Source organism: Perognathus longimembris, chromosome 8 (assembly GCF_023159225.1).
Source record: "Perognathus longimembris pacificus isolate PPM17 chromosome 8, ASM2315922v1, whole genome shotgun sequence".
NCBI lineage: Eukaryota > Metazoa > Chordata > Mammalia > Rodentia > Heteromyidae > Perognathus > Perognathus longimembris.
In genome coordinates, this window is record NC_063168.1 from 29,914,658 (window position 1) to 29,986,746 (window position 72,089).

At 36.4% G+C, this 72,089-nt stretch overlaps 1 non-coding gene across 1 annotated transcript; it reads left to right on the forward strand.

The window, feature by feature from the left end:
* The first annotated feature begins 50,229 nt into the window (after positions 1–50,229).
* Positions 50,230–50,332, forward strand: LOC125357003. The gene has a single exon (XR_007212036.1). It is a non-coding gene; the product is annotated as a U6 spliceosomal RNA (small nuclear RNA).
* The last annotated feature ends 21,757 nt before the right edge of the window (positions 50,333–72,089 follow it).

Here is a 72,089-nt window from a genome sequence, read left to right on the forward strand (position 1 = left end):
TATTTATAGTGTCCATTCTTTGTTGGAGCCACATGGGGTTCTCTAAGCAACCAGTGAAGGATTGATACACAGAAGCCAAAGGATAGCCAAGAAAGTAAGCGATGTACTTCAATATTAGCTTATTTCATAGACACTTGAAGTGGTTTCTCCTTTTTGGAAACTTTTCCTCACACTTTCACATTTATTAAGTCTCATAGCCTGGGGCATGAATGTTAACACAGGGACACTGAGCTCAGAGTCTTCCTTCAAATGGTTTTGTTGTTGTTTCTTCTTGTTTGTTCATTTTATTTTTAATGTACTGTGTGAAGTTATTTATTTTTCTTCCATTTTCCCCACTTTGGTTTATCCCCTGTTGTCACTGTTTTTGAATTTGGTACCCTGTGTCTTGTATACACATTTATCTGATTTGGGGAAGGCAAAGGTAATAACAAAATGGTGAGACAAAGGACAAAGGATGAACCAATGTAACAGCGATACTCATAAGACACTATGTTGGTAATGAACTTTACAATTTGGGGGGAAAAGGAGTTGGGAAGGGAGTGATAAAAATGGGGGGGTGAGGCTGACAAAAATCTACTCATTATCTTACATATGTAACTGTAACCCCTTTGATAATAACCCTTTCAATAAAATACAATAAAATTAAAAAAGAAGTTATACATAGCTTTTCCTCCAGGATTGCTTGCTAGCTGGGCCTTTTGCCAAAGTTTTTTGAGTTCGGTTTTCTCATTTGAAATTTTGAGCTAAGAGCGCCTATTTCAAAGGGCAGCTAATGCTAAGTAAGCATATGGAAAACACCAAATTAGCTTGGAGCCAACATTTCTTCTCTCCATCAGTAGCTTGTTTCATGAAATAGTTCTATTCCTAATAGTCCTACCTTTTCCTTCATTTTTGTGTCTCTTGGTACTACCTCCATTCAGTCTTCAAAATCAAACTCATTCACCTGTCCATCCCCTCCACTGGTACAGTATATGATTCTGAGAGTTGCAGATATGTTTTTCATCTGTGTCTCTCCTGCCCAACCTGTGATGGCACTGAGCAATAAGCTCATACTGGATTTTATTTGAAAGCTTTTGTTTTTGTTTTTTTGGCCAGTCCTGGGCCTTGGACTCAGGGCCTGAGCACTGTCCCTGGCTTCTTCCCGCTCAAGGCTAGCACTCTGCCACGTGAGCCACAGCACCGCTTCTGGCCGTTTTTTCTGTATATGTGGTGCTGGGGAATCGAACCTAGGGCCTCGTTTATCCGAGGCAGGCACTCTTGCCACTAGGCTATATCCCCAGCCCTTTTTTTTTGTTTGTTTGTTTTTTGTTTTTTTTGGCCAGTCCTGGGCCTTGGACTCAGGGCCTAAGCACTGTCCCTGGCTTCTTCCCGCTGAAGGCTAGCACTCTGCCACTTGAGCCACAGCGCCGCTTCTGGCCGTTTTCTGTATATGTGGTACTGGGGAATCGAACCTAGGGCCTCGTGTATTTGAAAGCTTTTGACTCTTTGCTAAACTGGTCAAAACAATACAAATTTGAAAGAAGAAGAAATTACAAACCCTGAGTCTATTAGCTAGAGTTTTCATGGTAGCCTAATCATTTTCACTAAGTCATTTTTTTTTTATTTTTTTTTTTGCCTTTTGTGCTGGTATGGGGCTTGAACTCAAGGACTCTACTTTTGCTTGGCTTTTTCATTCAAGGTTGATACTCTTATCACTTGAGCCACAGCACTTCCAGCTTTTTAATGGTTAATTTGGAGTCTCACAAATTTGTCCACATGGGATATCTTCAAGCTTTTAGTCTCCTGAGTAGTTAGGATTGCAGGCATGTGCCACAGATGCCCAGCTTAACTAAATCTTTTGAAGATTACTTTCATTAAAACTGGTCAAAAGTTCAGTTTCATGAATTTCCACCATTTTCATACAACTCTCCCAGGAATCAGAAGAAATGTCCCTGTTTTGTCTTCCACTCTCTAGCCCAGGTTCCTTTTCCAAGATAACTGCCTTACATTCCTATTGCTGATAGAGCGAGTGGGATGAAGTATGAGCAAATGCAGTCATTATATTTAATGTATACTATGTAGGAACTGAACTGTATAACTTGAGGGTTGGGATAGGATGAAGACAGATGGGTGAGAATGATGGTTGGATGGGGTGACACTAATCAAGATGCATTATCCTTAACCCAATGTCTGGAGTTAAAACCTCTTTATACAACTACTTAATAAAAGTTGATATTAAAAATACAAAAAAAAAGCTGGGTGCTTGTTGCTCACACCATAATCCTAGCTACTCAGGAGGCTGAACTCTGAGGATTGTGGTTTAAAGCCAGCCTGTGCAGGAAAGTCTGTGAGACCCTTATCTTCAATATACCACCAGAAAACTGGAAGTTGAGCTGTGGTACAGGTGATAGATACAGCTAAAATAGCTCGGGGACAGCTCCCAGGCCTTGAGTTCAAGCCAAACATCTGACAAAATTAAATGTAAAAAATAAAATTCAGTGATTTTCTCTTACAGTTCTAGAGCCTGGAAATCTAAAATCAATATATTTCAGTGCTGTAGTCCTTCCAGAAGTTTTAGGAGAAACTCCTTTTTTTTTTTCTTCTCTTTTTAGTTGTTTTTCAGATTCTGGTGTCTGGTTGTGCCATCTTTTCCCTTTAAAATTCCACATTCCAAGCATCTGGCCTGTGCAACTTCTATGTTTAACTGCCCCGGCCCTGCCGGGTTTTGTCAACAGGAGCCCGAGGGGGAATTGACCTGAATGAGAGACAAACCTGACACAAGAAGGGAGACCAAGACAGGGTTCTGATCAAGGTCCCAAATTTTATTTTTGCAGGGCAGTTTATATAGTAATCAGCAAAGGGTAACTCACGTAGACAGGGTCGTTAGGTTGTTAGGTTACAGAACCATGGGATGCTCTTTCCCAGGACAGGGACTGGGTGGAAAGTTCACAAGGTTGTTCATCAAAGCTAGACAAGGTGTTAGGCTTAACAGGCAAGGTTGTAAGAACATCAGACGTTCTTATCAGCTAAGTCTTATAGTGTCTTATTGTTAGAGCATGACAACCTGCGCCAGGTTTCCTTATTAGTTAAGTTTTATAGTTTCTTTATGTTACATCCTGACAGCTATTTTGGCTCCTGGCATTTAACTACTTTGTGTTTTCCTATTAAAAGGAACTTAAATTATACACAGTTATCTCAATATTCAAACTTTATAAATTCAAGTTGACATATTCACAATTCTGATAAATAGGATATGGAATTATTAAGTTCTCTCATGCTTTTTGCCAGGGCAAGCCTCAGCATGTGATATCCTACCTCCATCTCTGAGGAGCTGGGAGTACAGGCCTAAGATAGGATCTCTTTCTTTCTTTTCTTTTCTTTTCTTTCTTTCTTTTTTTCTTTCTCTTTCTTTCTTTCTTTCTTTCTTTCTTTCTTTCTTTCTTTCTTTCTTTCTTTCTTCTGTCTGTCTTTCTCTCTTCCTTTCTTTCTTTCTTCTTTCTCTCTCTCTCTCTCTCTCTTTCTTTCTTTCTTCTTTCTGAAATACTGAATCTCTGGTGGTAGTGGAGGGAGTGATACATGATAACATCTGTATGAATATGAAATGGAGTCATTAGGATCTGCACTGCTGGTGTGAGTGCCAACTGAATTTCTAATTATGGAATTCTTTTTTTCTCTGACTAACTACTTATTTATTGTCAAAGTGATGTATAGAGGGGTTACAGTTTCATACATAAGGCAGTGGGTACATTTTTTTGTACAATTTGTTACCTCCTCCCTCATTTCCCCCTTTCCCTCTCCCCGTTTAGCCCTCCCCCCATGAGTTGTTCAGTTGGTTTACACCAAATGGTTTTGTAAGATTTCCTCTATGCCATTTCCTGTATCATCTATGGATTAAGGATACATTTCTTTTCCACCTTGTTTGATTTCTCAGAAGCATTTAAAACAATTGTCCATTTGTAAATTTTTTGCATTTTTATCTTTTAAATCTCAGAAAAACCCTACCAATATTTCCTCTGTCCCTCAAAATGTTCTTTCAAAGACTCTTGAAATAATTTCCTCTTTCTAGTAGCTATAAATATTGATATTTTCAGGGGCTAACTTTTGGGGGTCCCTTAGGTTAAACTTTATACATTTATCATAGTTGGGACTGTTGCTTTGAGATTTTTTTTTCTGTCATGTTAAGGAAATTCTTGGCAAGAATAATGCTAAACTTCAAATATTGCTCAACAGCATTAAATGTAAAATTTAAAGTCAGAATAAGTAACCACTATATGTATATATACTAGATTGAGTAAAATGAAAACTACTAACAGTTAAATGATGGAAATTCATATCCTGATGGTGGAAGGGTTCATTGTTTATGATATTCATGGCTTAAAAGTAATAATATTGCTTTTTCCTTCTCTGTTTTTCTGGAGTTCTTGTCAGATTTTCATAGATTCTTCAGGCTGCACAAATTTTGATGACCAGAATCTTCCTTCCTTCCTTCCTTCCTTCCTTCCTTCCTGAAATTCTTTTTTCTTTCTTTTTCACTTTCTTTCTTTCTTTTTCTCTCATATTTCTGGCTTAACAAGCCACTGAATTCTTAAATTGGGAATTTGAGTTTTATTATTTCTATTGTAAAATTTCACACATTAAAATATAGTACAATGTTTCAATTTCATTTATATTTTAAATATAGGCAAATGTTGATATCATTGTTTGGACATTAACAACAAAAAATTTAATAGTTTATACTTAATTGCTCTATTTGTATACCCTGTATCTTTTGCTTTTTATCCCCTTTATCTTGGTGTGTGTGTGTGTGTGTGTGTGTGTGTGTGTGTGTGTGTATGTGTGTGGGTGTGTGTTCCCCATGTGTTTAATTTAGTGCTAGTCTTTGTTATGAAATATATTTTGAAGATATGTTCTCATAGATGACCTAGATTTTTCTTTTAGAGCACAGTTTATCTAGCCATCTGAGATTACTTGAATCCATTCAGGGGTTGAATCTTCCAAGGCCTTCATATAGGTTGGATTTTACAATCAGATTTTGTATTCATTTTGGTAAGAAGGTTAGCTATACATAAGGTTATAAGCTAAAACCAGATTTGAATGTCTTCAGCTTAATTTTTGTGTTACTTTCTAGAAACCATTTAAGGTCTACAGTAAGCACAATTTTAATATTATGCTCCATGCCTATTTCATGATATTACAGAACTTTAAAATCTAACTTTGAGTAACTGCATTGACTCATTACTTTGTTCTTGTTACTGGCTCTTTGCTTGAATTCCAAATATTTAATTACTGAAATTAATTACAGCAATAACATTATTCAAGTCTTATACATATTCACAAAATCTTAGTTTTGAGTAATAATCATCATCATCAATTACATTTATGTACTATCCATGAGCATCTGTCTCTGTGATGCTTACTACAGGGAATAAAAAGCAGGTAAAAAGGCGATTCTTACTTTCCAGACAACATATTTGAAGATAAAAAACAAGTAGTGAAAACAAGCATAGATTGGATTTTTATAAAAGCTCTATGAGTGGAACATGGAATAATGCTGGAATAACCAAAGGAAAAAGAGGCTACTAGGCTCTGGTGGAGCAGAAAAACAAAATGTAGTATTACTTGAGCTGGGTTGGGTTTTATAGAATGAACAAGAAAGAAATATTAAATTACCTTCTAGTTCATTTTCTTATTTTTATTTAAGATTGTTTTGTAGGTATTATTCCTAAGATACCTATGTTTGCATTTTTCTCTGTCTGAAAAAACAAAAACACCTTCATCACTGATGGGTTTTTTCATGGTCTATAAATCTGTTTCAGTTGAATAAATACATTTAACCTGAGCCACTGGATCACAGTAACTTTGCTGACAAATTGCATAGCTGACAACCCTCTATATGCAAATATGAAAACAGGGTTGTTTTGCTTTGCCAGTTTGAAATAGGGAAAGTTTATGATCCTTATTTTCCTGACTACCCAGAAACAAAGCCAGGATGTGCATATAAACCAGTGGCTAGCGGTGGTTTGGGGAAGAGGTAGTACACCAAGAGAGAAAAAAACTCTAAAACTACCAAAGAGCAAGAATGAATAAAACATTTGCATATATTATTTATCCAATATTACATTACAGTGTAAAGCAGGTATTATTATTCTACTTTGAAGCTTAGAAAACTGTTGAAAGTCAAGCTTCTGAAAAATGATGAATCTTCAGTTGAAGTCTGTCTGAAGTCAAGAACACATTCTTTCTGCTAAAATGTTAATGACTCAATTGTTAACAAAGACCATAAAACCAAACTTAAAACAAAACTGTGGGTTTCATACAAAGAAAGAATATGAATCCAGTAGAAGTTTGTTCCATTTGAAAAATAATTTGAATGACAGTGATTTTCTCAACCACACTGTCAAAACGTAGGAATTTTCAGTGAAAAGGTTGTCTACATCCTTTTTATGAAAGGCTATTCAAATCTTGCCCAGGGTCCTGGAAGAATGACCCTGAGGCTGGGCTGAGCATTTCCCTTTACTCTACCAACACAACAGTGGCTATACTTTATAGCTTCATCATAAGTCACAAAGAATAAGTAGTAAATATTTCTTTTTTGTTAATAACCAGTGCAGGCAAGGTTGACAGGGTACACACTTGGCTGCCAACAATGTGAATTGGTTTAGTACTTATAGAAAACATACATAAATATTCTGTCAAGAAACATAAAAATGTTTATTCTTATTGACCTAGTCATTATGCTGTTGGGACTGTATTCTGGCTAAATAATTTAACAGATGGAAAAGCTACAGACATTGTTTGTCCCTTTTTCTATAGCAAAGAGGAGACAGGCTATCAAAAATAGGTTATCTTTGATAGGTTATCAAAGATAATAAAGGTTATTATAAAGATGCAAAGCTGTCATTATCAGTGTTTCCACAAGAGCCCTCAGCACCTGAACAGCATGTAAAGTTAGAGGACCTTTGCTGTTTTGCTCAGCAGGAGCTCTGTTATCTTGCAATCTCTTTGGGGGTTTGTTTTTCAGAAAGTCAGATCTATTTCTCCTTTTATTGGCTCAACTTCTGCCTTGAGCATTTTCTGTGCCTTGGAGTGTAACTTTTTTTCCCTATAGTTATTGTGAATGATTAAATCTTATTTTGGACTTATAATAATAATTATAGTAAGACTATAGCATTTGTCTTCTCTCTTGATGATTCTCTATGTTCTAGTCTATGCTCTTTCTATCCTGTATGGTTCTTATAATTTCAAACAGCATATTCTCATGAGATAGATGCTTCTATTTTTACCCTCTCCTAATTGGAGAAAGTGAGGCCCTGAATAGGTATTTAATGTATACAAGTCTTCTTGGCTAAAAAACCATGACACCAAGATTCAAACTGAAAAATGACTAGCAATATCATACTGAATTTCAAAGGGGATTCATATGGGAATAATACACATATAGTAGGGAAACATTAACAGAACATGTGTGGAAGGAAAACTCATTAGGATAAGAAGGTATACTTGAAGAGGAAAGAAAGACCTGGAGTAGGTCTTGAAAAATGCCAAGTCTAGAGGTACAATAGAAGGGAAGAAAAAGCAGAAGAGAAGTACTTGGGGAAATATTCTGAGAAAATAAAAAATAGCATATTAAGAAGCAGAAAATGGGGCTGGGGATATGGCCTAGTGGTAAATTGCTCATCTCGTATACATGAAGCCCTGGGTTCAATTCCCCAGCACCACATATATAGAAAAGGGGCAGAAGTGGTGCTGTGGTTCAATTGGCAGAGTGCTAGCCTTGAGCAAAAAAAAAAAAAGAAGCCAGGGACAGTGCTCAGGCCCTGAATCCAAGGCCCAGGACTGGCAAAAAATAAAAATAAAAATAAAAAAAGAAGCAGCAAATGGTCAGTTGTGTTGAATATATGATATATATTTATTAGGTGTTTATTAATTATTCATTATACTATCTATATTATATTACACTAAATATAATATATATATTCAACACAACTTCTGATATATAAGGTCATATGAAGAAAGAAGTGTGGCCATTGGATTTCTCAACAGGCAAAACTGTGGATGCTTAGATCAATATTAGTATAATGGAGAGAGGAGTTATGAACAAATGGAAATAAAGTAGAGCTAGCACATGTGGCAGCTTTGTCTAGGTGTTTAAGAGAGAAGATTCAGGAAGGCAGCTATAGTAGGAAGTGACATCCAAGGACAGTATATTTTGAGATATGTCAGAATTACACTAACCTAGATTTGTATGTCCTTGAATGTGACCTTTGTAGATGAATAGTGGTAAAAAAGTTAGATGAGAGTGAAAAGGGTGACTAGAAATTTACATCTTTAGAGGGTAAGAAGAATAAAAGAGAGAAGGACACAAAAAATTCCTCCTTCATGTGTATCATTTTTGTCACTGTGATGAGTGGAGGAGAAGATGGATGTATAGGCAGGTATAGGAAGGTGAGGACTGCTCTCCTTTTACTCAATCAACAATGCACAAAGTGAGGTCATTCCTTAGGGATGGAAAAAGGCATGTTGAAAGGCTGGGGTCAAGGAATTACATCTATGAAGGTAATTAACATGGAAACACTGATAATGGAAGCTTGCTTTCACCTAGATGTGATGTTTTTTCTTCTTCTGAGAAGATTACAGACATTTTCTGAAATTTGGCACTTGGAAACTTGGTCAGGTAATGACATAATGGAAGCACGAAGATCACCAATATAGCAGAAGACAATGAAGTGAGATGTAAATACACTCATGGCTTCCTTTACTCATGTACCAACCTGAATTCATCCACATAAACCACTCTGTGAATGAATATTTCTTTTGGAAAAATATATTTGGGGTTTGAAGATCATCTCTTTTCAGCTCCAAAGGAAGGGCTGCTCCTTAAGAAATCAGGGCTAAATTCCTTGAGAACTTATCTGACTGATCCTCAAATTCCAGGAGGCCAAAATAAGCAGAACATTACTGAAATCAGAAAGATAGAAAGGTTTTGAGGAACTCATTTTTTATTACCAAACTTACTACGAAGCGATAGTAAATAAGACTGCATGACTTTACTTGGAGTCTGTTCATCAAGTGCATCACAATAATTGGATGGAGTCAAAGTGCAAACATTACAGTGTTCCCTATCTTGTGCAAGGCCCTGAGTGAAAATCCCACTATTATACCAAAACAAACAAATAAACAAAAAAAAAACCAAATAAGAGCATTTGCCATTCAGTAACAGAATTTATATATTTGGATGAAATCAATCACAGAGGACATATGACAAGAAATTTTGTCAGCATTGAGTTTCCTTACTAGTCTTTTCTTAATGATAGCCTATAACAATGACTTGTGTACAATTTACACTGTATTATGTATTGTATACAATCTAGAGATGATTAAATTATACAAGAGAATTTGCATAGGTTATATACAACTACTATGCTATTTTATATAAGTGAGTTGAGCCTCTATGGACTATGGTATTTGTTGGGCATTCTGAAAGAGATTCCTAGAGAAAATTGTTTTTCCAAAATGTGTCATTGAGACAAGTGGATGGTCAGAGGCAGATAATGACATAAGGCCTCTATTATATACCATACATAAATATTTACTCAAAATGGATCAAAGACTCAACTATTAAGGGTAAAATTTTAAATTTTATGATATTGGATTAGAAAATGATGTGTTAGATACATGGGAATCATCAAAGCTAATATTTTTGTACTTCAAATTTTATTCTAAAGAAAATGAAAAGGCAATTCACAATATGAAAAAACATTTGTTTCAAATAATGTGTTTGGTAAGGAAGCTGGATCTAGTGTTTCTGACAAATGCTAGCCAATAGTAAAACATGAAATGATATAATTAATTGGGCAAAGAATCCAAGCTGTTTACCCAAATACTATACCAATGTCCAGAACAGATAAACAGCTACTAAATAGAATTATTATCTGGAAAATTCAAATCAAATCTACAATGCGATATAAATTTGTACCCACTTGGAAGATAGATTTTAAAGGATATAAGTATTGGGAATACATGAAGAAATTGGAATCCTTATAGGAATTTGGTCTTGATGTAAAATAATGTTAGCCACTTTGGAAAAAAATCTCCTCATGGCAGCTCATAATGGTGCAACACCGAATGACCATGTGACACAGCAATTACACTCCACATACATAAGGAATATATGTTTTCTGTGAGCAGTGAAAACATGTATACTTGCAAAAACTTATATGTGATTGTTTGTAGTAGCCTTCTTCAGCATATCTACACAGTTGAAAGAGTCCAAATGTCCATTAACTACTGAGATGATCTACCAAATGCAGCATATCCATGCAAGTCTGCTGTTGTTTGGCAGTACTAAGAAATGAAATACTCATATTTGTTACAACATGGCTGAATCCTGAGCACACTGTTCTAAGTGAGAAATTGACAGGCAGGAGGTTCTTAGGATGGGGTCCACTAGGAAAGTGGAATAATATCTAGGATGAGAATTTTGATCATGAGAGACATTCACAGGAAAAAGTGAAAAGAGAAACATGATTGTATATGGCATGGAAAGAGATCATAGTCAACTTGGATATCCAGGGTTTACTAACAAACTATAGCACTGCATTCAAGATATGACATTTAAAAAATACTAGAGCATTGGGGGTAAGGCAGGGCTCTAAGATGCAGTTATTCAGCTCCACTAAATGCACAAGTCTGCAGGTGTATGCTCATAATGCTCTGCTGTATAGATCAATAGATAACTCAGAGGGTATTGAGCTGACACTCACTTAGGTTGTTGGAAGCTAGAGAGAATGACCTGGGCAATGGTCTAACAGCCTTTTAACACATCGTTAAAGCTTAAGAGTTATGTAGACTCCTTTGACTTTCAAGTTCCTTCTTTCTCCCCTTTGATAGATACCTGTAGCTGTAATTGTATTTTAAATTCTGTTGCTACAATTCCAGTCTAGACATAAATTTTCTCCTGATGATCTGTGAGTGCTAAGTCAGCGTCTCTGCTCCTCTTTCCCCTTTCTCTTGTTCCTGTACAATACTCTGAAGATAATATCCTTAAGATTTCACATTTATCACATTCTTCCACATCTATAACAATTTCCACTTATGTCAGAATGAAACAAAATTCTTTGGCTTGAATTCAAGGCCATACATAATCTGGCTACCAGTAGTCAATCTAATCTCATTTGCTAATTTTGAACATGACCTTCTCAGAGTGGAGAAATATTTGGGAGGCCGGCATCTCTCCATATCTGACTGTTGCTTCCTACTTCCTGTGACCATGAGAAATGCACCTAAGCCTTGTGGAGTTCAGGTCCTCATCTTTGGATGAGGACAACTATGATGTGCAATTTTGAAGATCAAGGAAGTTAATGCTATGTGAGCAATAGACTGATTTTCAGTTATTTGGTCAGCCCTCAAAAAAAAATCACGATTTATATATCATTCGAATTGCTTTTGACAATTAAAAATATTTCATTAACTTAAGAATAGCCTTCTGTTTGGACATATATTTTATAAGTTTGAGAACATTACTTGAATGATGTTATTTTGGAAACTTCAACTACATTACAACCTCAATTGTAATGTGTTTTCTTAAAACTCCTAAGATGAATTGAAATTTTATGTATTATATTAATCTATCCATTCATTCTATTGTTATTAATGTACTCAATAATAAATTTATTAATACAACTGTTTAAGTGCTGGGAAGGATATAAGGAACAAGAAGGAAAAGAATATCTTTTGCAGAGATATGTAGCTGTCACTCACCATCTGTTCTTTCTCCATCTGGGTAGACTTTGAGATAAGCAAAGAGTAAATGAAAATTTAACTTTTCAACCTACTTTGTGGCTACCTGCAGCCAGGTCACTACCTTACAGTTGATGGTTGTACACTACAAAGGGAGAATATGAGAAATAATATTGTTTTACTGATGACCAAACTTTTACCTCTCTGTTACTTGTAGCTGAAACCAATCCGAACTGCTACATATCACAAGCTTTTCAAATGCTTGGGATTTCATAGGAAATGTATATTTATATGTTACTTACACAAAGAGAAATTAAGAGACTGAAATAATATTATTCACTTTGCAAGTGGGGCTTAAGATTTTGTTTTTAATATTAGCCCATCAGTCATGTGAGTATCACTTTATTTTTTTTTCAAATTTTTATTATCAAACTGATGTACAGAGAGGTTACAGTTTCATACGTTAGGCAATGGATACATTTCTTATACTGTTTGTTACCTTGTCCCTCATACCTCCGCCCTCCTCCCCCTTTCCCTTCTCCCCCCCCAGGTGTTCATTTCACTTACACCAAACAGTTTTGCAAGTATTGCTTTTGTAGTTGTTTGTCTTTTTTTATCCTGTGTCTCTCAATTTTGCTATTCCCTTTCAATTTCCTAGTTCCAATACCAGTATACACAGTTTCCAATATACTCAGATAAGATTACAGAGATAGTGTAGGTACAACCACAGGAAGGTGATACAAGAACATCATCAATAATAGAAGCTACAGATACACATGGGACGTTGAAAGTAGTTACAACTGTGATATAAATATCGTTTCCATAACCTGGAGTTCATTTCACTTAGCATCATCTTACGTGTTCATGAGGGTATAGCTATTAGGCCTTGTGATGCTCTGCTAAGACTTGCCTAAACCTATAATAATTATTCTCAATAAGGGAGACCATAGAGTCCATGTTTCTTTGGGTCTGGCTCACTTCACTTAGTATAATTTTTTCCAAGTCCTTCCATTTCCTTACAAATGAGACAATGTCATTCTTTCTGATAGAGGCATAAAATTCCATTGTGTATATGTACCACATTTTCCTGATCCATTCGTCTACTGAGGGGCATGTGGGTTGGTTCCAGATTCTAGCTATGACAAATAGTGCTGCGACGAACATTGTTGTGCTGGTGGCATTACTTTGATTTTGTTTGTGGTCTTTTGGATAGATACCCAAAAGTGGGGCTGCTGGGTCATAGGGGAGTTCTATATTTAGCCTTCTGAGGAATCTCCATACTGCATTCCGGAGTGGCTGAACCAGTTTACATTCCAACCAACAATGAAGTAGGAAGTAGGGTTCCCTTTTGGCCACATCCCCTCCAACAATTGTTATTGTTAGTTTTCTTGATATAGGACATTCTTACTCGGGTGAGATGGACTCTCAATGTTGTTTTGATATGCATTTATTTTATGGCCAGTGATGTAGAGCACTTTTTCATATGTCTCTTGGCCATCCTCATTTCCTCATCAGAGAAGTCTCTTTTTTAAGTCTTTAGCCCACTTGATGAGGGGGCTAGTGGTTCTTTGCGGTTTTGTTTTGGAAGAAGGTAAGTTTTTAGTTCTGCATATATTTTAGATATCAGGCCTTTGTTCGTTGAATGGCCGGTAAAGATCTTCTCCCAGTCTGTGGGCTTTCTGTTTATCATGCGAGCTATGTCCTTTGCTGTGCAGAAGCTCTGCTGTTTGATGCAGTCCCATTTGTCCAACCTTTCTTTTATTTGGAGCCTTTCTAGGTCTTTGTTAAGGAAGTTCCGTCCTGCGCCAAGGAGCCCAAGTGTTTCTCCTACTCCTTCCTTTAGTGTTTTCAGGGTGTCCATTTTGATTTCGAGGTCTTTAGTTCATTTGGCATTGATTTTGGTGCAGGGTGATACATAAGGATCTAGTTTTAGTTTGTTGCATGTGTTGAGCCAGTTTTCCAGCACAATTTGTTAAAGAGGCTATCTTTCTTCCAAACTATTGTTTTAGCCCCTTTATCAAAGATTAAGTAGGCGTAGTTCTGTGGGTTCATTCCCGCTCTTCAATTCTGTTCCACTGGTCTTCAGGCCTGTTCCGGTGCCAATACCAACCTGTTTTTATTACTATAGCTTTATAATACAACTTGAAGTTGGGTATTGTAATTTCTCCAGCACTGTTCTTTCTGCTTAGGATTGTTTTTGCTATTCTAGGTCTTTTATTGTTCCATATGAATTTCTGGAATGCTTCCTTTTCATTAAAAAAATGGTGTTGGGATATTAATGGGTACTGCATTGACTTTGTAGGGAACCCTTGGCAATATTGCCATTTTGATTATATTAATCCTCCCAATCCAGGAGCATGGGAGGTTTTTCCATTTCCTTAGTTCTGACTTAATTTCGTTTTTCAAGCTTTTAAAGTTCTCATCAAAGAGGTCTTTCACTTCTTTGGTTAAGGTTATTCCTAGGTATTTTATGTTTTGGGGGGCTATTGCAAAAGGAGTTGCTTTCCTGATTTCAGCCTCTGTCTTCGGGGCATTAGCATAGAGAAAGGCCGTTGATTTTTGAAGGTTTATTTTATATCCTGCAACTTTCCCAGTTTTGGATCAGCTTTAGTAGCTTGGGGGTAGAGTCTGTGGGATTCTTTAGGTATAGGATCATGTCATGTGCGAAGAGAGAAAGTTTAACTTCATCTTTTCCTATTTGGATCCCCTTTATATTTTCTTCTTGCCTAATTGCTCTGGCTAGGAATTCTAGTAGGGGAGAGAGTGGACATCCCTGCCTTATTCCTGATTTTAAAGGGAATGGCTTTAGTTTTTCACCATTTAGAGTTATGCTTGCTGTTGGTTTGTCATAAACTGCCTTGATTATATACAGGAATGTTCCCTGGAATCCCAGTTTTTCCAGGGCTTTTAGCATAAATGGGTGCTGGATTTTTTCAAATGCTTTTTCTGCATCCAGAGATAAAACCATGTGGTTCTTTACCTTGCTCCGGTTGATGTGGTGGATTACATTAATTGACTTGCGTATATTAAACCAACTTTGCATCCCTGGGATGAATCCAGTTTGATCGTGGTGTTTGATGTTTTTGATGACCTCTTGAAGTCGATTGGCCAGAATTTTGTTGAGAATTTTTGCATCTATGTTCATCAGGGAAATCGGTCTATAGTCCTCTTTCCGTGATGAGTCCCTGCCTGGTTTTGGCATGAGGGTTATACTGGCTTCATAGAATGAGTCTGTTAGTGAACGTTCTCTTTCATTTTCATTGAAGAGTTTGAGAAATATTGGTGTGAGTTCTGTTTTGAAGGCCTTGTAGAATTCTGCAGTGAATCCATCTGGACCTGGGCTTTTCTTGGATGGGAGATCATTTATTGCCGTTTCTATTTCAGTACTGGATATGGGTCTGTTTAGAAGGTTTAAATCTTCATGTTTAACTTTGTGGATATGAATTTTTTCTAGGAAATCATCCATTTCTTCCAAGTTCTCGAATTTGTTGGCAGAAAGGTTTGCAAAATAGTCCCTTATTATTTTCTGAATTTTGGTTATTTCTGTGGTGATGTTACCTGTTTCATCTCTTATCTTGTTTATTTGAGTGTCGCTTTAGGGTTCTAAATGCTTCTTGAATCTGTATAGGCCTTTCCTTCTAGATATTTGGGAAGTTCTCAGCTAATATTCTGTTAAATATATTGCCTATCCCATTAACCTCTTTCTCCAACTTTTCCTCAATACCTATTATCCTTAAATTGGGCTTCCTGATCATGTCTTGAATCTCCTGTAGGTGATCTGTTTTGTTGATTAGACTGGATTTGTATTGATTTTCTCCCTGGTCTATGCTGTGTGCTTTATCCACACGGAGTGCGGGTTGCTGTGCTGGGCGCTGTGCTGGCACCGGCACTGGCGCGGCGGCGGGACGCCACCCAGAGCTCTAATCTGTGTTTTCAGACTAGCAAAGTCGATTTTTCCTTCCTGGCCAGAATCCCTGTACTGTTAGAACTTATTCTGGCTGTCTTTCTAGGAGTAAAAGTTTCTATGGGGTGAGAAACTGCCATGTCGGAGGGAGCTCAGTTAGGGCTCTGCTGCTCCTCTGCTATCTTCTTGAGTATCACTTTAAGTGTGTCTAATAAATTCCAATTTAAAATATTGGGGCAAATATTTTAATGGACTTTTTTAAAATTAAAGATTGGCAGTAAGAAAAAACAACACTTTACTCAATTGTAAATCAAGTAGTAATTTGAATATTAGCTAAAACTATTGTTGAATTTCTTTGACATGATGATTGGGCAGCTCTATTGATTTGTTTGGACTCATTCTCTTGGATATAGTCAGCTAGACTAGATGGTCCAGTGTCTTTCCGCACAAAGAGCTGTTATACTCAAGATGAATAAAAAGGCTGAAAAGGCTCTTCTTTCCTCACATACCAGCCTAGTTCTCACAATAATAGAAACAGTCCAAGTGAAAAAAAGATAAAAGTCAAACACTTGTCAAGTCTCTTCATGTATCATTGGTACATATTGGAAAAGTAGCCAAATAGACTCACAGTTAAGATTCACAGTATAAGATGCAAAATATAAGAGAAAGGTGAACAGTATAAGATCATAGTTTGGCTAAGTACACTGTATTTCTTGGCAGAAATATAATATGAAAGAAAGAACTATTCTTTTCTCATTGCCAAGTAGGAATCCCTTTTATTTTTTATTTATATATATATATTTTTTTATTGTCAAACTGAATTACAGAGAGGTTACAGTTTCATACATTAGGCATTGGATACATTTCTTGTACTGTTTGTTACCTATTCTCTTATTCCACCCTCCCCCCGCCCCCTTCCCTTCCCCCCACTCCCTATGAGTTGTTCAGTCCATTTACACCAAACAGTTTTGCAGGTATTGCTTTTTGTGTAGTTGTTTGTCTTTTTTTACCCTGTGTCTCTCGATTTTGGTATTCCCTTCCAATTTTCTAGTTCTAATACCAGTATACCGGGTTTCCAATATACTCAGATAAGATACAGAGAAAGTGTAGGTACAACCACAGGAAGGTGATACAAGAAGAATCACTTTTAATTACTGTACTTTTTTTTCTTAAATTGCTTAATAGAAAAGGAAATAGTTCATCAAATAGAAAAGTTCATCATTGACAATATCAAATTAGCTTATATTTGTAAGTGTATGTACATTCAGGTCCTTAAACGTAAGCTTCTTTCGTAGCAGTACCTTAACAAAAAAAATACGGATAAATTAAAGCCCATTAATGTTTAACACAAAAAGTCTAAAATTATTTTAAGGATATTTTACTATCCTTTCCTGAAAACCATTATCTTATGCCATTTAATTTAAATGCTAAATGAAATACTCAGTTATCCTGTGTATAAATATTTTCACTCATACAGCTATTTTATGTTTATTTGTCTGTCCAAATGTTAATTCCTTCTTGGTTATTTGCTCAGTGATGGCAGGTAATAAGTGTGAATTGTACCTATAGCTATTCATATCAGGAGAAATAATTACATTTATCAGAAACAATGTGGCAATCATCGTGTCTTAGGAATCTGCTATGAAAATTTACTGCAACTCTCTTGACAATTTTTCAGGTAACATTTGCTATGTATCACCATCATGCTGTAAATATGAGTACTTTACAAATCCATCTTTAAAAGGACCCAAAATAAAGATAAAAAGAGAAATACACATTATTCAAAGAAATCCTTTCAGAAAGGTTATTTTAAAAAATCAGGACCTTCAGAAAAACCTATTAACTTCAGATTTATCATAAACTCTCTCTAGTAAGTCTATCAATAAAACTTGAAATTCAATTTCAAAAGACTATAAAGATAAAATTATCTATTATATTCCACTTGTTTGAAAGGTTATTCTTTTTTTATTGAAAAATAAGGCCAAAATTCAACACTACATACTCTACCTCACTTCTCTTTTTTTAATTTTGACAGTTATGTTTAATATAATTTTTCATGGAAAGGCCTTTTCCTTAAAAAATACTTCTAGGTGTAGATTGTAGAAGATTTTTAATTTTTATTGTTCTCACTTCTCTTACATTAACTGTGGGTCTATTTGGCTACTTTGCTAATATGTACCAATGATACATGAAGAGACTTGACAAGTGTTTGACTTTCATCTTTTCTTCTCTGGGACTGTTTCTTGCTGGGCTAGGTTTGCCTCCCCTGGCAGGGGGATGCTAGGCTTACTCTCTTATCTGTGCTCCCTTTCTCACCCTCTCTCCTGGTTGCCCGGACCAGCAGGCAAGGCCAGGGTGGAGTGGGGGGCTAGGGAAGGCCTCAGGTGCACATCGCCGAAGGAGATCCCCTTTCCTCCCTCCTTACCCACGAAGGAAGCCAGACGTAAGAGGAGTCTCAGAGACAGCTTCAAGAGAAAATCTGATTTAATAGGGGAGTGGCTAACAGTTAATATAGTAATGCTGACGAGAAAAGGGGTGTTAGACCAGGAGCTGGCAAGCTTGTCTTAAGACTCCCTCATGGGCTAGTCACTCACACATCACCACCCCTGGGCAAAGCCCATGAAGAGTTCTAGCTGGTGAGAAGTTGGGGGGCTGGTTGCAAAGCCACCCCTTCTTGTTCTGGACCCAGAGAGGTGTGGCTTGCTTCCACACTGCCCCAGGGCTGGGGGAAGGGCAGCATCTCGGGATAGCTTTCCTTGCCCTTCCCCACCTCAAAGCCAAAGCTGAATCCCCAGCAGTTTCTATGATTGTGAGAATTAGACTGGTATGTGAAGAAAGAAGAGCCTTTTCAGCCATTTTATTCATCTTGGGTATAACAGCTTTTTGTGTAGAAAGACACTGGAAAGACACTAGCTGACTATAACCAAGAGAACGAGTCCAAGCAAATCAATAAAACTGCCCTTTCATTATAAATTTATGAAAAAGAATATATCATTGCTATAATACAACACTCTGGGGTAATTTGTTAGGCAACAGTGGAGTATATAGAAATTGGTTCTCATTAAGTTAATCTGCTTTTCTATTAAGCCAATCAGTATTCAAAAAATCAGAATGTGATGAGACAAATGGCTTCCCTGTGGGCAGGCCCTTTATAGCCCCCTTTTAAATCATAACATGAGTTTCTTGTATAGAAGCAAAATTGACAGAGCCACAAGTGGTTGTTTTGGCAGAAATATCTACATCGAGAAAAACAGACCAATATTCCTCACAGACACATTTGCATTTCCCTCCTCAGTAAAAAGAATCTAACAGAATTTTCCCTTGTAAACAAATTTTTGTGCTCATAAAATTGAATTTCCTTTTCTAAGGAAAAAAAGGGATTCCTACTTGGTAATGAGAGGAGAATAGTTCTGTCCTTTCATATTATATTTCTGCCAAGAAATACAGTGTACTTAGGCAAGCTATGATCTTTGTGTGAAGAAGGTCACAGAAACATATCCTAAGACACAAAAAGGTTGAAAGTAACAACCTTCACATTTCCTTCCTGAAGATATTTCTAGAAGTTTACTTCCCATCTAATTAAGACATCAACAAAAATAAATAACTCATACATGAGGAAATATAAGATTAATCAGAAGGTAAAATTACATTCAATGAACTAAACTCAACATTTATCTGTTGCTGGTAGAAATCCAGCCATGCTCATTAGTCTATTTATTATCAATGAGTGCTTTTAGACTAAAGACATCTGAGTTGAGAATTTGCAATAGAACCACTTCATGAAGACACCCAGGCCTCTTTCTAACTGTCTTCTGTCATGACTTTTTGAAGTTTTTCTTGGTTGTTCAGGACACTCATCTGGACAGGCAGTCATAGATAGTCTTTATTCTGCTTTGGCTTGGCTTCTTTGTTTATTTCCTTTTGCTCTAAGTTGCTGTACCCCTTCTACTTGGTCCTGTAGATTCTTGCTTTTATTCAGTATTCTTTCATACATTATTTGTTGTGTTTATTTTTGATTGACTAGTTGCCCCAAATGTTTCAATTTGATGTGTCAAATTGTGGACTCAGTGCATCTTGATCAGTGTCACTCTTTTACATATCCCAAAGTCAGCCATCCCCTCCAATTACCTTGTTCATGTTTGCTTTTTTTAAACAATATTTTTAGAGAAGAAAATCCAATGTCCTTAAGATAACTTTAGCAAGGCACTTCCACTCAAGTATATCTTTCTTCCCTTTCAGTGTGGGTAGAAAAATTTTGAAATTTCTCAGCTTCCCTCTAGGAAATTAAACCTATAACTATAATCTATATGACAAACTTCATTTATTAACCCACTAAAAAGAAAGGACTACATATTCATATTTACGTGTAATTAGTATCTTTCTGCTTAAGTATATATGTCATCTATCTAACATTTTTCATTTATTATCTCCATAATATTTTTTAGGAATCTGAGTCTTAATTTTATGAATTTAGATTTTGTTTTTGTGGAATTGAAATGTGACTGCTTTCAACTTCTTTTTTCTCCAGGACTGCTGTCTGAACCTAGTGCCTGGCACTTGCTGGGTAGATACTCTACCACTTGAGCTATGCCTCCATCTGTTTGTTTTGGTAATGTTTGAAATTGAGTCTAACTTCTAGTTATGGCAGGAAGCATAATAGATAAGGTTGTGATGGTTTCTTGTGGTGTACAATCATCCAGATTTAGTTCTTCCAAGTAGCTAGTTATGTTCTCAATCTTCTTTTTTTCTTTTTTTTTTTGGCCAGTCCTGGGCCTTGGACTCAGGGCCTGAGCACTGTCCCTGGCTTCCTTTTTGGCTCAAGGCTAGCACTCTGCCACTTGAGCCACAGCGCCACTTCTGGCCATTTTCTGTACATGTGGTGCTGGGGAATCGAACCCAGGGCCTCATGTATACGGGGCAAGCTCTCTTGCCACTAGGCCATATCCCCAGCCCTCAATCTTCTTTATTGAAATATATGTCTACCAAATATTAAAAGCAACACATATTGACTATATGCCAGACATATAGTACTAGAAATGGTTTGCTTGTTAGTTTATTTGTACCTCCCACATTCCTACAGAGTAGATATAATTATTATCCAGTATAATTTGTAAGTGTTAGAAATCAAATGACTTACAGATGGTGGAGAAGAGAGTGAACTCTCATCTCCTGTTCATTGTGTTCCTTGCTATGTTGTGTGAATCTTGACCTGTGATTTGATTCAAAACCTTTGTTTTGCATACAGGAAAAATAAGATTTAGAGAATTAAGTAACTTTTTCAAAGGGAAGTCACAACTAAGGTAGTCAGAAATTGCATTCACGTGACTATGGATTTTGGAATTATCTTTCAAACAGTTTTATGTACCTGACATATAGTAAAATATGAACTGAAATTTGGTGGATTGAATTCCAGTAAAGAGGTTGAAAGCATAAGCCTAGCTTCTTGTTAGGCTGAGATCCTGAGGTCTGAGGACACATTAACAAAATGATTTATTTCTATAACAATGATTGTCTACATTTCTGTGTAACTTCATTCAGACTCGACTCTGGAAGTTTACTTGTGAGTGGATGTGTTTGCATCTGTCATTAAATAAAAATAGTTTCACTTTTTGAAAGGATTCTGGTGGCTACATTCCAAAAGAAGTAAACAAAAATGACTTTCATGGTTCAGATGTTCATGTAAACCGTTATTCTTTTTTTGACTCCTTCTGAAAGAAATTAATTTAACTATGGGTGTACATATTTCCATGCTGTTCCTGCTTAATTAATTTGATCAGAGTCCTACTTGGACCATTATGTCAACGTTTTCCAGGCTTAAGACAAAACGTGTGTTGGCAGGCCATCCATTTAAAAGACTATAATATGAATGTGGACTATCTAGGACAACAGGCTCTTTAAAATCTTCTGTTAATAAGTCATCTTAATTACAACTCAGAAGAAGACTGACAACTCTATATTTTATAGAGAAGGAGTCATTATTTTTCATATCCTCACTTGACAAATTACTGAAGCATCAATTATGTACAGCAAAGATGCTTAAGTGGATTTCTGCCTATTTTCAATTCCAGGGCCTGAGAAACTATATCCAACAGGCAAAATAGGTTTCACTGCTTGGTTTTATAAGTACAGCTGCAGTGGCCACATCTCCATGCTCCATCATTTATATATCATCTGTGGCTACTTCTCTAAAGGCAAAGTTGAGTAGCTGGACTAAAGACCATAAGACTTACAAACTAAATAATTGCTATCTAGAATTTTACTGAAAAAGTAATCAAGTCCATTCCATGGTGTCTATTATATAAAGGTGTCACATGAGCACCTTGATAAAATTAAACATTTATTTCGGAGACAAAATTATAAATAATGGTGCCTTCTCAGACTGGATTTTGTTGGAAAAAAAGTATTCTCTCTCTTTTTGCTAAGTAATCATGAATATAATTCAGAGTTGCCTCATTGTGTACAACACAAATTTTCTACTACTGATTCTTTTTTTTATCCAGAGTTTTTTGAAAGTGGACTACTTGGCATGTTGAAAATAATTACAACAGTGATATAATACTCATTTCCATAACATGGAGTTCATTTCACTTGGCATCATCTTATGTGTTCATAAGGGCATATCATTTGGGCTCTTGTGATCCTCTGCTGTGACACCATAGCTTTTTTTGTTGTTGTTGTTGATGATCCTTTTGTATCTTCTTCCTGTGGTTGTCCCTGCGCTATCACTGTATCTCATCTGAGTACCCTGGATACTGTACATACTGGTATTCAAAGTAGGGAAGGGAAAGGGAATATCAAAATTGAGAGACAAAGGATAAAAAGACAAACAACTCCCAAAGCAATACTTACAAAATCATTTGGTGTAAACCAAATGAAGAACTCATGGGGAGAGGGTAAAGGGGAGGTGGGGCGGGAATGAGGGAGGAGGTAACAAATTGTACAAGAAATGTACCCACTGCCTTACACATGAAATAGTAACCCTTCTGTACATCACTTTGACAATAAATAATTATTTAGAATAAATAAATAAATAAAAGTCATGGTAAAAAAGTGGACTAATTAAAGGAAAAGTTATTTACTAATATTTTAATGTCATGTATGTCTCCTAAATTCAGTGATTATATAATTTGTAATTCCAATTGGAGATTTTTTAAAGGACCCCTTGGGAGACCTAGTCTAAATTTAGCTGGGTTGCTGATTTGACTGTAGACAGGAATCCAGTTCTTCCACGTAATTAGTCCTTCAGTAATTCGTAAGGTGACTAAATTTAATCTCTAGAATTACAAGCCATGCCATATCTCTCTTAGAGTTATCTAGTTCTCTATCTGTATTTGAATACTTTATCATATTAGAAGAAAAAGAATTTTTGAATTATTGTCATTGTTGGCAAGCCCTTTCTTGAAATAATGGCTGCTAAGAAATTGATGGCATGAGGTCTATGAGAAATATATCTGACAGTAAAAGGGACAAAAGGCAAGAGTTCCATATGCTAAATTCCTCTTCCTCCATATCAGTGATCACAGATTCACTTTTGCAGAATCTCTAGTATACTAATCAGCTCAATTTATAAGCATAGGATTATAAGAAAATAGTCTTGAGTAATTTTTGCTGCTCTTAGGTCCCATTAATGATATTTTGTTACTAGAGAATCCAATGGTTCTCACTAGGAGAATGTGTTATAAATGTTATACAGAAATAAATATTCTTGTATCTGGATGGGTCTATCCTGGATATTTGGGAAGTTCTCTGCTAGTATTCTGGTGGTTTTACTCCTGCTATTACTGTAACTGATTTTAGTACCCTGGATACTGTATATACATGTATGGGAACTAGGGAAGGAAAGGGAATACCAAAATTGAGAGAAAAAAGACAAAAAGCTGTCCATTGTAATAGCGATACTCACAAAACCAACTGGTATTAACCAACTGTACAACTCACTGCAGGCAGGGGAAGGGAATGGGGAGGGGGAAATGGGGGAAAATGGAGGAGGTAAGAACTTGGTTAAGAAATGTACTTCCCTTACATATACTGTAACCCCTCTGTACATCAATATGACAATAAAGAAGAAAAAAGAAATATTCACAAAATAAGAATATCTGATCGTTTCCACTGCACATTAAAGTATAGTTGTGAAAACCCAGTATATATTGGGAATAGCCATCAGTGCTGCGTGGGTTTTGCAGGCAATTAATCCTGACAAGTCCTACTCACAGCTTCACTTTGAGCAGGTCATGTAATTCTCTGAATTTTACTTTGTTTCCTCTGAGTCCTGAGTATGAAGAGTCTATCTAATAGGGCACTTTTAAGGAGAGAAAAGCCAATTATTCCCAGAGCTTTATTTCATGTGCTTTGGAAATTTTCCAGAAAATTTTAGTAGATGTAGGATGTATCATTTTCCTTTAAATATCAGAGTAACTTAAGTTCAAGGTAAAGATTTTTATTATCAAGGCATACACACACACACACACACACACACACACACACACTCACACATGCACATATACACAGACTCACACAAATGTCCAAACATCTCAATTATAAACCTTCAAACCCCTGTATATTCTTCAGTATGAACTAAGATTTACATATGTGTTTGATACATTAATTATCTTGTATCTACATAAGCAGTTTATGAATATGGGTTACTTGGAAGTTGCTCTGGAATTTTTTAAAGCTTTATTTGCTATACTTTACATATGACTGCAGTTTTACAATGGATACTTTTAATCTTCTGCCACTAACATGTTCTGAAACTTCCCCAAATAATTCAATAACTCTCTGGCAACTTCTAATGCCTTGAACAGCCTTCTAGTCTCTTATTTCTTATCAGAAAAAGTGATTTTCTTTTTTAAAAGTAGATCTCTAGGACTGCATTTTGATATCAGTTATTTATGGGAATTAACATGGAGAGATAGAACAGCAGGTCTGTGTGGGATGGTGACAAACTGGAGTCTAAAAATGAGTGACGTTTGTTGTAATGAGGCACATACATTTGAGACAGAGGGTGGTAGAGGCAGAGGGAGAGAAGAACATAATACAATCTGGTTTATTTAAAGGCTTTGAGTTAAAAAATAAATCACTCAAATATGCTCAGGTAGAAAATGTCCTTTTTATTTTTATACAAATTTCTTGTAATTCTAGAACGAACACAGATAAGCCACAAGGGAAAATGTGATATATTTAAAAGAAAGAAAAAACACACCACCATTTCCTGTCACACAGCTGTGTATTTTCATTTCTGTTAAAGCCAATTTATCTGCGTCTTTCCTGCTTACATGGATCTGAATAAGGAGACAATGCAAACCTCTGTTGTGTTTTACTTCAGAAGTTACAAAGCCCAACCCAATAAATTTTACTTTGCCATAAACCTGCAAACCCTGATATGGTATATTTGTTACTTATAGGCAATTTACAAGAAAAACTAAGCTCTAATCAGTTGAAAAATTACAATGAAATGGCGCCTCTTTGTAAATAATATACCATGGTAACTGTATTGGGATTATCTAATTCATTAAGTGCAATATATATAAGAAGATAGATCCTCTCTTTAATTAGCTAATAACACTAAACTCTCAAGTGGGTGGGTAATAAACTCATCAGGTTGATTACCTAGTGTTGTATGTGTAAGCACTCTCATGACAGAGCTCTGGATGGGTCTGATTAGGGTTCTGTATTCATTGGTGAAGACTTAAAGATGGATCTATTTGACGGGAGGTTTTCTTCAAATGCATTTCAAAACAAAAAGAAATAAAGTCCTGTGGAATTGGTACAACTCTAATAACTTGGCTGAACAGAGGAGTCAATACACTAGCCCAAATTCTTCTGAACCAAGAGGGCTACAGAAAGTGGCCTTCTGTCTTAGGTAGTGTGTTTGTGGTTGCATAATAATGATAAAAAGAGAACTCTGACCCAACACCTGTCACAGGCTTCAGATTTTCCACACAAGTCCTTGAGATAAGTACTATTTTCTCATCCATTTTACAGATAAGGAAAAGGAGATATGAATAGATCAATAATTGTCTTTCATCCTAAAGCTGGTGACAGGCAGAGCAGGGCATAAACCCAGCCAATCTCCATGAATCTGCAACTTCAACTGCCACAACAGGATTCTCAAACATTTTTCCTGGGGATTTCAATAATATCTCTATTCTTTTCAAATTTCTCTGGGATAGAAGCTGAGACAAGATGCTGTGTTTCTGGTTAGACTGTAGATAACAAGGTGATTATGGCACTTGGCCATCAGTACTTTGAGGAGTTAGGAGCTAGATTGCAGAGCTTGTTGTCATGAAAGAAGGAAGGAAAGTTTGGGGCCATTCAGCCCTGCAGAATCCTGCAGAAGGTAAATATTATCTAAAATATACTGGCCAGAGTCAGTGACTCTGACTCTCTAAATTTCGCAGGGGGAGGGGTGGTTACTTTTTTACTCCAAATTACAGGTGACGTCTGAAAGAGATCAGTGCAGACAACCATGAGAAACCCTATGAATGATTCACCTTTGTAGTGGAGGAATTCTTCCCACAAAATGGTCCCATGATGGGTAGGGAAGACTAAAGTTAATAGATACCCTCTTTGAAAAGACGTTCTCCAACACATTTTCCAAAGTTGCATCTTAAAATTTTTCAACAAATCCATGTCCTAAGATTCATGCTCTATGTTTCTAAGATCCAAATCTTATGCCTTATTCAAATCAATGTCTCTAAAATTCATCCTTTTTTTTTTTTGCACATTTCTGAGAAGCTGGGATTGCAAAAACAAGGATTTCAAAGTTAACATTTGCAGAATCTGTGCTGCTGCCAGTCTCAAAATCAAAACGAAACAAAAACCAACCAACCAACCAAACAGAACACTTGACAATTTCAGAGATGGCAGCTTGAAGCTTGGTGCTAAAGGTCAAGTCTTCACAATCAGGGTGTCCATGTTAAGTAGATTTGCGTTGGAATGGAAAGCTCTGGTTACCATGTTGAAGGATTTCCCACATAGGCTGCTGCAGGGAAGTATTTAAATGTATTATGCTCTGTGACTTTCATGTAAAATGAAGGCTCACAGAGTGTCACAATTTGATCAGATCACATAGTATCAATAGTGAAGGGCAGAGTTGTAACTTGCTCAGGGACAGTGGTATTTGGGCACACACTCATGGATGTCTTGCCTCAATGTGTCTCTAAAACTCATGACACCCAAACTAGTCATTTTTAACTGTACTTTTGGAAATGTACACACTGAATCCACTCCTAGAAGGTAAGCTTCAAATATTCAAATTCTCAGCATTATTTTCACTTTGCTTTTCTGTCTGTGCCCTCGAGCCTGGTACTATGCCCTCATTTCAGAAATGTGCACACAATGAATGGGGTGGAGTAGACATGAGATGGAAAGAAAACTCTCTGGCAAAACTACTAGTGTGCATTCACTGAAAAGCCATGGCCATTCTTCCAACAGAGTTAGAATGAAGAACAATGGAAACTTGTGAGGAATTCAGCTTTAATCCTGGTCAGCTGACTTGTTTTGGGGGGTATGGAGATTTGAACTTGGATCATCACACTTTCTAGGCAGGCACTCTACACTTGAGTCTTCTTGTGTTTTATTTATTTTTCACATAAGATCTTTTGTCCTGGGCTGGCCACAGACTACAGTTCTCCTATCTCCAGCTCCCACACTGATGCCATGACAGATATGCACCACCACAAATAGCTTAATATTTTGGTGGGGATAATATTGAACTACATTCCTCCCCACTTTCATTTCCCAAGTAGTTGTTGGGCAGCATACTTTTTATTTTATAGAATTGACATTATGTAACTAGATTATGTGCACCAATAAATAATGAAGTATAAACATTCTCCCTTCTATTCTTCTCAGTGAAATGAAGAAAATGAAGGGACTTGTGCGGTCATAATTACAGGAAATGTGTCAAAAGTAATTCACTTTGTTAATATATGACATAGTTAAGTAGACTAACCTTTTAATAGCAAATCTGAAGAAAAGACTTCCATTATGATTTCTGTAGAGTGCTAAGTTCAAACAAAACCTCATTGTATTGCTTTCCTGAATTGAAATAAAGTATTAGTATTTTTTCTATTCATTTCTTCCTTCAATTCTTTATACTGGATACAAAAACACCCATAAATACCACACATATTCATTGGGGGTGATATATTCCTCTTCACATATTATATTGTATAATATTGAAATCAGGCTAAATATGGGTTTCCTCAAATATCTGTCATTTCCTTATGGTGAAATGCATTTAGAATACTTCTTCTAGATTTAAAAGAAATGTGATGCATTATTATGTTGAGCAGTCTTTCCATTCAATAAATACCTCAACCTCTTTCTTATAACTTAGTACCCTTGGTTAGCTTTTCCATGGAAAGAATGGTTCCATTCTTCCCTCTCTCCTACCTCTCTAGCACCTGGTAATTACCATTTTACTCTTAACCTCCATGAGATCATCAGTTTGAGATACCACATGAGTCAGTTCATGTTGTGTTGTCTTTCTTTGCCTGGCTTATTCTATTTGACATAAGGTTCTCAAGGCTCATTCATGTTGTTCAAGGACAGGCTATCATTTTATATGGTAGATATGTAGACAATTCTTTGGCAGCTTTCATTGCCTTCATGGTATCAGTAGTGTCTTACTGGGTCATCTGTGTGGACCTATTACATATTCTAACTCAGTTTTGAAATTACTAGATGGCTGCTGTTACAGTTGGCATGTGAGGGGAAAATGAACAGGGGAGAGGCTTGAGGAAAATCTTCCTGTGATGGCCATTGGCTTCTGTCACCACCCTCTCCTGTGATCTCGTTCTCCCCCATTGTTTTCAATCTACATCCCCACAGCCCCTTACATTCCACCTTCCACCTTCCACTTTGATTGCTCTGTGGTACCTAGGTCTATGTATTCAGTTGTTTGATTGGATAACTGGATGACTGCTTACTTGTATGTTCAGTACATACAAGATTCAGCCTAGCACTGACCTTCAAAATGTGTTTCTCCATCCGTTTCTATGTCAATCATATGTTCCTAATTCTTTTATTATAAAATTGATGTACAGAGGGGTTACAGTTACATATGTAAGGTAATGAGTACATTTCTTTTTTAACATGGTTACCCCCTCTCCCATTTTCTTTCACATCCCCCCGTTCCCCTCCCCACAAGTTGTGAAGTTCATTTCCAACATAGTGACTAGTATCACTGTTGCATTGGTTCATCTTTTGTCCTGCTGTTTCTGTGAATTCCCTTCCCTTCCCCAAATTAGACAAACTTATATACAGCACAAATGGTACAAAAATTTTTAAAAAGTGACAATAGGGAATAAATCAAAGGGAACAAAAAGAAATAAAGAAGAAATAACTGCAAACAGTACACTGTAAAAACCTTTTTTTTCCATTTCTTAGACTTCATTTCAATAAGTATTATTTTATATTATCATATGTACCTAGCTACTGAGGTATCGTGATCCACTGATAAGAATATCCTAGACAATTTCTAGTTATTACAAATGAGAAGAAGCCATGTAGCCTATGTTTCTTTCGATCTGGCATACTTCACTTAATATCACTTTTTGCATATGTTCTATGTTAGAAAGCTGGGTACCAGGTTGCTTGACTAATCTGTTAACCCTGGACAAACCCTGCTTCTTGTTCATGCATAACAGCTCCCCATCATGCTTCTTCTGCCTTCATATTTTCAACCTTCCTTCCTTCCTTCCTTCCTTCCTTCCTCCCTCCCTCCCTCCGTCCGTCCCTCCCTCCCTCTCTCTCTTTCTCTTTCTTTCTCTCTTTCTTTCTTTCTCTCTTTCTTTCTTTCTCTTTCTTTCTTTCTTTCTTTCTTTCTTTCTTTCTTTCTTTCTTTCTCTCTTTCTTTCTCTCTCTCTTTCTTTCTTTCTTTCTCTCTCTTTCTTTCTTTCGTTCTCTTTCTTTCTTTCTTTCTCTTTCTTTCTTTCTTTCTCTCTCTCTTTCTTTCTCTCTTTCTTTCTCTCTCTCTTTCTCTCTCTTTCTCTCTTTCTTTCTCTCTTTCTCTCTCTCTTTCTCTCTTTCTCTCTCTCTTTCTCTCTCTTTCTCTTTCTTTCTCTCTCTCTCTCTCTTTTCTCTCTCTCTTTCTCTCTCTCTCTCTTTCTTTCTTTCTTTCTTTCTTTCTCTCTTTCTTTCTCTCTTTCTCTCTTTCTTTCTTTCTTTCCTTTTTTGCCAGACCTGGGCCTTGAACTCAGGGTCTGAGCACTGTCCCTGGCTTCTTTTCTTTCTTTCTTTCTTTCTTTCTTTCTTTCTTTTTTTTTTTTTCCTTTTGGCTCAAGGCTAGCACTCTGCCACTTGAGCCACAGCACCACTTGGCCGTTTCCTACATATGTGGCGCTGAGGAAACAAACCCAGGGCTTTATGTATACGAGGCAAGCACTCTTGCCACTAAGCCATATCCCAGCCCATTTTTCAACCTTATTGTTCACCTGGTGAATTACATTTGCCTTGTGACACCTCTTCACACACAACTTCAGACTTGCCTAGTTCTTGTCTACTCTTCATTAGAATCAAATTTTTTGACCTTAAAAATCTATGCTTGTTATAATAATTCTATAGTAGTTTTGCATTGTTCCTATGAAGAATCTAAATTTCTATAAGCACTGAACTGGAGTTCTTGATCTTATTTCAGCTTTTAATTCTTACATTCAATTCTAGTAGACTAGGTTCACTGCTGTGAGAACTTTCTTCCCACACCCATGCTTCACTCTCCTCTCTTGACTGTCTCTGCCTAGATACCAGCCATATTCCCTTTTGGATATACTTATTTTTCTTTTCTACTTTTCAGAACCATTTTTTGTTCAGCATTAGGCAGTGTTCTTATAACTGGTACAAATGCTCTCTGTCTCGGCTGTAAATGCCTGGTGATTTATTTTCTTTCTTTTCTTGTCATAATGTTTTGGAAGTTTTGTCTTAGGCACATTGTTCAGCAAGGTGCCTGGCACATGGTATGCATAAAACTATTTATGTTGGATGAAGTAATAGATATATGCTAGGTTCAGAAAAATAAACCTGTTTGGGAAGAAATGGGATATTACTGGTAGATTATTTTATTTAAAAATAAAAAATCAGATATTTAAGGTGGAAATAAAACTTCAGGTTTGGAATTTATAAATTTAAAAATATTTAAAAGCCAACTTTATTAATTTGGGAATTTTTGCCCTCTGTTTGCCAGTTTAGAGAACAGGTTAGACATTCTTTCATCCTACTTATAATTCTGTTGGTCTTCTCAGTTTTTATAAGACAACCTCTTCTTAGTGATAATAAATGATAGTCTGCATAAATGAATCAAATCTCAGAGCTGGAGCTTGCGATTTTATGCATGAAAATTCATGGGCCATAAAAAAATATGTTCTTAAATTCTATGTACTTAAGGGAGACACTCTTGTGCATTCTCAACATGAAAGAAAGGAGATTCAAACTTGAGCCTGATTTTGCGTTTCTGCTTAATCAACTACTAGATTTGAGATGTTCAGTAAAGTGCTTAAGGTTGTTTTAGTAGTTCTGTTTTCTCATCAGTTGCATGTAAGAGCAGAATAAGTCACAGAGATGGGTGAGAATTCTTGGAAAAGTAGCACTGACGAAATATACTTCCTATCTCCTTAGATTATATTCACTGCCACCACATTGGAAAAGGAGTTGAATTTTCAAGAGAATCACATGCCCTTGGGATAGCAGTTCATTCAGAAACAGAACCAGAATAATCATAAAAGCATTATATATAGAGAGAGAGGGAGAGAGAGAGAGAGAGAGAGAGAGAGAGAGAGAGAGAGAGAGACATACATACATACATACATTGCTCTTTAAATAATATTTCCAATCACTTTGGTGTTCTAATAAACATTTTGATGAAGAATGATATGTACATGTAATAACATGTGCAGTGGAAAATAAATTATCATAGTGACAAACCTATTTAATTGCCGCCCAGAGTAAATAATAGACCCCTATATATATGCACCCTGTAAATCCTCCTCACCATCTGGCCTTATGGCCAATGCCCTTTTACTCTTTGCCAATAATAGCCATTAATTCATTAATACTATTAATAATTTTCCCTCCTTTTGAACTATATGTGGAAGCATCTATTTCATATTTCTATGTATCTGAACACTTTATTCAACATTGATTAAATTCATATGCTTAGTTTTTATGTAGTATGTTACCAAAAATGAGAGATTAGTATGTAGCCATAGTTTGCCAAATTTTATGGTTGTATTCTAATGCATGAATGAAGCAAACTTCTTTTTAAATTTTATTTCCTATTTTCAATGTTCATTTTCTCCTCTGCTTTCTAAATTTCCATATTTTCTTCTTTTCTCTACACCTGAGCAATGGATGATAATGTTTATTTTTTATTTCTTCTAGCCTAACATAAAGTCTGCCACAGTTCTACTTCCAACAAATATAAAATCTTTGGACACTTCGGCTCATTTATCAGTTTCTTATTATGTGCTCTCATTGTCTTATATTTTCTTTTTTCCAGTATTTTATTATCTTTAAGTAATTACCATTGCCTTATATTTTAAATTTAATTATTTTAAACCATATACATTATTTTTGTGGTTTTATTTTTTTTTCTTCTTTATTATCAAAGTGAAATACAGAGGAGTTACAGTTTCACATGTAAGGCAGTGAGTACATTTCTTATCCTACTTGTTGCCTCCTCCTTCATTTTTCCCCAGCCACCCCCTTCTCACTTGCCTCCCCCCACCATGAGTTTTACAGTTGGTTTATACCATAAAGTTTTGTAAGTATTGCTGTTGCAATGGTTTGTCTTTTTATCCTTTGTCTCTCAATTTTGGTATTCCCTTTCCCTTCCCTAGTTCTAACACATCTATATACAGTATCCAGGGTACTAAAATCAGTTACAGTGATAGCAGGGGAAAACCATGGGAAGGGAATATGAGAAACAAAAGGTATGCTTTCACATGGCAGGTTGGAAAATAACTCCAGCAATGATATACCACTTGTGTCCATAATTTGGAGTTCATTTCAATTAGCATCATCTTATGTGTTCATATGGGCATCGCTATTGAGCTATTGTGATCTGCTAGGATATCCTAGATGTGTACTAATTATTCCTTATAAGGGAAAACATAGAGTCCATGTTTCTTTGGGTCTGGCTCACTTCACTTAATATGATTTTTTTCCAAGTCCTTCCATTTCCTTATGAATAGGGTAGTATCATTCTTTCAGATAGAGGCACAGAATTCCATTGTGTGTATGTACAACATTTTCTTGATCCATTCATCTACGGAAGGGCATCTAGGTTGGTTCCATATTTTAGTGATGACAAATTGTGCTGTGATGAACATAGTTGTTCTGGTGGCTTTAGTGTGGTCTTGTTTGTAATCTTTTGGGTAAATGCCCAAAAGTGGTTTTAATTAAATTTCATTTATATGTTGCAAATATTTTCCTTTTCTTCCTTCTTTGCATAATTTGCACACACCATTTAGTAAAATTTACAATTGACCATCTAAATTTCAATTTGCCTTCAATTCAATAAACTCTTCTGCATTTTCTTTAGAACAGCTAGTAGTGATTAAGCTTTCTTGGTTTTTGTTTGAATTAAATGTTTTTAGTAAAAAGCAAAAGATTTATATGATCTTGAATGAAATGTTTTTATTTTTCCTTCAATATTAGAAAAATCTTTTGGTGAGATTAGAATTCTACTTGGGTAGTTTTTGGTGTATTTTTTAGTTTTTTTTTTTTTTTCCCCCACAGCACTGTGAAGCTTCCTTTTACGGTACTGATAAGTTTACTAGTGCATTATCATTTCTCTCTTGAAGAAAATAATTCCTTGTCTTGTTTGAGGGTTTTCAATAGTCACAAGTATTTGCTTGTTATGATTTTTTGTACTTATTCTGTTTGGGTGTTTTTTTAGTGATTCTTCAGTCTGTGACTGTAGTTGCTTTTTCTTTTCCTTTTCTTTTTTCTTTCTTTTTTACTAGTCTTGAGACTTGAACTCGGCCTGGGTGCTGTCCCTGAGTCTCTCTGTGCTCAAGGCAAGCACTCTACCACTTCAGCCACAGTGTTACTTCTGGATTTTTCTGAGTAGTTTATTGAAGATAAGAGTCTCACTGACTTTTCTGCTTGGGTTGGCTTCAAACAACAATTCTCAGATCTCAGCCTCCTGAGTAGGTGTGAGCCAGTAGCCACTGGCTTGTAGTTGCTTTTTCTAGGTTGAAAAATTTATTGAGATTGAATTGAGAGTCTCACACATGCTTAGTAAGGGTTCTACTCTGGAATATATATATATATATATATATATATATTATATATATACACATATATATATATTCTCCAGCCTGGATATTCTCTCTCTCTCTCTCTCTCTCTCTCTTTTCGTTCTCTCCCTTTCTCCATATACATATACATACAACATCTACATGTACACATTCACCTATATATAAGCATATACATACACATATTGTATATGTGTGGTACTGGAGATTGAGCTCAAGGTCTTCCACATTTTGGCAAGTGCCCTACTACTAAATGTATGCCCTCAATCTCTTCGGTGCTGTTGTTAGTTTATTTGTCAGATAGAGACTGGTACTTTTGCCTGAATTGGCCACAGATGATAATCTTCCTACCTCCACCTTCAAAGTAGCTGGGATTACAGCCATATATCACCATATCTGGCTTGTATTTGGAGCAACGGGTAGCACTGGGGTTTGAGCTCAGCATTCCTCTCACATTTCAAGGTGCAGTTATCAATGAACCATGTGTCTAGCCCTGACATTTACGAGTAATTTTTGAGATAGCTTCCTGCCCAAACAGATACCTGAGCACATACATAGATTAGGTTTCCAGGTATCTAGAATAATAAGCAGGTGCCACTTGTCCAACTCAACAATGAAAAACACCCTAGTGAACATTATTCCTGTCTCAAATGGTGATCTTAACAGTTTTAGGCCCCAAGTAGCTAGGATTACAAGCATAAGATATTGACACCTAAGCCTGATTTGCTTTTGAGACAGAGGTGGCCACAAACCACAATCTTCCAGTCTCAGCTTCCCAGGCAGCTGGGATTACAGGTGTGTGAGTCTGGTTGGTCATTTGTTATTTAAAGTCCTACATTTGCCATATTATTTCTACATATGTGTGTATTATATAATATACATATATTTATTATTCCTTTACTATTTTCTACAGCCTTCACATTTTTCTATTTCAGCTGTATGACAGTGCCTCATGCTAATTAATTGGATGACATTTGAGGATCATGGTTCAAAGGCAGCTCAGACAGGAATGTCCATGATATCCTAACCTCCAATTAGCCAGCAAAATGCTGGAAGTGGAGATGTAGCTCAAGTTGTAGATCACACATGCACGCACACAGGCACACATGCAGACACACACACACACACACACACACACACACATTTTGCTTCACTAAATAGTAACCCCCATTTTTAGAACCTTAAATCAAATTTTACTCTTTGATAAATAAACCTTTCTACTGAATGGTTATCAGTCTTCTTTTCTGTCCTAGAAGGTCTATTATTTTTAATTCCAGATACTAAAATAACTCATCTTATTTCATATAATTCCTTGAACATGTTTATGTGTGACATCATTGGTGTCTTATGCTCCCAATATCTACAGACTTTTTGAATTTAACTTTATGATGTACTTTTTGATTCAATTTTTTTGTGCTCAGTTGTTTATTTTGAATATCTAATTATTTTAATTGAAGTCCTGGAAATAATACACAAAAAGTTTTTGAATAATTATTTATTGTCATAGTGATGTACAGAGGGGTTACAGTTTCATATGTAAGGCAGTGGGTACATTTTTTGTACAATTTGTTATCTCCTCCCTCATTTCCCCCCTCCCCTTCTCCTTTGCTCTCTCCCCCCATGAGTTGTTCAGTTGGTTTATACCAAATGGTTTTGTAAGTATTGCTTTTGGAGTCATTTGTCTTTTTATCCTTTGTCTCTCAATTTTGATATTCCCTTTCCCTTCCCTAGTTCTAATACCAGTATAAACAGTATCCAGGGTACTCAGATGATATACAGTGATAGCATGGGGGCAACTACATGCAGTGGATACAAGAGGATCACCAACAGAAAAAGCTACAGTTTCACATGGCATGTTGAAAATAGTTACATCAGTGATATAACACTTATTTCCATTACATGAAGTTCATTTCACTTAACAACATCTTATGTGTTCATAAGGGCAGAGCTATTGGGCTCTTGTGATCCTCTGCTTTGATTAGCCTAAACCTGTGCTAATTATTCCCTATGAGGGAGACCATAGAGTCAGAATTTTATGTCTCTATCAAAAATAATGACATGAGCATTTTAAGAGATAGTTGAAAGCATTGGATGAATTAATATCCCCCCTAATGAGGTCATCTTTACCCAAAGGATAAGTTGATTTCCGTGAACATTATGTATAATGACAGATCACCTCAAGTCCATTCAGGTATGGCATTGATCCTAATTTGACTGTGGTGTCTGTGAGGGATGGCCTTATTTATTGTTTCTCTTGAAGCACATCTCTGCAGAATCCATAACAAAATCTTCAGCTGTTTGCCAAAGTCTCATCTACTCTTGGGTGTCATGCAACTAAACTATGGGCTTGCAAAGGCTCCAATTAACTTCTCAGCCCCTGCTACTGCTTTCTGCTCAGCTTCTCAGCCTCTAATTCTGAAAATAAAAAGGAGAGAAATAGCTACTCTGTGGGAAATGAGAAGTCTCTGCCATATTCTTCTGTTACATGGGACAAATGTCATAAATTATTTTATCAAGGGCTGTGTTAAAGGCTACAAAATAACCTAATCCACATAGGTGAGTGGGTTTGAGCAGTTCATTGGAAACCACAATAATCATGCACATGACCCTTTTTGTCTCATCTTTTTTACAAATGCTTACATATTATATTATGAATTTTTAAAAAACTGCAGTGAACCTGGTAGGGAAACATATTATTATCCAGTTAGGCTCATGAGGAAATTGAAGAACAGAAAAATGATTTCCCTTGCCCAAGGACCTTATAGAAAATTTGTGGTAGTACTTCTTTAATATGATTTTTTTATTATTTGAATCCTGTTTTAATTTTTCTACTTCCTTTTTCTAGAGGTTGAATCCTGTACCTTCTTTTGAATCCTTAAGTAGTTGTACAAAAATGTTGCTATTTAACCAAGTAGTTTATGAATACAATATATCTTGACCAATGTTACTCCTTCAACATTCTCACTATCCTTTCCCTATCCATTTCTTCCCTCACACTTCTTAATTTTTCAGGCTATACATTGTATTTTAGCTAATATCTTAAAATAGATTAATTTTAATTATTGTCATACTGGTACACACCCATACAATGTGCACTAAGATATAATTACTATGGATGCAGCAGTTCCAAAGGGAGAGAAGTGGCAAATCCATGTAGTCTGGAAGTGTAAGGTTTTATCCAGTCTCATGCTTTTTTTCAACCTTAATGGATAGCACTTGTTTCCCTGAAGACTGTTGCCTTTATCCACGGTCCTGTGTGGATAATCATTATGTGGCCAGTAAGTGATATGGAAGTACCATGATCCTGAATATCCCATATTCCAGCTGGGAACACATGCTTTGCTTTGGACCATCATAGGTCAGTCTTGACAGCTGTTCAAATATGATGAGATAACTATAGATGCCATTTGGTAGATCTTAGACTTGTGTAGCAAACAGGCTGCCTATTGTGAGAAATAATAATTTGTCTCATCTTCGTCCAAGTAGAAATCACATTATCACTAGTGTTTGATGTGTTTTCTTTGGTTTTCAAAATCTTCTTTTGCCAACTTTCCTATTTGTGTGCATGAGTGTGTGCCACACATGTGTATAACTAATTTGTCACACATTTCCTAGTAGAAAGTTATAAAGAAACTCTAACACTTGTCTTCTAAAATTTTGCCCTAGAATTTCAGACAGTACTGAAGAATAATGATATAATCTTATTCAGGGGAGAGGATGGTATATTTTATACTAATTCAGATAGATGATATCTATAGCTTCCCAGATGCAGTATGAATAGTTTTATTAGCCCTAAATTCATATTTTTTAAATCTTGACTCCTATGATTATGTTTTAAGAGGTAGAACCTCTAAGAGGTAATTAAATCATGGGGGAAAGACCCTAATGAAAGAGATTTGTGTCCTATAAAATTTTCTAGAGAACTGAGTCACCACTCTCACAACTTGGAGGCACAGCTAGTTGGCTGTAAGGAAGTGGGCCTCCAGATCCTCTGAATCTGCCATTTACCTTGACTTTGGACTTTCCTGCCTCAAAACTGCAAAAACTAAATGTCTGTTGTTTGCAGAATACCCAGTCTCAAGTGTTTTGATATAGCAGACTAAATAAGATAAATAAACTATCTTAAATCTTATTGCAAAAGGGAATTATATAAGTCAGAATACCTTCATGGGTATTCTAATTAAATGTGTATGCATGCATAATGTACACCTATGTGTGGTAGTACCTAATCATATGCGATGTATATTCTCAGTAAACTTCATTAACCTTTATCCTGAGGATGAGTGAACTTTTCCAAATATGTTCCTCTACCAAATTATGGTAGGCCAATTATGTAGGAATAACAAGCAATTTTCAGTCAATGGTTTTAATGTTTTTATTTTCTCACTGACATTTGTCCACTGAACATCAGCTGGATTTTCTGTTCTCCATCACTATCTTGTAGAATATTTAAAAACCCCAACAAATTATCTTCACTGTCATACTCAATATTCAGTAGGGAAATGGAGATAGGAAAATAGCTATAAATACTACCATTAAGAGTGGGAGACAGAGCAGTCACTAGTTTATAATAAATTCTAAAATCTCACTGTGCAGCCATTGTGAGGTGACTCCAAATGGCCTTGACTACATAATTGACAAATTCTAGTGAAAAATGGAAATAAAAGGCCTCCTTGTTCAAAACCTCAATAGAGCACAAAACCATGTAGAGGGTTTTTCTGATCTTGGGTATTGGTGTATCTGCATAGGTCATGTAATGATGAAGCCAGCCTGAGCCTTAAGTTGGGGTGGGAAATGGTCCCGACCCTTTTTCTGGTTGTGGTTGCCTAGAAATCTGTCTTCAGTAGCCTTTGACTTCAAGTTTTAGGAATGTGTCCTTATTCAAATATTCTTTTTGGCTGCATCTAAAGAGCACATTAGAGAAAGTGACCTCTAGATTTTAAAGAGATTTCTATCTTCTTCTTGCTCATAAAGATTGGAGCCCCAAAGGTAATTTCCACATAATTAACGTAGATCACTCTCTTTATAGCCAAGCCTAGAGGATATTGAGCAGTATAACTTTAGCGGGGCAGAATTCAATGCATGGCTCTTTTAAAATCCTGTACCCTTTTACATACAGTATGTTTGTAAAGTCAACTCTTTCCTATGTCTTCTCTTTCCTTACTGAAAGAAGAGTTGCCAATTATAATTACTTATAACCAACTAATTATTCCAGAACTGATTATTTTCATTTCACCACCTGGAACTAACAGGTTATTCAGTGCATTACTGTTTTGCAAGTTATACAGGTAACTATTTTGTCAATGGCTGCTATGAAAGAAAGCTGGGTATCTATATAATATCTAGTATTACTTCTGACCCACTCACTGGCTAGAACTTAATCCAATGGCTTATAAGTCAATGACAAATTATGGCAGAGTGATAGACATCTCAATAGCAAAGAATAATCTTTTGAGCAAACTGTTCTAAGCAACTGGGATCCACTCAAAATACCTGGATGAGAAGGAAAAGGTTCTCAGACATCATACAAAAATTAACTCCAAGTGGCTAATAGTTGTAAATATGACACTAAAACTCTTAAAAGAACACAACAGAGTACATCTACATGATATTGAAAAGGAAATGCTTTCTTCTACGTGAAAATACAATTATGATTGACAGAATCTCATTCTGTCATTAATTGTAAGTTTTTTTTTTAATTTTATTTATTTTTATTTTTATTTTTTGCCAGTCCTGGGCCTTGGACTCAGGGCCTGAGCACTGTCCCTGGATTCTCTTTGCTCAAGGATAGCACTCTACCACTTGAGCCACAGTGCCACTTCTGGCCATTTTCTATGTATGTGGTGCTGGGGAATCAAACCCAGGGCTTCATGTATACGAGGCAAGCACTCTTTCCACTAGGCCATATTCCCAGCTAATTGTAAGTTTTAAAAGTTTATATTTCAAAGGATACCATCAAGACAACATAAAGAATGGCAGACTTTTTTTCCACAGGTTATGTATCTGATGATGGAAATGTATTATGAGTAGGTGAAGAATGCTTGAAACTCAAGAATAAAAAGACAAAAACATGTAAAGGATTTGAATAGACAGTTTCCCCCAATAAACATATATACAAATGGCTAGTAATGTATATTAAAATAAGTAGCTAGTATTGTTTTATTTTTAGATATGAGTAATTGAGCTCAGAGCCTCATGCCTGCTAGGTAGGTAGCCTATCATTTGAAGTATGCCTCTGGTCTTTATGGGTTTCTTACTTTCAAGGTGCAGTATAAAAATTTTATATACCCAAGCTGTCCTTGAGCTACAGTCCTTCAATTTCTACCTCTTAACGTTTGAGCCATCACTCTTGGTTGCAAGTATTATACTTAAGTGAAATTCTAATCAAAACCCCAGTGAAATTGAGGCATTACACCATCCTCAATTGGATAGGTAGGAAAAAAAAGGATATATAAACAGACATTGGCAAAGATGTGGAGAAACTGGGATGTTCATTAATTGATGTTAAGAATAACATACCACACAGGCACTTGGAAACGGACTAGCTATTCCTCAAAATCATAAACATTGTGTTACTCCATAATTCACTAGTTTCATTCCTAGACACATATAGTAAAGGTAAAGCAATGCTCAAAAAACTAAGTACATATGTATAGGACTGTATTAATAATTTAAAAAAAATAGAAAAAATAAAGTGGCTATCAACTGATGAATAAAGAAAATATGCTATAGCCATATGAGACACTATTCAGCAGTATAAAGAATGAAATGTGAATACATGCTACAACATCAATATACATTGAAAACGTTATGTTCAGTGAAAATTCCCAGCCATGAAAGGCCATGTTTAATAATTCTAATCATATGAAATATTCTGAATGGACAAAAATAGAGACAGAGTGTGCTATTTACCTTTTTCTGGTTATGACACAATACTTGAGAGAGATAAACTTCAAGGAGGAAATGCTTATTTGGAGCTCAGAATGCCAGAGGTCTCTGTCAAAGATCAGTTGATGCCGTTGTTTTTGTGTCTGAGGCAAGGTGGAATGTCATGGCAACAGGAGGGAGGCACAGAGAAGGCTACTCCACTCATGGTGACCAGGAAGCAAGGAGTAAGGCACTGGCCAAAAAGTAAAAAGCCAAGAGTTCAGTCCCCAGTAACACACACACACACACACACACACACACACACACGCACACACACATCTATGTGTATATGTATGTATATGGAGAGAGGAAGAAAATGAGAGAAAGAGAGATATAGAAATGGAGGGAGGGGGAGAGAGAAGAAAGAGAGAATGTACAGACTGGTTATATATGTATGTATAGATCAATGGTAGAACACTCCCATAGCATGATGATTGAGGTCCTTGATTCAGTCTTAGTGACTTTTCCAAAACAGAAAAACATGGGAGAAGATATGGCACCAAGAGCATGATTACAATAACCCAGTCACTTCAATTAGGTCTCATCTCCTAAGCTTTTCTCACCTTCAAATAGCCTGTCTGATGATCAACTCATTGATGAACTAACCCACTGATGAGGTCAAGAGCCCTCATGATCTGCCCAATTGTCCAAGGCCCCACTTTGTACATTATTGCAATTGGTGATCAGACTTTTGACTTGAGTCTTTAGGAACATTCCAAATTTCAATCATAACACAGAACTAAGATGAGGTATTGTTGGTCACAAGTGAAGCAGCTTTCTCTGTGCCTCCCTCTGTTGTCATGACATTCCACCTTGCCTCAGACACAAAAACAAAGGCATCAACTGATCTTTGACAGAGACCTCTGGCATTCTGAGCTCCAAATAAGCATTTCCTCCTTGAAGTTGAACTCTCTCAGGTATTGTGTCATAACCAGAAAAAGATAACTAGCACACTCTGTCTCTGTGTTTGTCCATTCAGAATATATTTCATATGAATAGAATCATAAAACATGGCCTTTCATGGCTGGGAATTTTAACTGAACATAACATTTTCAAGGTATGAGTATGGGATTTCTTTCTAGGGTGATGAAAATGTTCTAAAATTAGATAATGGAAGTGGGTGCACAATTTTGTAAATAGAACATAGCCACTAAAATGTACAATTTAAAAGAGTAAGTTCATGTTGGAAAAGTTATATCTTAATAAAGCTATTATTTTTTTAAAGTAACTGGGAGAATCCTTGTTGTGACCTCCTTTTAGCAAGCTTTTCCAGGCTTTTATGGTGCAGTAATGAATAATTCCAGGTCACTGTGGCTTATGACAACATTTATCTCATTCTGCTAGGAGACCAACCAGATGTTGTCTGACATTCTTATCTGTTTGGTTGTTTTGCTCACACTGAGAATGGCCAGACTCAGAAGTGCTGGGTGGAGTATTGTGGATCAGCATGGGAGGAGACTAAGAAGTCACTCATTCTGGTCTTATAACTTCTACCTCAAAGTGAAATATGATGGGCTGCTTACTTGATTAGATAGGAATGAGGGAAGAGGTAACAAATAGTACAAGAAATGTACCCAAGGCCTAACACATGAAACTGTAACTTCTCTGTAACGTCAATTTGACAATAAAATAAAGATTAAAAAAAGATGGGAGTTTTACTGGGAATAAAAATGTAAGCTTAAGGAACTGGGAGTATGGCTTAGTGATAGAGTGCTTGCCTACCATGCATAAAACTGGGATTCGATTCTTCAGTATCACATGCACAGAAAAGCCAGAAGTGGTGCTGTGGCTCAAGTGGTAGAGTGCTAGCACTGAGCACCTCGAGCCTCAGGGACAGAGCCCAAGCCCTGAGTTCAAGGCCCATGACTGCGCCCCTCCCCGCCCCCCAAAAAAGCTTAAGTGTGTTCAGAAGCAGAGACGATAGAATATTTGAGGGGAACCTTATTGACTGTCACTAACTGTGCATGAAAGACATTGTTCTCTTGTAGTTGTTCCTGATTTTCATAAAGTTAGTGATAAACCTCTGGTTTTGTTCATGTGGAGTAGGCCAGTTGTGCTGTGTGTCTTTCTCATGAAGGGTTGGATGGGCTGGAAAGGCAAGACTCTCAGGAGAACATAGGCAGCACTTCGTGAGTCCTCCACATGCCACTGCTTCAAGCCACTCTGTTAGCCAAGATTGAAGGCAGACAACTATGCATTCTTCATATGATATGACAAAAAGTTCTTCCAAAGTAATAGTCAAATCCCCCTCATTAGGTGTCAGGACTGTTATAAGAACTCATATCATTTTAGAAGAAACCTAAGAGGTCAAGGAGGCAATACTGTTCTAAGCACTCAATTCATTTTTACAACTAACCTAAGAGGTCAAGGGACAGTACTGTTCTAAGCACTCATTTCATTTTTCCAAGAAATCTAAGATGTCTAGGGGCAATACTTATATACACCTTATAATTAACAAACTGAGAAACAGCAGGTGGTGACTTTCCAATGTCTCTTAGCTTGAAAATAATGAAATCTGGGTATTAGCTCAGATGATCTTGTAAAATTTCCCATGATCTTTAATCTTCCTCTTCCTCTTCCTCTACAAAATCCCTTTTTTCTTCTCTCACTCCCTTTCCCTCCCTCCATCTCCTTTTCCCTCATCCACAATTGTCTATTTTATATACACAGTTGTGTCTGTAATCACTTCACAAAAATAGTATAGATATGGATGCATGTTTGTGTTTGTTTGCACAAGATGTTATTTATTAAGCATTTAGAAAAAAAATAGGAGAATTTGATCAAAATATATTGTATGTATGTTGTAAACATCACAGTACAGTTCATTTTTGCAATACATTTATGATAACAATTTTAAAAGGCATTGTTTCTTCAGTAGACAATGCTTTAAGTATGCTTGAATTGTTGAGCCTTCTTAGGTGTCTGAATTTCACTTATGGGAATGACAGTCTTGTAAGGTGATATTTAGTATGATCATATGAGAATAGAAAACTGAGGATTAAGAGTGAAACAATGCTACCCTGTAGACATTTGATATATGATGTCTCCTGGGGAATAATTCCTATTCTGGGATTATATAGCAAGAAAACAAAGGGCATGGTCTGACTTTTCTTTTTTAAATCATTATTTTTTTCTCAAAGGTAGTCATTCAAAGTTCCATAGGTCAGCTTTTATATTTAGTCAACATATATCCTCTTCTTTCAATAACGGAACCAAAGTTTTGAACTGTGAAATGTTTCAGACAAAAAAACAAAGAAAAGGAAAACTATAGTGAGGATGTTAAATGTCTTATATACAGAAATCTGTCTTACTTGGAAAAAGGTGGAAATGAGGCTGTTTTATAAAGGTTGATGAGGAATCGGGTGGTTGGACAGGATGAAATAATGAAGCACAAAGCAGAAAAACCCCAGGATTTAGACTTCTGGCATCATTTAATTCAAATGGATATATGTACAAATAGTGATATTAAAGAAATCATCATTGACACTTGCAAAAATTAGTTTTTGGTAAAGAGGCTCTCCCTTTATTTTCCAGCTTATGGATATATTAATTTCAACTGTACTTAAGTTCATAGCTAACCATAATTGTATGAGTACATGTGTGTGTCAGAGAGAGAAAGAATGAAAGTGAGTTTGAAAATAGGTACATATCTACACCTGCGCAGACAGTTACACTTGTGAACTTTTGTGTTGGGGTAGATGGTATGTGGAAATGAAGTTTGGAATGACCTAGGAAATTCGTCAGTCTTCTGCACAAATGAAACAAAATTCAAGTTTGATGCATATAGTCCTAACTAATCAGGAGGCTGAGATGTGAGGATAGAGATTTGAAGCCAGCCTGGGCAGAAAAGTTCACAAGACTCCAACATCCAATGAACTAAAGTTGGAAGTGGAGTTTTGGCTCAAGTGGTAGAGCACAAGCCTTGAGTGAAAAAATGTTAGTGAACAATTCTCTGGTTCTGAATGCAAGCTCCAGTATCAGCACATTAAAAAAAAATCAGAAAGTTTTGATGGGCAGCTGCAATCCCCAGCTATTTCCTTGAAATACAATTTATCCTTTGGTATTACATGTTACTCTATTTATACACCTATTTAAAACATCGAGATCTCTTTTGGTTAATGATACACATAATCACATAATAAATCAATTACAATGTTATCCAAGAACAAATCAATCTTTTCTTCAATAATTCCATTTCGCTCTTCTGTTTTGCATAATTCTCAAAATCTAAAGAAATTCCTTTTAAAACTTATGTTTTTATCTATATATAGTTTTACAAAGGGGTTATTATTTGACATAGCAGATTATAGGTACAATGAATCATGACCAATGCCACCCTCTTTTATTATTTTCTCCCATCTCTTCCAAACTGACTCTTCCCTTCAGTTTTCCTAGTTTCTTATGATATACATTGAATATTATCACTGTATTCTCCATATCCTTCCTTCCTTATATGAATGAAGAAATCTTTCTTTTGTTGTTGCTGTCATATTTAACTTCATTTCCATGGGTGTGACCTTAGGGTAATATGAGATTCCTGAGGTCAGTTACCATTTTTATTGCTGTCAATAAAAATTGTGCTTTAAATTTTAGGGCATTGCCAGTGCTTGATACATCATATTCCTTTCTGTCAACTATTTTTCCTGTAAAAACAAAAGTTACATGGCTATCATTCCCTTAAGACTACAACACAGCCAGTCTTCTGTACATTCTAGAACTTTCCATAAGGAAACTTTACCTCAAAAATATAGAAAGCAAGTCATAGAACCTTCTGAAAAACATGTTACAAGTTAAGTTGCATTATACTCATTTTTTACATGGTAAATGAAATGCCTTTGAAGAACTACTCATGATAATAACATAAATAAAATAAAACCAAGTTCAGAAAATAATCCCAGATTTTGTTAGAAAAGTGAATAAAAGACAAAAAGGAAGCATATTTTAATAAAAGGTAGAAGTTACCTGAAAAGGAATCATCCAAGGTTTTAAAAAATGGTTGGAGAGAAGATAGGAGGAATGGGATATAATGAAAACAAAAAGAGAGTATTAAAAAATTAAAGACCAATAGCATCCAAACACTATATGAAGAATTCAAAGAAACATATATGCTATGGAATCTATAACCATGATATTTAGAAAAAATATTTGATGAAAGAGAAGTAGGAATATGATAAATATGGCTTATACTAAAGAGATGGTATCCTAAGTACATGCATGTGCATGCCAACACACACACAATAAAATTGCACTAATATGGAAGAACATCTTAATATTCTGAATTTCTTATATATGTATTTATTATCAAACTGAATTACAGAGAGATTACAGTTTCATACATTAGGCATTGAATACATTTCTTGTACTGTTTGTTACCTCATCCCTCATTCCCCCCCTCCCCTCCCCTTTTCCCTCCCCCCCACCATGAGTTGTTCAATTCATTTACACCAAACAGTTTCATAAGTATTGCTTTTGTAGTTGTTTGTCTTTTTTTACCCTGAATTTCCTAGTTCTAATACCAGTATACCCGGTTTCCAATATACTCAGATAAGATACAGAGAAAGTGTAGGTACAACCACAGGAAGGTGATACAAGAAGATCATTAATAATAGAGGCTACAGTTACATATGGCACATTAAAAGTAGTTGCAACTGTGATATAACAATCGTTTCCATAACATGTAGTTCATTTCACTTAGCATTATCTTATGTGTTTGTAAGGGTATAGCTATTGGGCTCCTGTGATCCTCTGCTTTGACTTGCCTAAACCTGTGCTAATTATTCCCTATAAAGGAGACCATAGAGTCCATGTTTCTTTGGGTCTGGCTCACTTCACTTAGTATAACTTTTTCCAAGTCCTTCCATTTCCCTTTCTTTCTTTTTTTTTTTTTTTTGGCCAGTCCTGGGCCTTGGACTCAGGGCCTGAGCACTGTCCCTGGCTTCCTTTTGCTCAAGGCTAGCACTCTGCCACTTGAGCCACAGCGCCACTTCTGGCCATTTTCTGCATATGTGGTGCTGGGGAATCGAACCCAGGGCCTCATGTATACGAGGCAAGCTCTCTTGCCACTAGGCCATATCCCCAGCCCCCATTTCCCTTTCTTAATCAAGCAATAATAGTTCAACTTTAGGCAATTATTTACAAATACATTTTATGTTATATGAGTATATTCTAGCCAGGTGCCAGTGGGTCACACCTATAATCTTAGCTACTCTGGAAGCTGAGATCTGAGGATGATGTTTCAAAGCTAGCCTGAGTAGAAGAGTCCCCGTGTGATACTTGTATTTCCAATTAACCACTGAAGAACCAGAAGTGGGGCTGTTGCTCAAAGTGGTAGAGTGCTAGCTAGTCTTGAGCAAAAGAGCTCAGGAACAGCACCTAGAGCTTTAGTTCAAGCCCCATATCAGACCAAAAAAATAGCATATCCTGTTTATCCATTAAATCAGGAGTAGATATGTGTATATTTAGTCATAAAAGGGTTTATTTTTTAACAGAGAAAGAACATTGTTCTGAAAAATGCCAACTATGTATTCATCGTAGCATCCAATCGAAAAGTTTGGAAAGGAAGGTTTCTTATTGAAATGATATACAGACAATGATTCAAATAAATATTCATGTTAGTTAAATTCAGTCTTGGAATTTTCTAGATAATTTAGTAATATGAAAAATAAATGAAGTATTAGTAAATACAAATACAAGAATGAAGCTTAAACCTTTAAATATATTGGTATGTAGTGGCTAGCCATGGTGTCACTTGCTCATTAACTCAACTAAAGAGGACACAGAGATGGTTAAGACTGATGGTAGTGGTGAGGTCCAGACCAAGAATGAATATTAGAAAGGCACTGTCTCACACATCCATAATCTCAGTTATGCTGCAATTCGAGGTAGGAAGACAAAAGTCAGAGACTGGTACAAACAAATGTATGAGATCTGACCTGAAAAATATTCTAAAGCAAAAGATATTGGGGCATGGCTCAAATAGTAAGAATCACCTCAGCAATTTGGAAGATATGAGCTAAAAGTTCAGTGCCCCCACCCCCCAACGTACACACACACACATACATATTCATACTTACACATACATGCTCCTGTATCCAAAATATATATTCATAAAAATAGATGTAAAGTATCACAAATGAAGAGATCTATTCACATGATCAACGTGAGTTCATATGTGAGATATGCTTTATCGTCTTGATTTTATAATGATAACAATTTCCTCGACTTTTGAATAATTCAGATTTTTTTCTTTGTATTCTTTGTATTTTTTGTTTTTGTGTTTTTGAGACAGAGGTTTGTTATATAGTCTAAGCTGGACTTGAGCGTATGGTTGTCTTGTAGCTTCTAGTGTCAGTTGGGACTATAGGTGTGTACACATCACGTCGCACTGAGGTTTTGAATGATTTCATGTGACAATGGATCTCAGTTTCCAGCTTAATTTTGAGGCTTAATTTCATTTATGTGGATTGTTTCATTTTGTGTTCTGTAGACTGACCTTCTTGGCACTGAATTTTCCTGAGAGGGTCCATAGTTCAATTAGTTTAATGTTGCATTAGTAAATTTACATATGACTTCACTTTCTTTGCATTTTTGTTTGCTGCTTTTGCTGGGTTGTGCAGTCCTCAATATAGATTCCGTGCCATGTCAGGGTGTCAGTTCACCTTCTCTGCAGCTCCAGCCCTAAGCCTGGTTGTGTGTGTGACTTGTTATGAGGTTTACTTACAGGATGAGCAGGATGAAGGCAGCTCAGTGTCAGCTGTGAAGCCCAGTTTTCTAGTAGAACACAGCTGGCTCTGTCAAGAAACAGGGAAGTTGATTACTGCATCATGTACCTATGCCTCAAAATATCACTTTTTTTCTCTTGTCACTTAAAAAAAGCTATAAAATTAGATATAATTTAATTTAGTAAAAGGAAGGAAGGGTCAAGAATTCGCAGGGGAGGTAGATGAGCTGTTTCTTCAGGTAAGGTGGGAGTTCTAGGCCAGAATCACAGTGAGTACTGAATTTGAGATTCTACTCAGGACATGGGTAAAACCCTGGTGACCCAATGCTCCTTTTTCTCCCCAGCAGTCTGGGTTTCTTCTTTTGTACCAATTTATTGCTTTTATAGTATATATTTGTATTAAAATTTCTATGTATTTGAAAGTGCTGTGTATTTAAAATCAGCAAGCAACTAATATTTACCTAGAGACAAAGGGGGTTGAACTAAGGGGCCTTGTGATAGCTCTGCATGTTCCTTCAGTTGGTGTTGTACCAGCTGAGATATGCCTCTAGTCCAGCTTTGTGCCAGTTAATTGGAGATGGAGTCAGACATACTTTTCTTCTCAGGCTCTCTTTACCCTGCTATTCCCCAGATCTCAGTCTCTTGAGATCAAGACTCATTAAAATACACCAAAATAACATATTGAAAAAGAACCTAATGTACCTTCTGTTCTATGGCCTCCTTTTCATAACTAGGAGTACTTCATAGTTTTTGTTTAGTTTCTCTGAGTTCAGATGACAAAGTTTTAGGGATTTGGAAAGCAACACAGAAGGAAAAGATAAGATTAGAACATCTGTGTACCCAATAGGAAGTCAGTAGTGAAAAGCATATAATACACTCTGATTTAATCAGCACCAAGAACAAGGGTAGTTTCCATGAAAATGTGGGGAGATGAATCTGCAGCAGCAAAAAGGAAAGATGTGCTTTTGAGGAACACAGCAAGTCTATTGCTATCTATGGGAAATCACAGATGGGAACAAGATAATATCCTCTGATTCTCCGTGACACCTGCATCTACCCTTCAGTTCAGATCCCTATATTATGAATAAAGGAGCATCTTCCAGTCTCTGAAATGGCAATGCTTTATTGGAAGGAGGGCGGAGATACATTTGGTAAAGCCACTCATCAGTATGGACTTCACTTCCTGTGGGCATGGCAGAGTGTAATCAGAGCATCATTTATTTTATTTGTGTATATGCCAACATTTCCTTCTTCTCCACCACATACCAAGTTTTAGTTTACTCTAATTTTGTGCTTAATTTTGAATTATCATTCTCTTTTCCTTTTAGTCTTATAGATCCTGAAAATGCACATGCACACACACACACACACACACACACACACACACACACACACACACACACGAAAAACCCAGACACTATATTTCTTGCTTTACTCTGGAAAATTTGAGTTCCTACCTTTTACTTGCTGCTTACTTCTCACCTTGAAGCATGATCTCACCTGAGGAACAGTGGTACGTGTAGGAAAAGGGATGTAAGCTGTGGAAGCTGTGTGCTACAACGCTTTGTCTCCATTTTATGGCTTATTATACAATATGAAATTCCCACTTAAATGAAAATGGGTATATGGCAATGAATACCATTTTTATCAATTCTTGAAATATTTATTTTGTTTTTCCTTTAAAAATGAAACTGGGTTGCTTGCTTTGGCAGCACAAATACTTAACTTGGAACTATACAGAGAAGATAAGCATGACTTCTACACAACAATGACACACAAATGTGTGAAGAATAGAACTGATTGGTTAAGGAAGATGCCATATTATCATATCACCTGCCAATATTGCATATAAGAACAAGATATATTTTTTGGTTTGGGAATTGATAACTAAATCTGAGAATTAGAATACTTAAGACAATATACCAGAATTAGAAACACCAATTCATGATGTGTTTGTTTGACATATAGTATTCAGAAAATTATACAAACACATAGTATGCTTAGGAATAATTAGATATAAAATAAGCATCTATTAGTAGAGATTAGGTTAAGTACTATTAAGCTTCCTGTTGTAGATTCTGGGGCATAATATTTGGTCCTTATTTTTGGGATGACCTACATTTCTTGGTGTGTGGCCTTCTTTTCAGCGTCTGCAATGCTGCTTTGGTCTAATTTTCCTTGTGTTGTCATCTCTCTTATTTTATCCCTTCTGCTTTCCCCAACCTAGAAGGATTCGTGAGATAACATTGCTGCTATTTACCTGCGTAATTCAGAATGATCATTTAAAAATCAACTGATGAGCAATCTTAAACAGTTTCTGCTTACCATGCAACTTTAAAACATACACATAGAGGATGCATATTATTCTATCTACCACGATGATCATTAAAAGAATATACACTATTCTGATATTTAAGAAATATAAAAATAGACCATCATAACAAATATGGTTAGGTCTCAGGTTTTGTATTTATGTTGTGAAAAGAAAAAATAACTCACTCTTTTCTAGAAAGCAAGATTATGTATAGCTTTTAGTTATACTAATTTTTGATTGTACATTTTAAATAAGGGAGCATTTGACTTGTATAATAGGGAAAATCTAAATGCAAATAAAGATAGAGCAGTGACTAACTGTAATGAAAGCTTCCAAAGAACAATTTTGTATAATAAACACACCATTCCTATGCACATTTTCAGTCTTCTCTTTGTGATATCCTTTGACAAAATCAAATATCTATTACTTTCAGATTCAGTAAGTGTCACAACTACTAGTGCAAGAGCTTTCCAAAGGTACTTTACTTTCTTCTCTGAATATGAGAAAGCTCAGTACTAATCTCCTTCTACTAGACCAGAAGGTTCATACTACTGAGAACAGCAACCATTTAAGTTTGCACAGATCACGTCCAGCATCTTCTATGAATCAGCTGATTTATAGCTCCAAGTTTAATTTATATGTTCTGTACAATAATCTATGTCATACCAGTGCATGTTATATTTGAACAAGAATTGATTTTCAAATCCTCAGTTTCCTATTTTGTTGCATGATTCTCTTTCTTTCTGTTTTTCATTCCAGTTAAAGTTTCTTTCCCAAGTACTATACTGTAACACCTTAATAGTTGTTCAAAATTGCTTCTGTTGTTTGATATTAGTGGCTTTATTCCAAATTTTCACAAAATTTTACAATTGCTTCTTATACTCCATCCTGTATAAATTCATTTGTATTTAGTAACTCACAAGCATTTATGGTGGACCTGATATGTATAGATCTTCACTAGTATTTCTTTTGAGTCTCTATTCTTCATTCTTTTGTTGTAGTTGGTTAAAAAGTCACAATATTATCAACCAGAACAATTGTGCTACTTAAAAGGAAATGAGGAAGTTTTAAGAGAGTAACATTGGATATCATTTGAAGATTTAATGGATTCACAATTGGAAGGGGAAAATAAAGGAAAAGTTAAAGAGGAGAGCAGTAAGGCATAATGCTCTTAATTTCTGTTTTGCTATCAGTTGGGCTTCCTTTGTTCTTTCAGTGTCAGTGTGGGTTAGTAAACAACACTTTCATATTTTTATTAGGGAAATTACCTGAAGAGTGTTTGTACATTATCTTCATGTTCTACAGATTAGTTACAGCATAAGGAGATTACATTAAAATCTGTAAGAATACTAAAGTCAAAACCCCTATTAGTCCAACAAAAGAGCAAAAGTCAAAGTTAAGAGAGACATATTTCCTACCCAAAAATTTCTGTTCTCGGGGCTGGGAATATGGCCTAGTGGCAAGAGTGCTTGACTCCTACACATGAAGCTCTCCCTTCGATTCCCCAGCACCACATATATGGAAAACTGCCAGAAGGGGCGCTGTGGCTCAGGTGGCAGAGTGCTAGCCTTGAGCGGGAAGAAGCCAGGGAAGGTGCTCAGGCCCTGAGTCCAAGGCCCAAGACTGGCCAAAATAAATAAATAAATAAAAAATTTCTGTTCTCCAAACTAAAAAGACAAGAAACAAAAGACAGAGAAGACAAATATCCCTGCGCTTTCTAGATCACATCAAAAATAAGGAAAACAAAAATGATAAAAGTACATTTTTGTTGTTGTTATTGTGAAAGTAAGTCACGTTTCCCCTTCCTTCAGCTGAAGAGGCATTTATAGTAAGATTATTGAGTAGTATTTGAGCAATGGTCTTGAGAACAATTCAAGAATGTAGCACTGAGCTAGGTGACCACTCCTCCTCCATTCACACTTGGTAAATTCCCCAGGAAGCCCTAACCTTCAGAAGATGCCTTGAGATCAGGCTGCTTGAACCAGGCAATCTAGCTCATTTTTTGTCATGTTTATTTTGGCTTCAGTTTTGGCTGCTCTATCAGTGCCTCTCTAAGAAAACAATAAACTTCATTTAGTTATTAATGATTTTCTCATTAGTCTATCCCAATGACTAATCATGTGCTAGCTGTGGCAGCATATTTAGACAAAGGTCATCCACCCTTCAGTTAATTTTCCTAACAAGGGGTGGATGTGAGTTGTGGATCAGCTTCTATGCAGACAGAGGCTGATGTGAAGGAGAAAGCTAGTCTCAAAGCCATGAAGGACATTCTGCTTTCCTCTTCCTTCCTGCTAAACAGGTTTTTACTGTGAACACTTGGGTAATTCCATCGCTCTTTGTTCTGACATTTAACAATTTATTGTTTTTCTTTGGAGCGGTACAATTGATCTAATTGATAATATTACAGCATTAATCACCAGTTACAGAAGAAGGCAAAAGAGCACACGGTCATTTATAAACAGAGACATTTCCTGCGTGGTGACATGTCCTTGACCTTGGGAAGCGCTTCCTGTTCCTGGGAAGGGGTGGGTTTTGACAAGGCCTTGAAGGCTAAGAAGAGAATATTTTGCTTTTTGGTTAATAAGTAGGCAGCTTTGGAACATTTAAGTGAGTACAGAATAAAGTCGTCTGTAATTATTTTGAACCTTTTTTTCTTCTAAAAAAGGCATCTTCTTTTCTGTTTCCTTTCAGTTTGGAAAAGTCTAAGAGTGAATAATACAGAGCTAGAGTTGTGATTGCATGATATGCCAAAAAATTACCAAGAAATAGCTACATTTATGGCGTTTATGTTAAGGCTTAGTACCGGTATGCAAATTCCTAGCCTATAATTGTTTTCACAGTCAGGCCCAGAGGCATTAACATGGAGGAAGTAATTATAAAATGGTTAATTAAAAGTAATTGTAAAATGGTAAATTACTTTTTATACATCCTCATACATTGTTCAGTTATAATTTAATCTTTGAAATACTGGAATAGCTGCCTCCCAAGAATACAGAACCCTTCAGGGGAATGTTTCTCTGTAGCCAGTAATAACTGCCTTGATTTTCTTTCTTTCTTTCTTTCTTTCTTTCTTTCTTTCTTTCTTTCTTTCTTTCTTTCTTTCTTTCTTTCTTTCTTTCTTTCTTTCTTTCTTTCCTTTCTTTCCCTCCCTCCCTCCCTCCCTCCCTCCCTTCCTTCCTTCCTTCCTTCCCTCCTTCCTTTCTCTCTTTCTTTCTCTTTCCTTCTTTCCTTCCTTCCCCCTCCCCTCCCCCTCCTCTTCCCCCTCCCCTCCCCCTCCTCTTCCCCCTCCCCTCCCCCCTCCCCCTCCTCCTCCCTCTCCCTCTCTCTCCCTTTTCAAACTCAGGGAAGCTCCTGCTCAACAGCTGGTCTCTCCTCCTGTGCATGGTCAACATTTAATGTGCTGCAGTGGATTTCTCGGAAGTATGGCCTGGATTTCTCCTAAGTGTGCCCTGAGCAGCCCCGAGGGTTCTCCATGTCTATATGGGAGAGTGGACAGCGTGGCGGATTGGAGCCAAAGTGTGTGAGTGTAGCAGGTGGATGCTGATCAGAGGAAGCCACGGAGGAGGCTGGCTCTTGTTATGTGGACAACCTTTAGCTTATTTAAAACAGAAGCTTTGGGAAATCCAACCAGATGCAAAAAGGTCTCACTGGGCCAAAAATATATGAGAACCAATTTTTCCACACAGAATTAAGAGCCTTTTTGTAATTACACAAAGGTATAATATACAACTGAAATGCAATTTTAAAAAGAAGGACTGTAAAGTCTTAAAGTATAGACTTTTATGAAACACATTGCTGGATGGTAGGATTAATAAATTTATATGCAGCTCTATGGCCCCATATACTGCTCTTTCAAATGACATTCCATACTTCTGGTCTAAACTTTTGATTATATTTTAATTTTAGGTAGACAATGGGTACCTTTTTGGGGTGTCAGTACTGAGGCATGGATTTGGACTCTCACTTGTGTTTTTGGCTCAAGGCTGGCACACTACCAATTGAGCCACATCCCTACCTCTGGCTTTTTTTCTGGTTAATTGAGGGTAAGTGTTTCACAGAGTTTTATGCACAAGTTGACTTTGAACCATGGTCCTCAGATCTCAGCCTCCTGGGTAGTTAGGATTATAGCTATGAGTCACCAACATCTATCTAACAATGGCTAATTTCTTTCCAAATATTACATCAGATATACTTACTCTAAAAAATTATTCAGTGTGTCTAGAACAAAAATTTTACTCTTCATCCTACAGGGTTTTTGTTGAGTTGGTGGTGGTTTTGGTGTTTCATTTTGTTTTGGTATTTTAAAAAATAAATATAACAATGTCTTGTGATTACTATAAATATGGTATCTTTTTATTACCACATTTCCAAGCTGGTACTGAGACTACAAAAAATGGATATTTTGTGTATTGGCCATCCAAGTCCATGAATTCTCAGGACATTTCAGGTATGCAAACCTCCTTTGGAAAGTCATATGTCTCTCTCTTCTCCTTTGTAATACTCTTAGAATCAACTTCTTGTTTATAGAATTGCATGGAATAAAAATGCAAAAGCTGAGTTAAATCATATTGAGACTAGTGGATGTCTTTATGAATCTTGTGTCTCTCATAATTGCTTTCCTTTATCTCTGTAATTAAACAGTGATGGTTCCATCATGACTAGTGGAGACTTCCCATTCTCTCTGTGGTGTTACTGAGGATTCTGGGACTTAGATTCTCCTGGTGATTTGTGTCTCATCTCCATATTTTCTCAGACAAAATTTGATCCAATGAAGGGTAATACATCATCATGCTCACTGTTTATGCACCTTTCATCTCTCCTTATATTTTGAAGTGGTAATATTCTGATGTCTTAAACACAGAGCCAAAGAAAGGGAGTCTATGGTAAACATGGACCTTCTCAAAATTCACCACTGAGTATCACTCTTAATTCCCTGCACAGAATGCTTGTTTGCAACCAAGTTGCTGTATGTTTTATTCCTATATAAAGAGCTTTGTACTTAGTCCCTCTTACCACTCCAGTGTACACACAAGCCCTTACACATAATGACTACTCTCAACATGCATAAGAAACTTTAAACATAGGTTGCTTTTATTTATATTTTGGCAAAAAATAAATGCTCACTAGCATCACCATATTTGTATAAGAACTTTGTGTATTCATCAAGAAGTTAATTTTGCTTGAGGGCCTCTTGTTTGTCCACTATTAGCAATACACAGATATCTTCTGGGAATGAAGGTGGTAATTGGAGGATATGTTTTCTTTCCAGTTTCTATTGTCTTGCTTCTGAGTTTCATATGTTTTCTAATTATTTTTAAATCATTAATTATGGGCTAGGCTATTGCATTGAGAGAAATACTTTCAGTATGCTAAGATAGTTCTTGACAGCCATGGTATCAAAGTATTTCAAACTATATTCCGACAACTATCTGGATAATCTATTTTCATTCATTATCATCTTTACTCAATTTGCATTAAATGATACCAGCATATTTCCAAACACTAAGCCATTTTTGTTTTGCTGGAATAAAATCATGGTTAGCTCTGTTCTTTTACTAGTGTACAGATAGTAACCCAGTTCTTGGGCTCATAGGATACTACTTGCTTTTCATACTGTTCTAGGAATCAATCAGTGATCTCTAAATAAAATCTTTTGCAATCAGAGACCTAAGGAGACCATTTTAAGAGAAGGTCCACATAACCAATTGACAACTCAGAGAAGTGCAAAGCAAAATTTTTAAATGCAACTAGAGAGTCCCTAGCCAAGATGAAGTAGAAAAAGTTGTCTTTTATTTTTCAAGTGATATATCCATTTATATTTCAAATGATAGCCTATTTGTGTAAAGGAAATCATTTCATAAAATCAGTTAATTTTTGCCAAGCTCTACATAAGTTGGTATAGCAAGTAAAAACTGATAATTCACAATTTTGTCAAGAATGAAAAAATAATTTCATCAGATATTTTGAATAATATATTGGTAATTTTTATGAAGAACTGTGGAGTGTGTGTATGTGTATGAGAGAGAGAGAGAGAGAGAGAGAGAAATTTATTTCCTAAGAAGTTAAAAATAATTCTCCATTGCTCCTCAATATTTTCAAATTAAATTAAAATTTATGATTTCTTTGGAGACAGTTACGGCAAGTCTTATTTTCACAGTAACATTTTCATTTTATCAAGGGCTCATGTAGAGCTGCATAGAATTATCTATGTAGAATAGCATTATTTTGTAGCTCTTAACACATGTTTATTTATATCTTTAGAGTTAGAACCCTGTTATTTCCCCAAATGGCCATTTATTTTCATTTCACTCAAAACCCTAAACCTATCACCTCTCAAAACCCCTTTTAGCAAATGTTTTGCTCCTAAACCCCTAAACTGGGTGCAAATAACAGACAACTTTTCCACTTCATCTTGGCTGGGGACTCTCTAGCTGCATTTAATTATTTTAAAAATAACTTTATCTTGAAAATAGAGTCCAGATAGCATGTCTTCAATGTATTTTTAATACTTTCCTTCAGAGGAGAGGTTAATTCCTCTGCCTTCGGGAATGTGCTAGAGGTAGCAACCTGTTTCTAACAAATAGAACATAGAATTAATGTCATGCCTAAGATCAGTTTCTAAAATACATCTTTTCTCTTGGGTATACAATGACTCATATAATAGTGTGTACTCTCTCTTTTTCTCTTGGATTGTTTGCTTGGGGGAAAGATCTGTCATGTGTAGTACCAAGGAGATTAGCATGTAATCAAACCAAAGCCTCTTATGGAGTTATTTGGTTTAGCTTGGAAGGTGGTTTCTGTGAGATTTGAATAAGCTTCTGGAACTCCTATTCGTGCTACATGGCTGCACTACAACCTCATTAATAATGTGATAGAAACAGTGTGCTCCTCTGCCCCCCCACACCAAGTGATGAGGCTCTGTGATAATTCAGTTCCACACTTTTCTACCACTACTACTATGCTTGGAGAATATTGCTAATTAAGTTTAAAACATGTATTATTTCATATAACAGACACTCTTCTGTGTTCACATAGGTAGTCAGATCTATGTCTGCTGACTCAGTGAGGGTTTCAGAGATTTTTTTTTACCTTTTCTTACTTCTCTAATATCCTTGGAATACTAGTTCTGAGACCAGCACTGTATTTCTAACATTGCTGATGCAATTTTAGGCATCACCTGTAGATAATAATCTTCGTGGTTAAAGTGATCTTATTAAATTTCTCCTTGTAAGAAGGAGCGAATTTCTCTCAGAATCTTTCTGGCAGGTGCTTTCATAACTCACTGGTCAAAGTTTATCTTTTGATTCTATGTCATATTTGGAACTTAAATGTTCCCCAAAGCCCAGCTTGGTCTCCACTGGATGATGCTGTTGGGTTTGGTGGGAGCTTTAGAAGAAGGGGGTGTAGGGGCTGGGGATATAGCCTAGTGGCAAGAGTGCCTGCCTCGGATACACGAGGCCCTAGGTTCGATTCCCCAGCACCACATATACAGAAAACGGCCAGAAGTGGCGCTGTGGCTCAAGTGGCAGAGTGCTAGCCTTGAGCGGGAAGAAGCCAGGGACAGTGCTCAGGCCCTGAGTGCAAGGCCCAGGACTGGCCAAAAAAAAAAAAAGAAGAAGGGGGTGTAGTTAGAGGAAGTTAAGTCATCAGAAGTTGTATTTTCAGACTTACTGGGATCATTAGCTCCTTTTACTCCTTGACCATGAAGTGAGCATTTTTTTTTCTGATACATGATTGCCACCATGATACCTCAGACCCAAAGCAACAAGACCAAGAACTATAGAATGATTCCTCTGAAACTCTGGGCCAAAATAATTATTTTTTATGTTAAGTTAGTTACATTGGTTGTTTCATCACAGCATTGGAAAGCTGACTAATACACTATACACAACTAGCTGAAGAAAATAAGACCACTAGAAATGGCTGCAAGATATTTAACAGTGTGTTCGACAATTGGAAAAAAAAAAAAAACCTGCAACTGTTATTCACACCTACATTATAGGGATGTTTTTGTAAAAATTTAAGCTGTGCATTCATATGGTTTTCATCTCTTTCATTGTGTTCTTTTTCTGTCCCGTTTACTGGATTGCAATTGCCTTGTTTTCTTAAGACTCTCCAATAGTTAATTTCTTTCTTTCACATTTCCTAAATATGCAATGCTTGCTACAGCTTTGCAATATTGTCCTCTTCACTGACAGCATGATTGATAGACTGATACAGAGTGGAAATTAATTGCAGAAATTCTTGAAATTATTTTTTATAAATTACTGCCTTAAGTTTTGTCCTTACATGAAATTAACTTCATAAAATTAATTTATCTGTGATGGCAAGTATTCATACATGGTGACTTTGTAACTCTGAAAGCAGGACCTGAAGTTTAAATTTTTATAATGAAATTGAAAGCTCTTGATAAAGAATGTAGCAGGTGACTAGCCAGCCACAATCTCAGGTTTGGCATGATGAGCACATTGTGGTAGAAATGTAAATTTGCCTGAGGATGGCCACATGGATAAATAAGGCTCAACTAAGAATATCTGCCAACAGTGAATGTTCTAATGAAAAATATCCTTTTCACAATCTAGAGTTGAAAGTATTGACAATGTCATTAATCTGAAGACAAAGAAGGAAAAATATAATCTGAAAAAATCTATTTAGTATAATAAAAGTTTAATCCTTCTATTTATTTTATTATGATAGAATTTCCTTACATAGTCATATTCTTAGTCTTTTTCTGAAATCTTCCAACCTTTAGTCTGTTCATCATTCAGTGGAGTTAAATGTGTGGATACAATATGTGTCATTTTTGAGGATATTGATTTGAAGATTTAATCCTAAACATAGAATGTATAATGAAGGATCTTAGGATCCATGTTGCTTGAAGACTTTATGACTGTCTTCAATCTGATGAATTCATCTTCTTATTAAAATTAAGTTGTTGAAGGTGAGTAGTGATAGTTCATGACTATAAATCCTACATACTCAGGAGGCTGAGATTGGGAGGACTGAGGCTCAAAGCCAGATCTGGCAGAAAAAACTATGGGACTCCATGGGAAACATAGCTCAAATGTTATTTCAGTAGTTGAACAAGCAAGGGGAGCATGCATGAGGTCCTGAGTTTAAATCCTGATAATGGCACATAAGAATTGAAATTGTTAAGTCAGGTGTGGTAAGAGAGGCAGGAGGGCCATTCTGGGTTTCATATATAAAATAATAATAATAATATGTTTTAATAAACAATGAAAAAGTAATAAGCCAGTGGCCATTGCTACTCCATCTCCTTTCTCTTTAACCAAGCACTGACCATTCTCAATGTTTTCCTTTGTGAAAAGGACTAGAATAGATGACAAGCATGTTATTATACCTAAACTATAACCTTGTCTTCCTTTCTTTCCCAAAATAAATGAGAGGATAATACAAAGCTGTAGACTCCAGAGTATAATAAAGACAATCATGAAGGTAACATGCTGCTGAAAATTAGTATACTATAGATTTACTTTTTTTTTTTTTGGCCAGTCCTGGGCCTTGGACTCAGGGCCTGAGCACTGTCCCTGGCTTCTTCCCGCTCAAGGCTAGCACTCTGCCACTTGAGCCACAGCGCCGCTTCTGGCCGTTTTCTGTATATGTGGTGCTGGGGAATCGAACCTAGGGCCTCGTGTATCCGAGGCAGGCACTCTTGCCACTAGGCGATATCCCCAGCCCCTAGATTTACTTTTATGACTAAGAAAATTGGGCTTTCTTTTTATCTAGATCTTCACAGAACTATGTATCATATCACTAAACAAAACAATCTGAAGAAACCTTGAGCCATCTCCATGTTAGTTTATGATGTTTCTTTCAGTTCTTCGATGATGAACTCTTGAAAGCTTGTGACCTGAGAGGTGGACATGTGATTCAACATGTTTTATTATGAGAGAAGATTCAAGCAAAAAATGTGCTCAATCAATTGGACAATAATATCCTGGACATCACCAAACTTTACCTGGCTTGTTATAGTCCTGTAAAAGTTGCTGGGTAACATAGAAACAGGTTCATAAAAGTTCCAGAACAGTTTTCCAAATATGGTCATCATTCATTCATATGTTCATAAACAATGGAACTGGTGTAGATATTTCAGGCAGTAGTAAGCCCATGGGAGCTTAGCTGCTAGTGGAGTGGCTGAGCACACCCTCTGCATTCTTCATACCAATTAATAGCAATCTGTTTTGAGAAACAGACAATATCCAGTGCATGGAAAATGGAGGTTACTTGAATTCACCAAATGAAATAGCACTTTGACTTTTCTCTTAAATATTTTTCTGTAATCCAATGATCGAGTCTTGGTATCAGGGGATGGCTTGGAGGTAATTAGTTAATTTCAAGTTTTACATTTTGTCATATTATTCATGGTTCTAATTCAAATCTCACCTGGAGATGTAACTCATCTTGTTTTACTAATTGTCTATTTAATTTGATTGTCTCAACTATACTCTTAAATATGATCCCTGTAACTCCTTCATGTCCAGTTTCTCTCATTTAATTTAATTACATTTCCATCAATTGCTCTAGACATTACCTGTCAACTTGAGCATTATGTTCCTCTTCCGGACTCAATCCACTAAAAAGTATTATTGAAAGTTCCTCTGTGTACACATTCCAGCCCACTTCAGCTATTCATCCAAGTACAATCTACATCTAAATTTTATATATATATATATATATATAATACTTCAGTATATATATGTATATATATATACATACACATATATGTATGTACATATACATATATCTATATCTATCTATCTATCTATCTATCTATATATACATATAAAGTTCAATATCCTTTTTCTGGTTCATTTTGTCCCTCCCTCTGGAGCCTTTGTTCCTCCTTCTCTGATCTACCTTCCAAGAAAAACCCAGGTCACAGCAGAAATCTACAAGGCTTTCAAAACAGATCCCACACCAACACTCCTCAAACTCTTCAATGAAATAGACAGTAAAATATCACTACCAAACATCTTCTATGATGCTAGCATAACGCTAATTCCAAAACCAGATAGGGACACCTCAAGGAAAGAGAACCATAAACCCATCTCCTTGATGAACATTGATGCAAAGCTCCTCAACAAAATTCTGGCCAACCAACTTCAACAAGTCATCAAAAAAATCACACCATGATCAAACTGGATTCATCCCAGGGATGCAAAGCTGGTTCAACGTACACAAGTTAATTAATGTAACCCATCACATCAACTGAAGCAAGATAAAGAATCACATGGTTATATCACTAGATACAGAAAAGGCATTTGATAAAATCCAGCACCCATTTATGATAAAAGCCCTGGAAAAACTGTGATTCCAGGGATCATTCCTGAATGTAATAAAGACAATCTATGACAAACCAACAGCAAGCATAATTCTAAATGGTGAAAAGCTAAAGCCATTCCATTTAAAATCAGGAGCAAGACAGGGATGTCCACTCTCTCCTGTCCTCTTCAACATAGTACTAGAATTCCTAGCCAGAGGAATTAGGCAAGAAGAAAACATAAAGGGGATCCAAATAGGAAAAGATGAAGTTAAACTTTCTCTCTTGGCAGATGACATGATCCTATACCTAAAGAACCCCATATGGGCTGGGAATATGGCCTAGTGGCAAGAGCGCTTGCCTCGTATACCTGAAGCCCTGGGTTCGATTCCCCAGCACCACATATATAGAAAATGGGCAGAAGTGGCGCTGTGGCTCAAGTGGCAGAGTGCTAGCCTTGAGCAAAAAGAAGCCAAGGACAGTGCTCAGGCCCTGAGTCCAAGGCCCAGGACTGGCAAAAAAAAAAAAAAAAAAAAAAAAAAAAAACCATAGACTCTACTCCCAAGCTACTAGAGCTGATCCAAAACTTTGGCAAAGTAGCAGGGTAGAAAATAAGTCCTCAAAAATCAATGGCTTTTATATATACTAACCACCTGAAGAGTGAAGCTGAAATCAGAAAAACAACACCTTTGCAATAGCCTCAAACAACATAAAATCCCTAGGAATAACCTTAACCAACAAGTGAAATAACTCTATGATGAGAACTTTGAAAACCTAAAAAAGGAAATTAAGGCAGAACTAAGGAAATGGAAAAACCTCCCATGTTCCTGGATTTGAAGGATTAACATCGTGAAAATGGCAATATTACCAAAAGCTATCTACAAATTCAATGCAATAGCCATCAACATCCCAACATCATTCTTCAATGAAATAGAGGAAGCAATTCAGAAATTCATATGGGACAATAGAAAACCCAGAATAGCAAAAACAATCCTAAGTAGAAAGAACAGTGCAGGAGGAATATCAACACCAAACTTTATATTGTACTACAAAGCTATAGTAATAAAAACAACTTCGTACTGGCAAAAGAACAGGCCTGAGAACCAATGGAACAGAACAGAAGACCCAGAAATGAATCCACAGACCTAAGGCTACCTAGTCTTTGACAAAGAAGCTAAAAATATAGGTTGGAACAAAGACAGCCTCTTCAACAAATGGTGCTGGCAAAATTGGGTCAACATCTGTGACAAACTAAAACTAGACCCCTATCTATCACCCTGCACCAAAATCAACTCCAAGTGGATGAAAGGCTTGGAAATAAACTCAGACACCCTGAAACCTCTGCAAGAAGAAATAGGAGACACTCTAGGACTCCATGGCACTGGAAGAAAATTCCTCAACAAAGGCTGAGAAATCCAACAAATCAGAAAAAGGCTGGACAAGTGGGACTGTATCAAACTGCACAGCTTCTGAAGGGCAAAGGATATAGCTTCCAAGATAAATAGAAAGCCCACAGATTGGGAAAAGATCTTCACCAGCCATACAATGGACAAAGGCTGGATATCTAAAATATACACAGAACTCAAAAAGTTAAATTCCTCCAAAACAAACAGTCAAAGAACCAACAACCCTCTCAACAAATGGGCTAAAGACCTAAAGACTGTAAAGAGGAAATGAGAATGGCCAAGAGTCACATGAAAAAGTGCTCTACATCACTGGACATAAAAGAAATGCAAATCAAAACAACATTGAGATAGCACCTCACCCCAGTAAGAATGTCTATTATCAGGAAATCTAATAATAACAAATGCTGGAGAGGATGTGGCCGAAAGGGAACCCTACTACATTGTTGGTGGGAGTGCAAACTTGTTCAACCCCTCTGGAAAGCAGTGTGGAGGTTTTTAAGAAGGCTGAACCTAGAGCTCCCCTACTACCCAGCAGTCCCACTTTTAGGCATTTACCCATAAGACTACAAGTAGGACCACACTAAAGCCACCAGCATAACTATGTTCATCGCAGCACAATTTGTCATCACTAAAACATGGAACCAACCTGGATTCCCCTCAGCAGTCAAGTGGATCAGGAAAATGTGTTACATATACACAATGCAATTCTATGGCTCCATCAGAAGGAATGATGCTGCCCCATTCGTAAGGAAATAGAAGCACTTGGAAAAAATCATACTAAGTAAAGTGAACCAGACCCAAGGAAACATGAACCCTATGGTGTCCCACATATACCTCATAAAGAATAGCTAGTACAGAATAGGCTAGTCATGGTAGAAGACCAAAATACCCCAATAACTACACCCATATGACCACATAAGAAGATGCCAAGTGAAATGAACTCCACGTTACGGAAACAAGAGTTATACTACTGTTGTAATTATTCTCAAAATGCTATATGAACTCGTACTAATTTTTTTTTCTCTTTTTCCTTGTCTGTTTGTTTGACTGAGTGGTTTGTCTAGTTTTGTTTCTCTTGTAGTCCCTTCCTGTGGCTGTACCCTCGCTACCAATGTACTACATCCAAGTACCCTGGATATTGTCTGATATGGACAATAGAACTGAGGAAGGGAGAGGGAATACCAAAATTGAGAGACAAAGAACAGAAAGACAAACCATTCAAAAAACAACACTTAGAAACCATTTGGTGTAAACCAACTGCACAACTCTTGGGGGGAGAGGGGAAGAGGGAGATGGGAGGGGGAAATGAGGGAGGAGGTAACAAGTAGAATGAGAAATGTACTCACTGCCTTTCATATGAATCTGTAACCTCTCTGTATCACACTGACAATAAATTTAAAAAAAAGAATTCACAAATTTAAAAAAAAAAACAAAAAGGTTTCTTTACTGTTCACTCTTCACCTGGGTAACTCTTCTACATCCTTGTATCCTCTCCCTACCTGATGTGTTTTCTTTCTATTATTATGTTGTTCTTCTTTGTCATCATATACATCAGAGGGTGAATTAACACGATGAAATTTCTTCACCTGTTTAGTGTTGATTTCTTTTCTATACCCCAAACTCTATTGAGATATACTTACTCCTGCTTATTCTCCAGTATTCATAGTATATTTTATAGTGACTGGAGCCCTGTAGATATTTAATGAATATGTGCTAAATATACATTGGATCTTGCCATGAATTTATTATTATAACTGAAAGAAATTTGTGCATATACTTTCCATTGGGTCCTCTCTATACTGATGTTTAGTCTTTATACAAACACTTTTATGGTCACATTTAATACACAGATAAAATATTAATTATGAGAAAGTAAGAAGTTCTAAACACAGGTTCCATTTTTTATTTGTAATATTCACATTGTCTTTCAATTGTGTCACCAAAAAATTTTCATTGAATGAATACTTATATATTCTGTTGATGTCATTTTCAACCAAATGACTTTTGAAATCTAGTGCAAACAAATCCCACCAGTTATTGGGATGGTCTAGTTGAAAACAGAGTGCCTGGTTTCATATATATACATATATATGAATATATGAAATGTATATATGTGTGAAATATGTATATACATATACATATTTGTATATATATGAAATTTGCTTATCAAGTCAATATTAATATCAGCTATTCTAATAGCTTGATGTTCATTGGTGTTACAAAAGTCATGAAGTTTGGTATTTTCTAAAGAAAAATTGATTTGTTTAGAGCTAAATGCTTGTTATTGGTGCCTAAAATATTACCTTTACAGGAGTTTTAGGTCTTTCATGTAGATAATGGTCTGAAGTCCATTAGGGTAATAATGTCCTTCACACACACACACACACAAAAAAAAACACGAAATAATGAGAAAAAAGGGCTGGAGACATGGCTCAAGTAGTAGAACACCAGCTGAGCAAAGCTCATAGTCTTATGTTCAAACCCTGTGTTCAAATCTGACAAAATAAAACACACACAAACAAGGTCTGTTTAGCTGATAGTTTTGGGTGCTCAAGATCTGAACAGTACTCATGCCAGCTCCTGTGATTGTATCCCATCTGACAAGTGGCATCTTGTTGGGAATGTGTACCACAAGAGAAAAGCATGGCCCTCAGGAAGCCAGAGAATTGAAGGGCTCACAGTGCTCTTTTAAAGTAATTTACTTTCTTTGGAAGAAAGCAAGGAAAAAAATAAGGTGAAAATAAGACTTCTTCAAAATTTAGTTGCTACAATAAATCATCAGAAAGTATTTTCATGCATATCTGTCTGGAGAATGTTGTCCTTCTTAGGAATGATGGCATCAGAATTCCTAGAAAAAGCAGTGAGAAGGACAAGCACAAACAATAGGACTTACAATAGTGGAGGAGAAAGCAGTGTTTGTCCGAAGGAACATATTGGAATCCAGGTTTATCAAGTTCACACTAACATATTTCCCTCTCATCATCAGACGAAAAAATTTTGTTTGTTATTTCCAATTGCAAGATTTGCCTTTGTGCTGATATCATTTCTAAGTCACTGGGCGACATTGGCTCCCCTTATCCATAGGAAATACATACCATGCTCTCGAGTCAATGCCTGAAACCAGGAGTAGTATAAAATTTCTTATATACCATGCCTGTACAATTCTTGACCCACTAATGATTAAGCTAATCAGGCATGTGGAAGGACGACATTCCTCTGACCAGTGGGGGACTTAGCCTCAGCACAGAATTCTGATGCCCTGTCCTGGAACACCTGGGGGCCAGTGGGGGAACACTCCTGCTAAATAATTTCCTGTGTTTGTTGGCCAAAGGAAGCCACTTTGTCATGAGATTCTCCTTCCCTGAATAGAAAGTCCCTGGGTTGTATTGTTTGCCCAAGTACTCCAGAGAAGGGCTTTTACAGTATTAGGGAATTCTATTGTCAAGACAATTGAGCTTTTCGGAAGCTAATTAGAGCTTTACCTTTGCTAATCTGATTCTTTGTTGCAGTGATATCCATGGTATGAATGGAGTGGCAAATCGTTCTGTTTTCCTCTTGGAATTATGAATTGATCTCTAACCCTATATAACCCTGACACCCCCAAAAATAAAGCATATGCCTTCTTCTCAAAGAACCACATCCCCGTGTCCTGTCTTTGTTGCAGTTACCCGTGCTCCCACACAGGCACATAAGAACTTAATGTCAATAAATAAAAGTAAAGTGGAATGCTTAAAACAATATACAATAATAATTATGTATTTCTGGAAGTTTCCTTTTTAATTCTTTCAGATCAAAGGGAGTTGATAGCCTGGAACACAGGAACTGTGGATTCCTTGATATTAGGGATTTAGGCACCCTACAGCCTTGGGGAAAAAAATGAGATAACATACAATCCACCACCATACAAAGAAGTCTTGCTGTGCATTTTTCTCTGAGGATGTTGGCTTCTTTAAAATTCATATTTCTAGAACTTCACATGCTCAGGAACAGGAGAAAAAAATTGAAAAATGCCATAGATATGCTGAATGATTTACCTAGGACAGAAAATGAAATATATTGAGGCTATTATTATAGGATATTGTGATAAATCCAGAAATGATCTTCTTTGATTTGACTCAGTTATACCTTAAACTGTGCTGTTATAACTTTCTATGATCTGAACAAATATTTCTACCTCTCACCCTTAATTTTCACTGAAATCTTATTTCAGTGTGATGCTATGGGAAGTAGAGCCTTCAGGAAGGCTCTACAGGTGATTAAGGTCTTGAATGCTCTTCCTTTTTGAGTAGGAGCAGTGTCCTTAAAACAAACATACAAACAAACAATCAAGTTACTATGTGGGCAAAAGCTCTGTACTAATATTTCTCAAGTAAGGAATGCATTTAAGTAATATATTTATGAAAAAACTTCTCACCAGAGAGATACAAAAAAAACAAATATTCACTGAGATCCATCATAACTCAGTCAAACTATCATTTACATATGTGTGTACATCTGTGTGTGTGTGTGTGTGTGTGTGTGTGTGTATAATATGTGTATATTACCCTGTGGCAGCAAGATTGCAAATTAAAAAAGGATTTTTGTATAGTTTAGGTAGGAAGTTAAATTAGTGCTGCTATTTTGGAAGGAAGTATGGAGGTTCTTCCAAACATTAAAAATAGGATATAAACCATAGATATTATCCTACCATACCAATATTAGACATAATCATATCCTAAGAAATGGACTTATGTACCCATGTTTATCATGACACACTATTCACATTGTTAAGCTATAGGATAAGCCCATAAAAGATCATGGATAAAGATGGTGAAAGGACAAATGGACAAAGAAAATAAAGAATTTGTACACACACATACACAGAGTGGAGTTCTATTCAGCCACAAGGAAGAGGAAAATGGATCAAAATACAGGTCATCGTGTTAAGTAAAAAAAAAAAGAAAAAAAATTCCAGGCACAGAAAAAACAAATACTACTTGTTTTCTCTCATATTTGGAATATAGATTTTTTTTTTCTATAGAAATGATGACCTGAAAAGTAGCAGATTACTAAGGAAGAGGAATGGAGGAAGAAGAGACATAGATGAAGTGGATAAAAAGTCAGAGATTTTTCTTGATAAAGGACATTCTTACTGGAGTAAGGTGGAATCTCAAAGTTGTTTTGATTTGCATTTCTTTTATGGCCAGTGATGTAGAGCACTTGTTATGCCTATGTCGCGAGGAGACCACCAAGAAGACCACCGAGAGCCAGACATTCCGAAATGCAAAAGCAAGGCAAGGCTTTATTCAGGCCAGCTGCAACTCGGACCTCGTCCTACACTCCGACGCAGTGGAGGTTAGGAGAAAGGCCAGGAGCAGAGTTTTACTTGGGTATTTAAAGTAAAAAAAAAATCACAAAGTAACATAAACCAGGTGCAGGCAGGATTGGGGTGTGAGGACAAATCTGATTGACATGAGCCAGGTGCAGGGTTGGGGTGTGAGGACAAATCTGATTGACTTGGGGCTAGGGTTCTCTAAAAATTGGTCTGACCACATTCCAAGGTGGTCAAAGTATCTGGAACGTTCCAGAACTGGTTGGGACATCCGGGAAATGGGTTTTTATGGCCAGTTGGTTTTGGGAAAGGGGCGTTTATGGCCGGTTGGTTTATTCTTAGCTTAACACAAACAAAAAGATGGTTGCAGTTTCAAGATCGAGTCGTCCTAGTCTTTTACACTTTTTCATATGTCTCTTGGCCATTCTCATTTCCTCATCGGAGAAGTCTATTTTAAGTCTTTAGTCCACTTGTTGAGGGGGCTGTTGGTTCTTTGCGGTTTTGTTTTGGAGGAATTTATTTTTTGCGTTCTGCATATATTTTAAATATGAGGCTTTTGTCCATTGTATGTCCAGTAAAGATCTTTTCCCAATCTGTGGGCTTTCTGTTTATCTTGTGAGCTATGTCCTTTGCCGTGCAGAAGCTCTGCAGTTTGATGCAGTCTCATCTGTCCAACCTTTCTTTGATTTGTAGCCTTTCTGGGTCTTTGTTAAGGAAGTTCTGTCCTGCGCCAAGGAGCCCAAGTTTTTCTCCTACTCCTACCTTTAGTGTTTTCAGGATGTATGTTTTGATTTCGAGGTCTTTAATCCATTTGGAATTGATTTTGGTGCAGGGTGATATCTGAGGATCTAGATTTACTTTGTTGCATGTGTTGAGCCAGTTTTGCCAGCACCACTTGTTAAAGAGGCTATCTTTCTTCCATACTACTGTTTTAGCTCCTTTATCAAAGATTAAGTAGGTGTCGTTCTGTGGGTTCATTTCTGGGTCTTCAATTCTGTTCCATTGGTCTTCAGGCCAGTTCCCGGTGCCAATACCAAGCTGTTTTTATTTCTATAGCTTTATAATACAGCTTGAAGTTTGGTATTGTAATTACTCCAGCACTGTTCTTTCTGCTTAGGATTGTTTTGCTATTCATGGTCTTTTATCTTGGAGGGGATGTGGCCAAAAGGGAACCATACTTCATTGTTGGTGGGCATGTAAACTGCTTCAGCCACTCTGGAAAAACGTATGGAGATTCCTCAGAAGGCTAAACATAGAGCTCCCCTATGACCCAGCAGCCCCCCCTTTTGGGCATCAACCCAAAAGACCACAAACAAGAATACACTAAAGCCACCAGCACACCAATGTTCATCGCAACACAATTTGTCATAGCTAAAATATGGTATCAACCCAGATGCCCCTCAGTAGACAAATGGATCAGGAAAATGTGGTACATATACACAATGAAATTTTATGCCTCTATCAGAAAGAATGACATTGCCCCATTTGTAAGGAAATGGAAGGACTTGGAAAAAATTATACTTAGTGAAGTGAGCCAGACCCAAAGAAACATGGACTCTATGGTCTCACTCATAGAGAATAATTAGCACAGGTTTACGCTAGTAATAGCAGAGGATCACAAGAGATTAATAGCTATGCCCTTATGAATGCTTAAGATGATGCTAAGTGAAAGGAACTCCATGTTATGGAAACAACTGCTATATCATTGTTGTAATTACTTTCAACATTCCATGTGAAACCAAAGCTTCTTTTGTTGATGATACTCTTGTATCCCCTTCCTGTATTTGTACCCGCACAATCACTGTATCTTATCTGAGTACATTGGAAACTGTATATACTGGTATTAAAACTAGGGAAGTGAAAGGGAATATCAAAATCGAAAGACAAAGGATAAAAAGACAAATGACTCCAAAAGCAATACTTGTAAAACCATTTGGTGTAAACCAACTGAACAACTCATGGGGGGAGAGGGAAAGGGGGAGGGGGGAGAGGGAATGAGAGAGGAGGTAACAAACAGTACAAGAAATGTACCCAAGGCCTAACATATGAAACTGTAACCTCTCTGTACATCACTTTGACATTAAATAAGAAGAAAAAAAGGTAAATCAGTTTAGAAATTAAAAAAAATAGTCAGAGAAAGGGTCAATATACTCAAAAGGGTAGCCGAGTATGAAAATATTATAGAGAAGCCCATTGACATGTATAATTACTTTTTCATGGTTGCAAAAATGGCTTCAGGAGACTACCTTCCATATATTTTATGAGCATGCAACTAGAAGAAATTATGTAATAGAAATGGACCTTCACCACTGATCAAATCTGCCAACAATTTCATCTTGAACTGCTCAGCTTCCAATATTTGGAAGAGTGATTTCTGTTGTACACATGCTTCCCTGTATAAGGGGCTTTTTCCCGTTTAACCTTAACAATTGTGAAGACATACATTTCTCATAGTTTAGGACTCTCCCTATGTGAAAATTGCCATGGGTAGCTGTATGAATCTTTTCAAACCCTGCTCCCTATTTAAAAGTGAGGGTAAATTTAAATGCAATAAAATTTCCAAATAATGGGCATGCATTCAAAGAGATACATTATATATACCCAGAAATTTACAACTATTCCCTTCATTTGTAAAAGGGGATCTTTCATAGAAATGAAGTAAAAATATTGCCTATACTTTTTTTTCCAATTTTTCTCACTCTTCATTTACCCATTTTTCCCTAAACTTGCCAGAGGAAACTATTATGTGTATTTTGTCATTAGAACTCTTATTTTCCAGGACTAAATCTCATTTAAGATGTATCACCCTGTGGTATCTTTCACTTAATATGATCTTGAGATTTATCCAGCATTTTACTATACACACACACACACACACACACACACACACACACACGGTTATGTACATATATAAGTGCATATATAAAAATTTCTATACAAACATGTGTATGTAGACATTTAAAAACATATACACCTATATCTATACACATTTTATATAATCCAAATTACAGAGTTTTTCCTTCTTAGTGAATATTTTGAGCGAGTATACAACAATTTATGTATTTATACATTTGTTGATGGGCTGTTTGGGCTATTATTATTGGAATCTAAGTCTATATATACATATTATATTCAGAAGGGCAATGTTTAAAAACTGCCTCAGTTTATATTTTCACATTTCTTTCCTCTTCCAATGTTCAATCTGTCTATGTCATTTGTCTAGTTTTCTGTTGGTATATTCAACATGT